The 72,089-nt window shown below is 37.3% G+C and overlaps 1 protein-coding gene across 6 annotated transcripts; it reads right to left on the bottom strand.

Annotated features, from left to right (window-relative positions):
- LOC109840445 (uncharacterized protein YacP) lies at positions 25,101–69,378 on the bottom strand. 6 transcript variants are annotated; one of them, XM_020409098.1, is made up of 10 exons: positions 69,145–69,378; positions 65,538–65,609; positions 64,610–64,731; positions 64,351–64,511; positions 63,970–64,039; positions 49,351–49,405; positions 46,633–46,716; positions 36,908–36,946; positions 34,213–34,259; positions 25,101–25,716 (listed from the first exon to the last, which is right to left on the bottom strand). In XM_020409098.1, exons 1-10 carry the CDS (start codon positions 69,229–69,231, stop codon positions 25,626–25,628), a joined length of 828 nt encoding a protein of 275 aa, XP_020264687.1. In that variant the 5' UTR covers positions 69,232–69,378; the 3' UTR covers positions 25,101–25,625. The 6 variants fall into 6 exon arrangements, with proteins under 6 accessions (XP_020264687.1, XP_020264689.1, XP_020264686.1 ...); XM_020409100.1 differs by having other exon boundaries at positions 25,657–25,716; positions 46,610–46,716; XM_020409097.1 differs by lacking the exon at positions 25,101–25,716 and adding an exon at positions 26,127–26,606.

Genomic DNA, 72,089 nt, shown 5'->3' with positions numbered 1-72,089 from the left:
AGATGAGAACACAATGAAAGCACAACTCAAAGTTACAATCTCTCACCACCCAACTATACTATGTATGAAAGATACAATAAGCTCAATGTGGGTGTGTGTGTAACAATGAGTAAATAAGATCAAATCAACTAAACTCAAGTATGAAATCTAGCTTAAGAACAATGATAATCAATCAAGTATATAAATGTAAAGCTAGAGTTTGAGTTTAGAAAACTTCTCAATTTGATAACAAGAGATGGAGGGATGATAGTTGGAAGCTCAAACTTCAATAGACAATCTCCTCAAGCTCTTGTGGAATTTGATTCACCAAAACAAACTCTCAATTTGCTTAAAAGCTTTTTAAACACACTTAAACCAAACTAAAACCCTTGTTAAAAACTTTATTAATAAAACTCTCTTAATCTATTTTGAAAAGACATCAGCAATGGGGTATATATACCCACTCAAAGCTCAGCCAAAAACCCCAAAACGAAATGACCAAAAACCCCAGCAAACAGCTTAAGAAATAGCCGTTAGAAGTCCAACGGTCATATTGTCGGTCGACCGAAAATCCCGTCGGTCGACCGATGAGAGCAAAAACACGAAGAAAACTTTCTGGACTAACGTCGGTCGACCCGGAAATTCTGTCGGTCGACCGATTTGAGCTCTCGGTCGACCGGACCGGTCGACCGACGATTCTCTAGAAAAATATTGACGAATGGTCAATTGACCGGTCGACCGTACCGGTCGACCGAAAACTGATATTCCAGAAAAAATCGGTTTTAGAGCTGATTTTAAAACACTGTTTAAAAATACCAATAAATTCAGAAAAATGTAAAACTTTAGGGAATGATTGTAGACATGATAATACACATGCTACAAAAACTGGTTTTCTAAAAAGACTTCCCAAAAGAGAAATACCATCATTTTACAAAATAGTCCAAAACACGAAAATGTAAACATGCGAATTTTGACATTTTGGCTAAACCAACTTTTGAAACTTTACAAAATGATTTTATAGACTTGAAGAAAGATGTAAACTATTAATATGAAGTCTATAAATGATGAATGTAGTATTTTATCAAAATACACATATAATGCACTAAAACATGATTTCATTTAACTAACTAAAATTGATATTGATGAAATCATATATATGCATACGAGTATGAAACAAAAAATATGTTTTCTAATTATATTCAATTGTTTCATAGTAAAACTTGAAAACTATCAAACCAAAACATATATGTATATATATAACTATATATATACAAAAACCAAAACGTGTATGTGATTGAGCTTAAAGTACTAACACACATAATATAAATTCCTAAACTAAATTACCCAAGCAATGATCTTGATCTTCAATAAGCTTGACTTGGTAATCTCGCAGATGAAGCTTGAACTTGATCTTTAACTTGAATTGCAAGGCTTCACCGACATTCCGCCAACCTCCTTTGGATATGATCGTTGAAGCTCTATTCCATCCATCCTCCAACTACGTTGTTTGTCTACAATAAATACAAAAACACAAATACTAGACAAATAACATTAGTGGTAAATTGTTTGTTAAACAACATCAAAACAAGAAGGCCAACAAAAATTTGTGTTCTTACCGTGATTTGTAATAGCTTGTAGGGTCCCTCGACGCGTAGTCCTAGAGCTGACGAGAGGAAGAGCTGATATCTCACTTTGATGAGATATCTGGCTTTTGGTTCTTGTTTCCTTTGAGAAACGAGAATTTTATTATGATCTAATCTCTTGTTGTGTACCTTGCGCACCGGAGGTGCTGCCGAAATTTCCGCTGCGCACAATAAGTGGTATCAGAGCTCCGGGTTAGACTTGGGAGCTTGTTTGAAGGATTCGCTGAAGGATTCTTATTTGAAGATTATATCGACAATATGGGTGAAACAAGCACATCGGGATCGTCTCTTACGAAAACGATACATAGTTTGAGCATCAATAACATGAAGATTGATGTTCCGAAGTTCGACGGCAAGATTAATTTTGGATTGTGGAGGTGTCAGGTGATGGACGCCTTGGACGCTCAGAATTTGGAGGAGACTCTTGAGTTACAAGAGAAAACTGCCGAGATAGAAGCTAAGGTTTGGAAGAAGATGAATAGAAGGGCGTGTGGAGTTATTCGGTCATGCTTGACGCCGGATCTTATTTATGACGTGATGAACGAGACATCGGCGAAGAAGATGTGGGAAACACTCAATGAAAAGTATCTTACTAAGAGCATTGAGAATCGGCTTCACTTGAAGAAGAGGTTTTACCAGTTCAAGATGAAGAGGGGAGTTTCCATTAGGGAGCATGTTAACAACTTCACAAAGCTACTTTCAGACATGGCCAATGTGGATATCATGGTTGAGGATGAAGATAAGGTGATGCTACTTTTGTGTTCGTTGCTCGAGGATGATTATGGTACTTTTGTCCTAACTATGATTAATGGAAGAACTACTGTTACTTACAAGGAGGTGACCTCAGCGTTAGTGAATTATGAGTTGAGGAAGAGTGTGGATGAGTCCTCCGAGAAGGCATCGAGAGATGCATTAGTAGTTCATGGCCGTGGTTCAAACCGAAGTAGGAGGTCGCAGTCTAGAGGTGCACATCGTGGGATTCGTAGGAATCAGTGTGCCTTTTGTAAAGAGGATGGACATTGGAAAGCCGAATGCCCAAAGTTAGATCGAGCCGAGAAGAATAAGGGGAAAGCTGTACAAGCTTCAGAGGTGAATGTTGTCAAGACTAGTGGCAACAATTTAGATTCGGATTCTTCGGGCTATTCGTTGTCTGCACTACCGTCAGTTTGTGTTGCCAACTCTATAGAGTGGATGTTGGATTCGAGTGTTTCATACCACGTTTGCCCTAGGAGAGATTGGTTCTCCAGCTTTCAGAAGTTGGAAAGAGAAGATGTTGTGCTCATGGGTAATGGACATGCATGCTCTATTGGTGGTATTGGTACCATTCGTATTCGGATGATTGGTGGTATTGGTATCGTTCGTATTCGGATGTATGACGGAGTGATTCAGGAGTTGGATGAAGTGAGGTTCGTTCCGCAGTTGTCGAAGAACATCATTTCACTAGGAGCTTTGGTGGCATCTGGCTATAAAGTGACCTTGGTGGATGCACATTTGAAGGTCACATCGGGGTCCATGATTATGATGAAGGGCATCAGAAGGAGCAATTTGTATTATTTACTTGGAAGCATGGCGATTGATAGCGAGATGAAGACTTCATCAGATTCGGCTAGACTGTGGCGTTGTTTGATGCTGGGTTATTTGATTGGTAATGTCGTGCATAGGTTGTTAAGGAGTGCTTTGACCTGCAGTTTGAAGTCCTGTGAACCCATTAGTATGAGCAAGAAGACCGAGGTGGAGTTTGGCACTTCTATCCATCATTCGAGGGGTCATCTGAGGGGTGTTCATTCAGGCATTCGGGAGCCTTCCAAGGGAGCATCATTGGGAGGTAATAGGTATGTGGTTTCCGCAGTTAGGGATTGCTCTAGGCATTGGTGGGTTGCAACTGTTCGCGTGGAAAACTGTAGCTTTCTTCATTAATGAGATAATTGTCATCTTGGGTTACAAAGATCCGGTCTTTTATAGATCCAGTTACAACTAAATCAAAGAAAGAAGAAAAAAAAGTAAAAATTACAACTTTCCTCTTGTGAACAAATCGCGAGCTCCTGTTTTGCGTCCGCTCGCTTATGTGGGTTCTTTGCCTGCGCCGGGGTTGTTTGCCGTGGACCACAGCGCGATCTAGATCCGGTCGGATCTGGCTCAATCTGGCTTGGTCTGGTTCAACCCTGGTCTGGTCTGGTTCAGCCAGATCTGGTTCAAGGCTATAAAAGGGGGTTTTTTCTTCAAAAAAATTTTTTTTTTCTTCTCTTCCTAGGGCCGCCCCCCCCCTTGTCTTCTTTTCTTGATTTCTCTTCCCTCGAGCGTCCGATCTCCTTAAAAACTTGATATTCGTCTTAGATCTAGTACTCCTTTTGAAAGATGAGAAAGGGAAAGCCCCTATCACCGACCGCATCGGATTGCGAGTCGAAATACAAGAGCCCGTTCAATTTTTATGTTCACAAAAACGTAAACTTGAACGGGCCACTTTTGAGAAAACTAACAAAACATCCCATGCCAAAGGGGAAGCACACTCATCTGAGGATGATGGTGTTTTACCAAGGAGCACATGCCAACACTCTATAGGTTGCTCCAGTTACCAAGCTGATGAGCTGTACTATAGAGCTGGTGGTATGGGGAAATCTCGAAAGAAGTATGTGCAGGACATGGAGTCTCGCTGCCCGTGCGCCAACATAATCAAGGCAGTGCTATCAGAATGCTCCTGTGCTCAAACCCCAAGGAGAATTTCGGTGTTTGACAGAATTTCCACCGGAACGTCTGAAGCTAAGCCTAGGCGTTTCCGAAGAAGAAGAAGGATAGTCAAAGACAGAGAATTCCCGAAGGTCACCATCAACATGGCCAGCAAAGGAGCATCGACAGGGGACAATCCCGAGTCAATTCCGTTGGTACCCTGGTATCTAACTCACCTGCAGTCCGGAACCATTACACGAGGGACTTATGGTAGAATTCGGACGAGATTACCGTCGGAAGATGAAGGATAAGATACCGGCTCCGCGATCGCTTCGGACAACACGGTATCCAGCGAGGGACAACCCCGCGAGGTACTCATGATCACTGCCGAACAAATGAACAAAATGCTGGAAGACGCCCTAGCTCGGCAGAAAGAAGCTTTTAAGTTCGAGATGGAGATGACCCTACAGCGGATGAGGGAGATGCACGACCAGCAAATCGCAGCTCTGACAACTCATCAAGAGGAGCCCACTCGACCCAATCATCAGAACCAAGAAGAGAATGAACGGGAAGGGAATAATGTCATTATTCCCCCTGTCAACAACGACAATGGAAGTGGTCCGGTAGATGATAATGCCAAAGAAGACCACATTACCTCTCCCCAAAACCACTCGAAGATAGAAACGAGTGAAGACAAAAAGATGAAAGACTTGGAGAGCAAAATCAATGCATTGATGAATGCTCAAGAGGTAAAAAGGTCAGGTATACCGTGTCCATATCCAAGGGAGTGGGAATCAATTCCATATCCGGCAAAGTTCAATCTCATTAACTTTACGCCGTTTGATGGAAAGGGTTCCCCTACCCAACATTTAATATATTTCAAGTCTCACCTAGGAACAATCTCCGGCAACGAACCCTTGATGGTACGGTCATTCGTTGGCACTCTTCGCGGAGCGGCCTTCGATTGGTATCGTCGCCTCAAGCCGGGGAGCATCGGCAGTTGGGACGACATGGAGGACATGTTCTTGACGAACTTCTTTGATGATGACACTGAGGTCTCGATCAGCACTCTGTTTGAGGAGAAACAGAAAAATGGTGAGACAGTCGAAAACTTTGTGAAAAGGTTTCGAAATAAAGCGATGAATTGCAATCCCCAGCTTCCCTTGACAAGCGTTTTTCCTCGATTCTCGGGTAGAGCATCGATACGGTTGTTCAGAGGATTCCTAGACTCGGGGAATTCCATGCTGTGGTGGGGCTTCACCGAAGGTTCGGGACCTGAAATGGACGAAGGTTGGAGAGCAATATTACCTGCTTTTACCTTAGGCGTCGATTTGGCCTTCGGCATCCAAACTCGTTCGGATTTCGGCGATCTCTTAACTGCCTCTCCCTTTAGCATTTCTCGTGCTTTTTGGACTAGGGCTCGGGCATGCGCACGCAAGGCGCGACGCTTCTGGATTCGCTCCTCGAGAGTAGAACGGGTTCTTTTGACTTGAACCCATTTGTTCGTTTCTGCTTCGGAGGAGGGGCTGGTTGTTTGCCGTGGTTGCTCCTGGCGTTGCCTGGATTTTAGATCTACGCTATAGCGGATCCCATCCATTGGCTCCAAAGCCTCGGCAAGTTGTCGAGCAAGACGTTGACGTTGTCTTTGTCGTGCTCTCTTTGATAATGCCGGAGCGTCTTCAGAAGTCATCTCCTCGGCGGAAGAGGAATCCGGATCTGCGATCTCGACCAGGTTGGACGACGTGGGGACGTCGCGTGGTGCAAGTGCAGAGGCGGCAACGGGGTCTTGGATTTTTGAACCGAAGGACCTGCAATCATTTATGAAAGAGGTTACCTTTCTGTACCCGTTTGGAGAGGCGGATCTGGAGGAGGAGGAAGAGAGGCCTTCTTTGAACCGTTGTTGATCGAGCTCGTGTTCTTCATTCACCCCGATCTTGAGTGCTGGTTGCGTCACGACGGCGTCGGTTGCGATGCCGTTGGCTCCCACTGTGGTCGCCAGCTTGTTTGCGGAAAAAGTTGCTGTATTCATTGCTGCATTCATTACAACTTCAATCGTTACAATGAAATAAAAAGATAGCCTTTTTATAAGACCGGTACACAATGAAAACAAAATAGATACAACTCTTTTCAAACAAACGCAAGATCTGTTTGTCATCTCTTGCTTGCGTGGGTCTTTTGCCTGTGACGGGGATGTTGATATCCGTGGACCACCGGGGCACTCAGATCTGGTCCGATAAAATCGGGCAGAGTTTCGTCTATCCGCGGGGGGATTTTAGAAACTCTGAACCCCGTCGATCCGCGTGGGATCTCAGAGGTGTAAAGCTTATGTCTCGGCTTAAAACGAGACACTAGCTCTTCTTGGTATCAACGCTAAGGCCAATACCAAGGGGAAGAGATGAATGAAGAGGGGGGCTGATGTAGATCCTCTGACTCCTCGCTCCAGCAGGGCTTCGCCGCTCTCTTAGAAAACTCCGACTCCTCGCTCCGGCAGGGCTTCGCCGCTTCAGAAGAAGGCGATCCTTGGCTAAGATAATTCAGCCTTGGAATTCACCCAACAATCAAGAGCCTCTCTCAAATGAGGCCATAGGAGGCTATTTATAGCAAATGAGGAGAGGGGGGACCATTCTTGAGGACACCCCTTGGGGGTGTCTCGGCCATGGCCGAGACACCCCAAGGGGTGTCTCGGTTTTGGAGCCGAGACACCCCCCTAGGGGTGTCCTCAACCAACCCCTACCCCTTGCTTTTCCTATAAATAGGCCCCTAGGGCCTCCATTCTCTTGGCCTTGGTTTTGGGAGAGAAATTTCAGATCTAGAGCTTTAGCCTTTGAGATCTGAAATTCCAGAGAGGAGCGGCGAAGCCCTGCCGGAGGAAGGAGTCGGGGTTTTCTAAGAGAGCGGCGAAGCCCTGCCGGATCGAGGAGTGAGCGAGCCTTCTGCAGCAAAGGAGTCTTCTTCTTCATTCCCCACCTTCTTTTCCCTTAGTGTTGCCCTTAGCGGTGATACAAAGGAGAGCTAGTGCCTCGTTTTAGCCGAGACATAAGCTTTACACCTCTGAGATCCCACGCGGATCGACGGGGTTCAGAGTTTCTAAAATCCCCCCGCGGATAGACGAAACTCTGCCCGATTTTCTCGGACCAGATCTGAGTGCCCCGGTGGTCCACGGATATCAACATCCCCGTCACAGGCAAAAGACCCACGCAAGCAAGAGATGACAAACAGATCTTGCGTTTGTTTGAAAAGAGTTGTATTTCTTTTGTTTTCATTGTGTACCGGTCTTATAAAAAGGCTATCTTTTTATTTCATTGTAACGATTGAAGTTGTAATGAATGCAGCAATGAATACAGCAACTTTTTCCGCAAACAGACTGGCGACCACAGTGGGAGCCAACGGCATCGCAACCGACGCCGTCGTGACGCAACCAGCACTCAAGATCGGGGTGAATGAAGAACACGAGCTCGATCAACAACGGTTCAAAGAAGGCCTCTCTTCCTCCTCCTCCAGATCCGCCTCTCCAAACGGGTACAGAAAGGTAACCTCTTTCATAAATGATTGCAGGTCCTTCGGTTCAAAAATCCAAGACCCCGTTGCCGCCTCCGCACTTGCACCACGCGACGTCCCCACGTCGTCCAACCTGGTCGAGATCGCAGATCCGGATTCCTCTTCCGCCGAGGAGATGACTTCTGAAGACGCTCCGGCATTATCAAAGAGAGCACGACAAAGACAGCGTCAACGTCTTGCTCGTCAGCTGGCCGAGGCTTTGGAGCCAATGGATGGGATCCGCTATAACGTAGATCTAAAATCCAGGCAACGCCAGGAGCAACCACGGCAAACAACCAGCACCTCCTCCGAAGCAGAAACAAACAAATGGGTTCATGTCAAAAGAACCCGTTCTACTCTCGAGGAGCGAATCCAGAAGCGCCGCGCCTTGCGTGCGCATGCCCGAGCCCTGGTCCAAAAAGCATGAGAAATGCTAAAGGGAGAGGCCGTTAAGAGATCGCCGAGATCCGAACGAGTTTGGGTACCAAAGGCCAAATCAACGCCTAAGGTAATAGCAGGTAATATTGCTCTCCAACCTTCGTCCATTTCAGGTCCCGAACCTCCGGTAAAGCCCCACCGCAGCGTGGATTTCCCCAAGTTCAAGAATCCTCTGAACAACCGTATCGACGCTCTACCCGAAAATCGAGGAAAAGCGCTTGTCAAGGAAAGCTGGGGATCGTTGAAGGAGCTTCGAGCCAGCATCCAGGCTGGGGGTCGTACACGATCTCCTAACAAATCGAACTCTGCAACAACCAGCTCGGCGGTGCGTGCAAAGGACCAAGAGCCCGTTAAAGTTTCACCTTCACAAAGGAGTGATTCCAAACGTGCGACTCTTGCAGAGGCCAACAAGGCAAAGTTTACTCAGAAGAAGACGCGTCGAACAAACGAACGCGTTATACCTGAGAACCCATGTGAGCAGCCGATAGGTTACTCCGACGGCAACGTCAGTGAGTTGTACTATCAGGCTGGGGGTGCGGATGAATCTCGAAAGAGAAACACCCGGGAAGCGGATTCTCACTGTCCGTGTACCAAACTTATCAGGGCAGTATTATCAGCCTGTAGCTGCCCCAAGACCGCTCCACAGAGGGTCTCGATATCCGAGAGAATCTCCGATGGAACGACAAAGCCCAAATCAAGGCGTTCCCACCAAAGAGGATCGATTGCTCGAAATGATGAACCCCTAGAAGTGACTATCAACATGGTCAACAAGGGAAAATCCCCAATCATTTCAGGTGATTCCGACCCTGATTTCTCTTTAGGAAGCAGGGTCGATTCGGGAATAGCTCAGCTTCAGCTAGAAGCCGAACAGCTCAGCTTCAGCTAGAGGCCGACAGATATAACAACGATCGTGGGATCCATGAAGGAGTCCATTCCGATGATGAACTCTCGGATTCCTATTCCGCTCTCGCTTCTGATGACACAACGTCTAGCATAGGGCAAGCTCGAGAGGTGCTCATGGTCAACACAGATCAGATAGCCAAAATCATTGAAGAGGCCCTGACTAAGCAGAAGGAAATCTTCAAGTTTGAAATGGAAGTGGCTATGCAAGAGATGAGACAAATGCACGACCAACGAATCCGAGCTCTGTCAAACAGGCTAGTCGAGTCCAACCATCGCACCCAGAACGCTGCAGTCAACAGCGAGCCGGAGGTGGTCGAAATCGTCATGGCCAACGCACCACCCAAGAATACTGGGGGTGGCCCCACTAAAATTAACAGCGCTGGGGGTGGACCCACCAGTGATGATAGCGCTGGGGGTGGACCCACCAGTAATGACAACACTGGGGGTGGCCGTATGATTCCTCTCGAAACTTATCCAAAACAGGATATGGGTGAGGCCGAAAAGATAAAGGAGCTCGAAAGAAAAATCGAAGCCCTGATGACTACTAGAGAGGTGAAGAGGACCGGCATTCCGTATCCTTACCCGAAAGAGTGGGATTCGATCCCGTATCCGGCGAAGTTCAACCTGATCAACTTCACGCCGTTCAACGGAAAGGGCTCGCCCACTCAACATCTGATCTACTTCAAGTCTCACTTGGGAGTAATCTCGGGCAACGAGCCTTTGATGGTTCGGTCATTCGTTGGCACCCTTCGCGGGCCTGCCTTCGATTGGTACCGCCGTCTCAAGCCCGGAAGCATCAACAGCTGGGAGGACTTGGAAGGCATGTTTCTCGCCCATTTCTTCGATGATGACACCGAGGTGTCGATCAGGACACTCTTCGACGAGAAACAAAAAGGCGGAGAGTCGGTGGATACCTTCATCAAACGCTTCCGCAATCAGGCAATGAACTGCAGGGATCCCGTCACGGAGGAATTCCTCTTGCAGACTTGTCAGAACAACTTGTCCATTGACATCTTGGACGTGATGGGAATAGAGCCGCTCAATACCTGGAAAGAGTTGAAGGCTCGAGGAGAACAAGCTGAACGCTTCATCAGAAGGCGGAAGATCGAGAGAAACCAACCGATGGTTAATCCTCCGGATTCGGATCTCGTACCTCATGATGAAGAGGACGTACCTGCAACGGTTATTGACGATGATCAAACGTCACAACAGCAGTCCTGGGAACAACAGGAGAATTCAGACGAGGAGCTCCAAAACGAGTACTCGTTCAAAGACGAAGACGTTCCAGCTATTTTCGAGACCCTTCTCGAAAACAACAAAATCAAACTCCCGCCCATCACGCATCAAGAGGAAGATGGCGATTCTGCGGATCCAACGTACTGCGAGTACCACAGAAGGATCCTCCACCCCACCAAGGAATGCTTTGCTCTCAAGAATAACATCCAGACCTTGGTTGATGCCGGCGTTATAACGCTAGGGTAAGCCAATTGAAAACGGCAAAACTCCAAAGAGTACAAGAGTATAAACTGTTCCTCAATACTCCAAAGAGTACAAGAGTATAAACTGTTCCTCAATACTCCAAAGAGTACAAGAGTATAAACTGTTCCTCAATACTCCAAAGAGTACAAGAGTATAAACTGTTCCTCAATACTCCAAAGAGTACAAGAGTATAAACTGTTCCTCAATACTCCAAAGAGTACAAGAGTATAAACTGTTCCTCAATACTCCAAAGAGTACAAGAGTATAAACTGTTCCTCAATACTCCAAAGAGTACAAGAGTATAAACTGTTCCTCAATACTCCAAAGAGTACAAGAGTATAAACTGTTCCTCAATACTCCAAAGAGTACAAGAGTATAAACTGTTCCTCAATACTCCAAAGAGTACAAGAGTATAAACTGTTCCTCAATACTCCAAAGAGTACAAGAGTATAAACTGTTCCTCAATACTCCAAAGAGTACAAGAGTATAAACTGTTCCTCAATACTCCAAAGAGTACAAGAGTATAAACTGTTCCTCAATACTCCAAAGAGTACAAGAGTATAAACTGTTCCTCAATACTCCAAAGAGTACAAGAGTATAAACTGTTCCTCAATACTCCAAAGAGTACAAGAGTATAAACTGTTCCTCAATACTCCAAAGAGTACAAGAGTATAAACTGTTCCTCAATACTCCAAAGAGTACAAGAGTATAAACTGTTCCTCAATACTCCAAAGAGTACAAGAGTATAAACTGTTCCTCAATACTCCAAAGAGTACAAGAGTATAAACTGTTCCTCAATACTCCAAAGAGTACAAGAGTATAAACTGTTCCTCAATACTCCAAAGAGTACAAGAGTATAAACTGTTCCTCAATACTCCAAAGAGTACAAGAGTATAAACTGTTCCTCAATACTCCAAAGAGTACAAGAGTATAAACTGTTCCTCAATACTCCAAAGAGTACAAGAGTATAAACTGTTCCTCAATACTCCAAAGAGTACAAGAGTATAAACTGTTCCTCAATACTCCAAAGAGTACAAGAGTATAAACTGTTCCTCAATACTCCAAAGAGTACAAGAGTATAAACTGTTCCTCAATACTCCAAAGAGTACAAGAGTATAAACTGTTCCTCAATACTCCAAAGAGTACAAGAGTATAAACTGTTCCTCAATACTCCAAAGAGTACAAGAGTATAAACTGTTCCTCAATACTCCAAAGAGTACAAGAGTATAAACTGTTCCTCAATACTCCAAAGAGTACAAGAGTATAAACTGTTCCTCAATACTCCAAAGAGTACAAGAGTATAAACTGTTCCTCAATACTCCAAAGAGTACAAGAGTATAAACTGTTCCTCAATACTCCAAAGAGTACAAGAGTATAAACTGTTCCTCAATACTCCAAAGAGTACAAGAGTATAAACTGTTCCTCAATACTCCAAAGAGTACAAGAGTATAAACTGTTCCTCAATACTCCAAAGAGTACAAGAGTATAAACTGTTCCTCAATACTCCAAAGAGTACAAGAGTATAAACTGTTCCTCAATACTCCAAAGAGTACAAGAGTATAAACTGTTCCTCAATACTCCAAAGAGTACAAGAGTATAAACTGTTCCTCAATACTCCAAAGAGTACAAGAGTATAAACTGTTCCTCAATACTCCAAAGAGTACAAGAGTATAAACTGTTCCTCAATACTCCAAAGAGTACAAGAGTATAAACTGTTCCTCAATACTCCAAAGAGTACAAGAGTATAAACTGTTCCTCAATACTCCAAAGAGTACAAGAGTATAAACTGTTCCTCAATACTCCAAAGAGTACAAGAGTATAAACTGTTCCTCAATACTCCAAAGAGTACAAGAGTATAAACTGTTCCTCAATACTCCAAAGAGTACAAGAGTATAAACTGTTCCTCAATACTCCAAAGAGTACAAGAGTATAAACTGTTCCTCAATACTCCAAAGAGTACAAGAGTATAAACTGTTCCTCAATACTCCAAAGAGTACAAGAGTATAAACTGTTCCTCAATACTCCAAAGAGTACAAGAGTATAAACTGTTCCTCAATACTCCAAAGAGTACAAGAGTATAAACTGTTCCTCAATACTCCAAAGAGTACAAGAGTATAAACTGTTCCTCAATACTCCAAAGAGTACAAGAGTATAAACTGTTCCTCAATACTCCAAAGAGTACAAGAGTATAAACTGTTCCTCAATACTCCAAAGAGTACAAGAGTATAAACTGTTCCTCAATACTCCAAAGAGTACAAGAGTATAAACTGTTCCTCAATACTCCAAAGAGTACAAGAGTATAAACTGTTCCTCAATACTCCAAAGAGTACAAGAGTATAAACTGTTCCTCAATACTCCAAAGAGTACAAGAGTATAAACTGTTCCTCAATACTCCAAAGAGTACAAGAGTATAAACTGTTCCTCAATACTCCAAAGAGTACAAGAGTATAAACTGTTCCTCAATACTCCAAAGAGTACAAGAGTATAAACTGTTCCTCAATACTCCAAAGAGTACAAGAGTATAAACTGTTCCTCAATACTCCAAAGAGTACAAGAGTATAAACTGTTCCTCAATACTCCAAAGAGTACAAGAGTATAAACTGTTCCTCAATACTCCAAAGAGTACAAGAGTATAAACTGTTCCTCAATACTCCAAAGAGTACAAGAGTATAAACTGTTCCTCAATACTCCAAAGAGTACAAGAGTATAAACTGTTCCTCAATACTCCAAAGAGTACAAGAGTATAAACTGTTCCTCAATACTCCAAAGAGTACAAGAGTATAAACTGTTCCTCAATACTCCAAAGAGTACAAGAGTATAAACTGTTCCTCAATACTCCAAAGAGTACAAGAGTATAAACTGTTCCTCAATACTCCAAAGAGTACAAGAGTATAAACTGTTCCTCAATACTCCAAAGAGTACAAGAGTATAAACTGTTCCTCAATACTCCAAAGAGTACAAGAGTATAAACTGTTCCTCAATACTCCAAAGAGTACAAGAGTATAAACTGTTCCTCAATACTCCAAAGAGTACAAGAGTATAAACTGTTCCTCAATACTCCAAAGAGTACAAGAGTATAAACTGTTCCTCAATACTCCAAAGAGTACAAGAGTATAAACTGTTCCTCAATACTCCAAAGAGTACAAGAGTATAAACTGTTCCTCAATACTCCAAAGAGTACAAGAGTATAAACTGTTCCTCAATACTCCAAAGAGTACAAGAGTATAAACTGTTCCTCAATACTCCAAAGAGTACAAGAGTATAAACTGTTCCTCAATACTCCAAAGAGTACAAGAGTATAAACTGTTCCTCAATACTCCAAAGAGTACAAGAGTATAAACTGTTCCTCAATACTCCAAAGAGTACAAGAGTATAAACTGTTCCTCAATACTCCAAAGAGTACAAGAGTATAAACTGTTCCTCAATACTCCAAAGAGTACAAGAGTATAAACTGTTCCTCAATACTCCAAAGAGTACAAGAGTATAAACTGTTCCTCAATACTCCAAAGAGTACAAGAGTATAAACTGTTCCTCAATACTCCAAAGAGTACAAGAGTATAAACTGTTCCTCAATACTCCAAAGAGTACAAGAGTATAAACTGTTCCTCAATACTCCAAAGAGTACAAGAGTATAAACTGTTCCTCAATACTCCAAAGAGTACAAGAGTATAAACTGTTCCTCAATACTCCAAAGAGTACAAGAGTATAAACTGTTCCTCAATACTCCAAAGAGTACAAGAGTATAAACTGTTCCTCAATACTCCAAAGAGTACAAGAGTATAAACTGTTCCTCAATACTCCAAAGAGTACAAGAGTATAAACTGTTCCTCAATATCTTGATGGCTTGCGGTCGACCGTGGCGGTCGACCGGATGCAGTCCAAAAAGTTTCACGGTCGACCGCCATGGTCGACCGTCTGTTGTCCATAGCCAAACCCTGGTTTTTTTGTTGCTCGCGGTCAACCGCGAGTTTTCCATGGTCGACCGCCGATTTGACTGTTGGACTCCAATGGCTATTTCCTGAGCTGTTTTTCTAGGGGCTTTGTTGTTACTTTAGTGGCGTTTTTGCTGAAGTTTTTAGTGGGTATAAATACCACATTGCCTTCAGCTCTCCAAAACCAATGAGAATGTTTTAAACAAGTTTAACAAGGGTTTTAAAGTTTGTTTTGTGTGTTTTAAAAGAGTTTGGTTTGTGAAGACTGTTTCACAAGTGGAGGAGATCATCTACATTGTTTGGGCTTCATCTTAATGCATCTCTCCATCTTGTTTTTTCAGAGAAGAATTTCTAAACTCATATCTAGCTTTACATTTGCATATTTGTTTTGATTATCATTCTTTAAAGCTAGTTTTTATATTGAGTTTAGATTTGATAACTTATTGTTACACACACCCATATTGAGCTTATTGTATTTTCATACTTAGTATAATTTGGGTTGTGGGGAGTTGTAACAATTAAGAGTAAGCTACATTGAGTTCTCATCTATTGTAGAGAACATATTTGTTGTTACATTGTTAGTATTGTAAAGTTTTTGGTAAGCTAGAAAACCAAGTGTGAGGAGTGAACATTGATCGGTGAGCATTGAAAACCGACATTGTGAGTGATTGTGAACGTTGATCGGTGAACGTTGAAAACCGACATTGTGAGGTGTAAACGTTATTCGGGTAAGCGTAGAAAACCCGGTTGTGATAGTGGATTTCTCCCCGGGAGTGGGGAGCGGAGACGTAGTACGAAAGGTCCGAACTCCGTGATCATTTGCTTGTGTTTGCTTTGTCTTTGGCACAATTATTTCTTGTGTTCATATCTTATATCGCCATTGTTCTTTTGCTTATTTATATCATCCACTATATTGTTTCACCCTTGTGTTAGTTTATATATCCTTGCATATATTTCACCACATATCTCATTGCTAGGATATATCCCTTTGTTTATATTGCATATTCTTACACATAACTCTTTGCATATCTATCTTGCAAGAATAACTTGATAATTAGTTTTAATTAGTATAAAATCGGATCAGATTAGCATAAGACCCTAATCCCCCCCCCCCCCCCTCTAGAGTCTAACAATTTTTACATATAATTCATTTGGGTTGTGTGTGTGATTGAGTGAGCTAAATTTTGTTCTCAAATTGTATTGGAGAAAAAATCATTTTATTTGTACTTAATTGTTGAAAGCTCACTTTATAATACACAAGTACACCGAGAGGAGTGTGTGATGAGAACCGGGGTCGATTCCAATAAGAGTGGCGTCGGTAGTAAAGCCCAGAGAGAGGTTGTAAATCCGAGCACTTCAGGAAGGCAACACGGGCTAGGCCAACACTTAGAGGGTATATTGTGTGATTGCATTGTGAGTATTGTAAACGTTTGTTTGTGAGCATTGAAAACCGATTGTGTAGTATCTTTTGAGATAGTGGAGTTCTCCTTGTTAGTTGGGAGCGGAGACGTAGGTCGAGAGTGACTGAACTCTATAATCACATCGTGTGTTTATATTGTCTATTTACGCACTATCTCATTTGCATATTTGTTCTTGTTTTTATTGGGCTTTGTTTATATTGCATAACCTAGCTCATATATCATGTTGCATTTCATATTTGCTAGGATTATAAGTTAATAAGTTTTAAATCGGCATTTATATCAGATTAGATTAGCATATATCCTATTCACCCCCCTCTAGGGTAATTTCATCCACGTCAAAGCTCACCCAAACAATATCAAAGTTCGCCAAAGCCTCACGCGAAGTCTGCCTCAACGACCCACATGAACCACATCATCCACATCCAAGGGACGTGTGTTTCCAACATTCTAGCGAAGTTCGCTAGAACGAACTTCACCCAAAGCTACTTAGCAAGCTTCGCCAAAGTTTCTCAGTGAGCTTCGCCTTTGACCATCATAGGTTAACCTCACCACTGATCATTTCAAGAGTTATTTTTAGGGAAACAGTTCTCCCCACTATCTCCTATGTTAATGGCTCATTTAATCCATATTTAAATAGTTCTCTCTCTCTCTCTCTCTCTCTCTCTCTCTCTCTCTCTCTCTCTCTCTCTCTCTCTCTCAGCCTCTAAGAGGAGAGAAGATTGGTTATTTTTGGGATACTATAATAGATGAGATACAAGACACTTGACTAGAGATTTTACACCTAGACTTGGCAATTTTACACACTTGGCATTTGCACTCGACACCTTCAAAAGAGCTTTAGCAATCATCGATTAGTAGAAGACATCTTAGTCGAACCGTCAATGGAGTACAAGAACGATGCTCCATCGACGCACAGAAAAGAACACAGCCTCTATAAATTTTCTTATTTCTTTTAGTTTTTTTTTTTTTTGAATTGTAATAATACATGCTAATTGTAATTCAAAAGACACAAAACAAACATCACAAGGTCCACATGCTCAAGCTCCTATAGCTTTACATGGTGCACATGCTACACCCATTACTCAAGTCAAGTTCAACAACCATCATCCTATGAGGTTAAACAGCCAATTAGGAGGTTGAATATGCATGAACCCACACCTACGGCAGCTCCTTCAATAACTTTAGATTTTTCAAAGTTATTTAATAAAAAATGAAGGTAATTGTTCAATTTAACAACCATCCTATATGTGTCAACTCAGTAAATATGAACACCTTTTAACATAATCTACTTCCAAGTGCAAGAAGTTGATGAAAAATTGGCAACTTTAAGAGATCATCAGAGGAGAACTAAATATGGGGGGCATGAAAGAAGTTGTGATGTTTTGTTATATTTTTTATGGTTTTTTTATTGTATGTGAAATAAATGTGGTGTAAGAGTGATAATACTCTATGTTTTGGCTTCGCAATGTAATATGGATTTACAATTGGTGGAAAACATGATATTAATGTTCTTTCGTGGTTATATATGGCTGTGGTATTTTGGCTTCTTCAAGGTTGTCTTATATATTTTGTTATTTGAGTTTATGTTAAATGTTATGAATCATATAGATGGTGTTCATACTTGTGTGTATTGATGATGGTTTTGTATTGTGATATTATGGTGAATGTTAAGTTATAGTGAATGTATTGTGATAATATTGTGATGTTATGGTGAATATTATCACATTCAATGTTAGTAGTACTGCATTCATGAAATGTGGATTTTTGCCTACTTATCTTCTTTAAGATATTTTGACAAACATGTTGATAGTGTTGTATGGTGAAACGCATTTCATCCTACTTATCTTCTTTGAGACATTATGACAAACACTTGCATTATAAAACAAGTTGTTGACAATATAGCAGAGATAAGTTGCACAAGCTTCATTCAACCCATACAAATAATCGGTCAACTGTAATTTGATCACAACTATCAAAGTTAAGATTACAGACAACACAACAAACATAGTGGAAACTCATTTCCAAAATACATTCTCGAACCTTATAATATTCACTCTCTCTCCCTAATACAACTCATATCTCCTCATATCACTTTCTTGGTTCTCAATTTGCCTTCAATGTCTGCTAACTTGTCCTCTCTAAGCTCAATTTCTTTCATTCTTCTCTAAGTGACTCTTTCTCACTAATTACCTTCTTCATTGCAATTTGAGCTTGGAGAGGAAAAACTTGGACCTTCCATTAAAAAATTACACTTTGATGCATATCTATAGTTGGGACAGCTGAAGTGACGTCCATAATTCGCATAGGGCCAAGCCGTCTCCATGTATGAAATATCCTTGCAATAACAAACTCTGAACTCTCTCTCTCTCTCTCTCTCTCTCTCTCTCTCTCTCTCTCTCCTCCTTGATAAGTGATGAAGCTGAAGAAGAGGAATCTCTAGTGACAAACTTCATTGTCTTCTTCAAGAGGAGAGAGAGAGAGAGAGAGAGAGAGAGAGAGAGATAAAGGGTAAAATCCAAAGAGATGCTATCATCATAAATTAAAAGGCATGGAAAAGCTAAAAACGTCATAAACAATTTTTTTGAGAATATTTCCTCTTTTATTTAGCATTTGGTAGTTATTTACAACAATTAAAAAGTTTATGATGTTTTTTTTAATAAAACACAACTAGTGATATTAAAGTGAAATTAGTGGGAAACTATATGGTATTTAACTGTAATTCACCCTTTAAAAAAAGCAAGATCAACCTAGAGATCATTATAGGATTCAACCAAGTCCGATGTGATTCGGTCACACACTGAATTTTTTAAAACTTTGATCTCAGGTGATTAATAGGGCTTGGTTAAGCTCGGCGAGAGTTTACCAGATTCTGGGCTGATAAGTATTATGATTTAAATGTTGGGTTTGAGCGGTCGAGTTCTAATCGAATGGATCCGAGCCCGGTCATGCTGATTTTTGTTGGATAGCAGGTTCCTAATATGTTTCCTAATTTGTTTTGGTAACAGGTTATTGCGATTCCTAATATGTTTTGATAACATGATTCTAAATCTGTTTTGGTAACAAGTTATTAGGATTCCTAATTTGTTTTGTTTTTTGTTTTAGAATTCCTAGTATGTTTATGATTTTAGGATTCCTATATATATGGAACAATTAGAAAAGAGAATAGAGAAGAAAATTGGGGATATTTGGAACATAGAAAAGAAGTATTTTCTGAGCTATTGGTTAGGGTTTTGTTTGGAGAGAATTAGAGATTTGTTGGTGAGCTATTGGTTAGGGTTTTGTTTGGAGAGAATTAGAGATTTGTTGGTGAGATTAATTGGTGAGTTTGAGTGATTTATTAGAGATTTGTTGGTGAGATTAATTGGTGAGTTTGAGTGATTTGTAATCTCAGTTTGTACTCTTCTTCACTATTAGTGAAAAACCCTATCCCCTTCTTACCCCGTGGATGTAGGCAACTTGCCGAACCACGTTAAAATTGATTGTTTGTATTTATGGCATTGATTTGGTTTGTTTGGCCTTCTCTCGACGTTCGTTGGATTTGATTTATCGTAGCATGTTGGTTTGGTTGTTTGGCTTCCGCAGCACTCAACAAGTGGTATCAGAGCTCGGGCTACGCTTGGGCTATTTGGAGGAGTATGTCATTTTGGAGGCTCGTCTAGGGCTTCGTTTGGTGATACAGGTGGGATCTTTTTGGTAAAAACTCTATCTTTCAGTTTTGGATCTATTCTTCATTTGTTCAGCATTTGTTTTGGTGCTTTGAGAAAGATGGTCGGGAAAGAAGGAGTTATGGAGCGTACTTCCGGCGTGAAGACCGTCCAAAGTTTGAATATCCACTCTATGAAGATAGATATGGAGAAGTTTAATGGCACAAACAATTTTGATCTTTGGAGATGTGAAGTCTTGGATGCGCTCAATGCACAAAATTTGGAAGATACTTTGGAGTTGGATGGGAAACCGAACGATATTAAGGAGAAGGTTTGGAAAAAGATGAATAGAACGGTGTGTGATGTGATTAGATCTTATTTGACTCAAGATTTAAAATATGATGTGATCAATGAGACTTCGGCTAAGAAGATTTGGGAGATCCTAGAGGGCAATTATTTGACCAAGAGTGTAAAGAACTGCTTGCATTTGAAGAGGAGGCTTTATTGCTTCCAATTGAAGAAGGGAACCTCCATTGGTGATCACATGAACCATTACACGAAGCTTCTTGCGGATTTGACGAATGTAGATGTGATGATTAAAGATGAGGACAATGCATTGTTGTTGTTGAGTTCCTTGCCTGACGAGGAATATGAGACATTCGTTCTTACTCTTATTAATGGGAATGCATCTCTTTCTTTTAATGAGGTCACCGCTATATTTGTGAATTATCAGCTTCGAAAGAAGGATAAGAACACTTCAGTTGAACTGGTAGCGAGGGCATTAGTCGCAAGAGCAAAGAGTCCAAACTGTGGTAGAGGTCGCAGTCTAGAGGGGCACATCTTGGAGTTCATAGGAATCAGCGTGCCTTTTGTAAAGAGGATGGACATTGAAAAGCCGAATGCTCAAAGTTGGTTGATCGAACCGGGAAGAATAAAGGGAAAGCTATTCAAGCTTCAGAGGTGAATGTTGTCAAGGCTAGTGGTAATAATTCAGATTCGGATTCTTCGGGCTACTCGTTATCTGCACTACCATCAGTTTGTGTTGCCGACTCTACAGAGTGGATGTTGAATTCGGGTGCTTCTTACCATATTTGTCCTAGGAGGGATTGGTTCTTCAGTTTTCAGGAGTTGGAAAGAGGGGAGGTCTTGCTGATGGTTAATGATCATGAATATCCTATTGGTGGTATCAGTACTATTCGGATTAGGATGAGTGACGGAGTAATTTGGGAGTTGGTTGGAGTGAGGTTCGTTCCTCAATTGAAGAAGAACATCATTTCACTTGGAGTTTTGGAGGTAGCAGGCTATAGGGTGACCTTAGTCGATTCACGTTTGAAGGTCACATTGAGGTCCATGATTGTGATGAAGGGCGTCAAGAGGAATAATTTATATTATTTTATTAGGAGCATGGTGTTTGATAGAGAGCTGACGACTTCTTTGGATTTGGCTAGACTGTGGCATTTGTTGAGGCTGGATTATTTGATTGGTTATGTCGTGCATGATTTGTTAAGAAGTGCTTTGACCTGCAAATTGAAGTCCTTTGAGCACATTGGTATGAGTAAGAAGACCGAGGTGGAGTTTGGCACTTCTATCCATCGATCGAGGGGTCTTTTAGGTGGTGTTCAGTCAAGCATTTGGGAGCCTTCTAATGCGGCATTATTAGGAGGTAATCGGTATTTGGTTTTCACATTTAGGGATTGTTCTAGGCATTGGTGGGTTGCAACCAGGTCCCGTTGGTGTGAAGTTCTAGAAGTCAACAACAATTGAAAGAACTATATTGGCAGAAAGGTAACCCATCGTTCTAGCTTTGGTAGGGGTTCTTTCTTGCATTTGTGCCGAGCTCATGGTAGTTTGAGACACTTCATTGATGTGGAGACATTGGGACGACGAGATGAGATGACAGTTTTGATGGGTCGTTCCTTACTAGAGGGGGGTCGGCGTTGGTTATCGAGCATTGGTTTTGGTTTTGGAGCTTCGACATATTTTGGTTATCGTGGTCATAGATTGCCGACTGCTGCATGTGGAGATTTTAGATCTGGTGAAGCTGCTTCAGATTTTGGGTTGTTTCGGATATTTGGTTGCCCAGCATTTGGTCATATCGAGGATGTGAGATTTGATTTGATTGCACGTTTCGGATTCAGAAATTCGTTTGACTATCAGTTAGGAGCTTTTGATTTTGTTCTGAGCAGGTATGTCACATTTGATTCTCGGCAGGTGGAAAGTATTGATCAGATCATTGGGATATCGCAGCGAGTAGAGGGTGATGCTACTTCACATTGGGTGGAGATTACTCCACATACTCCAGATCATACTGCATCGTTTGGGATTCTAGCTGAGGTGACACTGTTTGCAGATCATTTGGATTTGGATGCATATGCTGAGTTGGTTTTGGATTCGAGTGCAGCTGGTGGACATGTTTTGGATACGGCCATTGGTTCACCTCAGGTGAAGGTATTTGATTTATTTCAGCTTGGGGCCATTAGGAGCGCTATCAGTTGCAGATCCGTTGGTGATATTGGTGAAGAGTTACAAACTTTCTATTTGATTGAGGGCCTTTGGAGGCCGTTTGGGTGAACTACGTGAATGCTTGATTCCTTGGGTAAGAGGATACGTAGGCAGTCATTTATGATGCATCTAGATTGGTGAGTTGATACCGATATTTGGAGTTTGTTCGCATTCTCGTTTGGATTCTCGACTTGTTGTGGATTGAGTCTGTTGTCATGGATTTGTTCCACTTCGTAATGGACGCAACAAGTGAGACGTTTGGTTGGTATTGGTGTCGGCTCAGTTTTGAAAAAATTTCGCCAATGTGGAGAATTGTTGGATAGCGGGTTCCTAATATATTTCCTAATTTGTTTTGGTAACAGGTTATTGCGATTCCTAATCTGTTTTGGTAACATGACTCCAAATCTGTTTTGGTAACAGGTTATTAGGATTCCTAATCTGTTTTGTTTTTTTTGTTTTAGAATTCCTAGTATGTTTACGATTTTAGGATTTCCATATATATAGAACAATTGGAAGAGAGAATAGAGAAGAAAATTAGGGATATTTGGAGCACAGAAAATATGTATTTTCTGAGCTATTGAATAGGGTTTTGTTTGGAGAGAATTAGAGATTTGTTGGTGAGATTAATTGGTGAGTTTGAGTGATTTGTAATATCAGTTTATACTCTTCTTCTCTATAGTGAAAAATCATATTCTCTTCTTGCCCCGTGAACGTAGGTAACTTGCCAAACCACGTTAAAATTGGTTGTTTGTGTTTGTGGCATTGATTTGGTTTGTTTGGCCTTCTCTCGACGTTCGTTTGATTTGATTTCTCGCAGCACGTTGGTTTGATTGTTTGGCTTCCGCAGCGCTCAACAATTTTACGTGTTGGATTTTTTTTTACGTGATTTCGTTAATTGATTATTTTTATTTCTGATATATCTATTCTATTAGCTTTCTTATGGTCATATAAATATGGCAGATCCGTGAAACGTGCAAATGTTTCTATTTTTGCTAGTTGTCGGTAGTTCTAAAATTATTTATATGTCAATGCCACAATGATAAACGTGACATGCGATGGGATACCTGTGTGCTAGTTGTTTATATCAGACTTCACTTACTGATATATGCTAGGCATCATGATATATTGTCGTAAATGATGACAAGACCATGATATAATGATAACGTCGGCCGTGTAATCTATGGTACAAATACCGGTGATGTGTGTGGATTATTAGAATACATGTCAGGTTAGTAGAGACTCGCGATCCTTCACTTTTCGCGAATGAGATTTAAGTAATTAAATTGGTCCTTGCTACATATACCAAATGGCTAAAATAACAAATTAGTATATTTATACGAACGTGTTTGTCAGATTGGTATTCTTAAAAACTCCGGCGACAATAAGACATTAAAACTCGTTCTTTTGTCAATAAGACCATTTTCTCAATATTCCGGCAAAAAATTTTGTTTTAACCCCACTACCTCCCGAAATTATTAAATATATACCCAAAATAGTCAAAAAATAATAATTTATCTCTTCCCTCTCCCCCTCCTCCTCCTCCTCCTCGTCGTCGACGACGTCCTCGTCCTCCTCCTCCTCTACCATTCCCCTTTCCTCCCCTCCTCCGCCTCCCCTTCCCCCTTCAACTACATCCCTCTCCCCACCCTTACCTCCTCCTCCACCGCCCTCGTCTAGTCCCCTACCGCCCTCATCGGTCCTCTGTCTCACCGAGCTTTTCTTGGTCAGCTCGCACGCCCCCATCAACCTTAGGTAGGGGAGGAGGAAGACGGCCATGTTGAGAAGAGGGACGAAGGAGCATGAGGGGGCCGAGGTTGACCCAGAGGAGCATGAGGAGGAGGAGGGGTCCTGGCCGAGGAGGAGCATGAGGAGGCCAAGGTTGACCCAGAGGAGGGAGATGGGGACAAAGGAGAGGAGGAGGAGGACGATGGTGCGCTGGAGGGAGAGGGGAATGGGGGAGGAGGACGAGGAGGAGGGGAAGAGGGAGGGGATGATTTTTTTTTTTTGAAAATTTTGGGTATAAATTTAATAAATTTGGGAGATAAGGAGGTTAAAAACAAATTTTCTCACCACAATATTGAGAAAATAGTCTTATTGACAAAAATGACGAAATTAAATACCTTATCGTCACCGGAGTTTTTAAAAATAACAAACTAGCAAAATGGTTCGTATAAAAATATAAATTTGGTATTTTAGCCTATACCAAATTGGTCTAGTTCGCTAAATAACTAATTAAATTGGTCCTTTTAAGAAAATTGTCATTTCGTGTTGCAAAACGGGCATTTGAATCTGCTGAAGTCTGATGACACCTCTTGGACTATATGGTTGCGAGGAAAAATCCTTAAAGCACTCCATGTAGTCTGCTAATATAATTAAAACTTTTCTCGCAATCCTCCATATTTGACATACAAATTTGGGAAAGTAGTGAGAAAGTTGGTATTAATAATAGCAAAATGTATTTTCTCAAAGTGGGTGCTCCCAAGATTTTTACTCAAAACCAAATACACCATCAAACTTCAGCAAAGTCAAAAACCTGTTCCGAGACACAAAGACAACCTCGATATACAAAGCAAGAGCTTAGGTACCTGGAAATGGTCCTTTAGTAATTTTGAAAGTGGTTTAACATTTGATAATAGCTCCAGCTAGTACTCATTTACCTGTGTAATTTGGGCCTTCACGACCAAAACATATCATGTATTTATTCTATATATAACGCTTTCGTTACATGACTATCAGCTGTTAAACAAATCTAACAGAAATAATTTCTTTTGCAATTATAGGAGTCATTCCCTACAGGTAAAATTTAGTATTTTTTTTTATTAAAAAAAAAGCCAATTTCAGCACACAGAAATCCTGTAAGAAAAATTAGTGTTACCTTTATATACTCCATCGATTGATTGCAGAAAAGAAATTTCACGACTCAAGTTGCTTCCTCCGAATGGTTGGTGACAGAGAAAATATCACACAAAAACATAATAATAATAATAATAAATTTTCCAATTTACATATCTGAATTCCAATCAGTAACAGTTATTGTCACAGATATATGACAATATCATAATCACCATGTTTGAAGCTGGGAGTAACACCAATATAAAAACACCAATGCAAACAAGTCCAGTAATGTTATTTTTTCTGACCAATTATACAAATAATGGAAAATTAAAAGGCAAAGTTGCCACAAGCAAAGGTGAATTACCTGTGTCTTTGCATTTCATTTGCTCTGGTCAAAAAGTAGTAGTGCATATAGTTCGTCAACCAATAAAATAAGTTTGAAGCACAAGTAAAAGCGCCTCTGAACTCCGACTACAGTTACTCCTTGCATGTATTGTGGTCTCCATTTCATTTTTGTCTCACCTACTTTCACTCAGCTGTACATTGTAAATTTGGTGTTTTCTGTTCTACTTCTCATCTAACGGCAATGTAGCTTCCGCGAATCATTTACAGCGGAAACTTAAATCACCGACTTCGGCTAGGTTTTTCTTAAGAAAGTTTTTTCTTAAGATCTTTTAAAGCGACAACAACTTCAGGGCCTAGATTGTGCTGAAGCAATTTTCCTTGCATGGATGTCGGCCTGCCGGTTTGGAAAAAGAAAAACTATAAAAAATAATAGAGAACTCAATGATGTCGGTGAAAATTTTCAAAATTTTCAAAACATTCTGATGATAAGATAATCGTGTTCGTACAAGCAATCATCTAGTTTGCTCTCTAAGCTATTAGATTCCTGTTTTGTCAGGGAAGAAAGAACAAGTACGTCCCATTAACAAATAGGGTCAATTTACATAAACTGTATTATATTTTCAATTTATCCTTAAACTTACAAAGTTGGTTTTTCTTCGAATCAACCATAGAACCCCACATTGCCACTAAAATTTCCTAGAAATCTCAATTCTTACAAGTTACAACAGAATAACCATGGGTAAAGGGCAATGAGGAATGACAAGGAGGAGATTCTTGATAAAACTTATTTGGATCAAGAAAACGAAAATACAAATAATAAAATTGCACTCATCATTTAAGAATAGGAAAAGATACAAATATGGGCCTTACACCCGGCACCTCACATGTCTAATACCACATGCATTTCAATGCAGATTTCTCACAAATATTATTCTCTCCTTCCTTAAATGAAAAAGATACAATCTTATTTGTAGAAAAACTATGAAGTTAAATAAAATCCTTAATAAAGAAGAGATAACATCAAATAATATCCTAACTAAAAGAAGATAACATCAGATAAGATCCTAATCGAATGAAAGGATAAAATCAAATAAAATCATAAGATCCTAATTGAACTAAATCTGATCAAATCTTCATGACATCTTCTTTCAGACCTAAATTTATCCTGCATCACATCTCCCCCTCTTGAAGAATTCGCCCTTGAATTTAAAATTGCATAGCATTGATGAACTTTCAATCGCTGCATCATCAATGTCGAAGCTACAAAGGCGAATCTTTTCTGCTCTGGTATCAAATGATGAGGAACGACAACAAGGAGATTCTTGATAGAACTTATTTGGATCAAATAAAACAAAAATACAAATAATAAGATTGCACTCATTATTTAAGAAAAGGAAAAGACACAAATATAGGTCTACACCTGGGCACTCACATGCCAGCACCTCACATGCCCAATACCAGATGTAATTCACATGCAGATTTCTCACAAATATTCTTCTCCCCTTCCTCAAATGAAACAGTACAATCTTATTTATAAAAAAACTAAGAAGATAAATAAAATCCTAACTAAAGAAGAGATAACATCAAATAACATCCTAACTAAAAGAAGATAACATCAGATAAGATCCTAACTAAAGGAAAGGATAAAATCAAATAAAATCATAAAATCCTAATTGAAACTAAATCTGATGGACTTTGAATTGCTGCATCGCCAATGCCGAAGCTACAATGGTGAATCTTTTTAGCTCTGATACCAAATAAGATGCAGGGCAGAACACGGGAGGACATGAATGCAAAGAAGGCAAACAATCACACGGATGAAGATTCCTAAAGTAAGCTATGTGCATGCACTAGATGCAAATGCAAACTAATCAGCGAATAACTAAAGATGTAGTGCAATTATAAACTGAAAATGGTGATGAATCATACAATGGATCACAGAAATATCAATACTCAATGTGATTATAAATTCCCTACAACTCTAAAGATATTGTAATATTAACAATAAGAAATCAACGCCCTGTTCAGAATTCACCTGAGGGTGTAAGGAACTAACACACAAATCGTCAAAGTTCGAATAAGAACTGAGTTGAAAGGCCCTATTGCAAACATATTAAACTAATCCACGAAATTGAAGAACCAACCAACCCTCAACTACTTGGATTTGAATTTACCACACACATGTAAGCAAAGAGACAATTAATCCACCAAGCAATCAAACTTAGATCTGAAATTAAACTCTCAATTAAATTTATCCAGCAAGATTAGGGGCTTCCAGAACTCTGTGGGAGATATTAATCACGTGAACAGTAGTCGGAGCAGGACATGAATAGTTGTAGGAGTTGGCGTTGAAGAACGATCGCGTGGACAGTAGTCGGAGCACTAGACTGAACAGTAGTTGGGGTACTGTTCACATGAACAGTGATGGCGAGGTTAGGTCTTAATTGGGGTAGGATTTTGTTTTAGTGGAGAAGTGGATATGAGTTGAGGGTATAATGAGAGGCTGAGATTTAATCAAAGCAATTAAATAAAATAAGTTTCACATCCTCATAGCAATTCACACGCCAACTTAAAATCTCAGAATTATTATATTAAATAGTCTGTCTTTCACTAAAGCATCACATCATTATTTATAACCACAAACAAAATCAAACTAAATACCTAATTCACGCTCAAATCTTAGCAAAAGTAGAAACTAATATAAAACCCTATCAATTATAATCTCTGAGAACATGAAGAATACATCCAGAATCAATCAGTATCCTCTAAATACAATCACTCTCCTAGAATATACACTCCATGGATTCCTATCAACTAGGGGAGCAGCGGTGAAGCTTTATGCCGGACGTACAGGTCTATTTCGAGTTCTAAGGAAGATTAGTTCGAATGCATACGAGTTGGACATCCTACGGACATCAGCCCGGTTTTCAACATCGAGAATTTGACTCCTTATCATGCGCTTGTGGACTACCCGACAACAATCCCAAATCTTACACCTTTAGCTTCTGCAGTACCACAGCAGATTCCAGCTCCACCACCTATACAACCGAGGAGACATTCATCAGAGGAGATCGAGGATATTTTGCAAGATGAGATAATTTCAACAATAGATGGCGGTTTACAGAGATATCTAGTCCATTAGCGTGGGCGACCTGATTCAGACTGCACTTGGCTACGGACTGAGAAGCTCATCTCGAATGCACTGTACGCTTATCATCGTCGTCATTCACTAGAGGCGAATGCTTCGAAGCCGGGGAGAGTTGATGGAAATCTATGGAGATTATATTCCAAGAGAAAGAAACACGCGATTGAATTTGGAGGATATTGATTGATTATGGATATATTCATCATAATCTCAGAGATTTTAATTGATAGGATTTTATATTAGTTTCTATTTTTGCTAAGATTTGAGCGTAATTTAGGAATTTGGTTTGATTTTGTTTATGGTTATAAATAATGGTGTAAGACCTCAGTGAAAGGCAAACTATTTGATATGATAATTCTGAGATTTCAAGCTAGCATATGAATTGCTATGAGCGTGTGAATCCCATTTTATTTAATTGTTCTGATTTTATCTCAACCTCTCATTATACCCTCAACTCATATCCAACCCTTCACTCAAACAAAATCCTAGCAAAATTCAGACCTAGCCTTGCCCACTGTTCATGTAACATGTAAACCCGGCTATTGTTCGGTACAATGCTCCGACTACTGTCTATGCAATCCTTCTTCCATCCTCTTCAACGCTGGCTCTGACTACTAGCCAAGTCCTCCGACTACTATTCACGTGAACAATATCTCCAACAGAGTTCTCGAAGCCCCTAATCTTGATGGGCAGATTTAATTGAGAGTTTAATTTCAGATCTAAGTTTGATAACTTGGTGGATTAATTGTCTCTTTGCTTACAGGTGTATGATAAATCCAAATCGAAGTAGTTGAGGGCTGGTTCGTTCTTCAATTTCATGGATTAGTTCACCAAGTTTGCAATAGAGCCTTACAACTCAATCCTTATTTGATCTTTTGACGATTTGGGTGTTAGTTTAGTTCACCAAGTTTGCAATAGAGCCTTTCAATTCAATCCTTATTTGCATCTTTGACGATTTGGGTGTTAGTTCTAAACAGGGCGTCAATTTCTTACTGTTAATCTTGCAATCTCTTTAGGGTTGTAGGAAATTTATAATTACATTAAGTATTGATATTTCTATAATCATTTACATAATTCATCGCTATTTTCATTTTAAAATTGCACAACACCTTTAGTTATTCGCTGATTAGTTTGTATTTGCAACTAGTGCATGGACATAGCTCACTTTAGGGATCTTCATCCGTATTATTGCTTGCCTTCTTTGCATTCGTATCCTCCTGCGTCTTGTCCTGCATCTCTAAAGTTTGTTATTTTCAAATGGTCTAAAATAAACTATTTGATAGAATGCACATTAATTATAGTGGTCTTAGGATATCGAATAAGTTCGTATTTGCTATCTTAAATAGGTATCGCCGTTAAAGAATTAGGTACTTATAACAAACCAAAAATGGAAAAGTTGCATTTGGGTTATATATGACATTATTACTCGAAATCAATGTCAAAAGTTTCTATAATCATTTTGCTACATTATTTCCCTCACGAAAAAATGATCCATCCTTCTAAATTTCTTCCCAAAATGTGCTTCTATATTCAACAACTTTTTCCCCTAATTTGGGATGCAAAAAGCTAATTCTCCTAAGTTAACAAGAAATAATCTCACTATTCTCTTAAAGTCAATGGTATATTTAATTTGATTGAGCATGACAATCTGTCATGTCCAAGAACATTGGCACTGGCACTGCTATATTGTTTTCGTTGAGGTCATGGGACACTATTAGATCACATACCTTTAAATACTTTTGTTTATTTTTACTTGTATTTACTTCTTAGAACGACTTTACAATCACGATAGGACATAACCATAAGAAGGATAAATTTGCGAAATTGTCATCTTTAGGACATGCTTTTCATTTTAATATACCAAAGGATTCTCTCAAATCTAGCAATGTGAATTGAGGAAGAGAGTTACTAGTGTGGAGCTAGGAAAAATCTTTGCATAGTGTGGAAGCCCCTCCTAGCAAAGAGGAAGAGTGGATGTAGAATTTCAATGCGAACCATTGTAAAATCCTTGTTTCTGTGATTGGTTTACGGTTGCTCTCTAACTTTTGTTCATTTCTGTTGCAATATCTGTGATATTTAATATTTGTTTTAAGTTTTGAAAAAGAATAGCAATCCTATTTAACTCCCTTCTAGGCTTGCATCTTGATCCGAACAAAAGGCTCATGAGTGCTAGTGTGTACAATTTAATAAGAAGGTCCAATAGTATCTCTTATTAATTTAAATACTAAATTCTAATTCTAATATGAATCCTATCTTCTAATTTCAAAAGAAGTTATCTGTGAATATTTAATTGTAAGAATATAAAATTATAACCCTTAACTCTTAACACAACTTTCGAGTTTTGGTATAATGGTTAGTGTCTTTCTAACTGTCACGCCCTGGGCCAATTGACGTATGCAAGCCGTGGGACCCCACCGAGAGCAACTCAATGTTAGCTAAAGTCAACTGCCAACACGTTAGCACTAGTTGTTCTTGATTCTTGAGCTTATCTATTTAAGCCACTAACATTTCTTCACATTAGTCCATGTAGGACTAAAGTGAGGGTGTCACAATCACCCCACTTTGTAAAGACGACGTTCTCGTCGTCACGACATAACAATTAGCACATCCCAGTATCACTGTCAGACGATGTGGACTCTAGAGGTAGCTCCTACGAGCTCTAGAGGTGGCTCCCACCGCATCCATACGGTGTAGCAGTTAGCCCCGTATAGCACTTAGTTTCACACTTCCGGCTGGCAACTGTTCTGATATCATTTGTCGCACCCTAGACTCGTTGGCGCGTGCAAGTCATGGGACCCGTAGCTCCTACGAGCTCTAGAGGTGGCTCCCACCGCATCCATACGGTGTAGCAGTTAGCCCCGTATAGCACTTAGTTTCACACTTCCGGCTGGCAACTGTTCTGATATCATTTGTCGCACCCTAGACTCGTTGGCGCGTGCAAGTCATGGGACCCACCGAGAACAACTCAATGTTGGCTAAAGTTCACTGTCAAAATGCTAGCACTAGTTCTTAGGTCTTGGGCTTCTCTATTTAAGCCACTAACATTTTTTCACACTACTCCATGTAAGACTAAAGTGGGGTGTCACACTAACATGGTATCAGAGCAATCTACGTGCAAATCCTAACAGCCTTGAATTAAAATGGATTTTCTAAAAATTGACACTGTTGTGTGAGTTAAGGTTTTGGCAAAGCGCCTAACCTGCAGAGGCACGCAAGAATATAAAACTATTAACCCTAACCCTCACCACAACTTTGTAATTTTGGTGTAATGGTTAAAGACTTTAACATTACCATAATCCTAATAATATTTTAAATTATTTATCTAATTAAAGTTAAAACCTCATATACTAGAAATCCCACAAATACTAGAAATCCCACAAACTTGACGTAATGTGTTTCCTGGAAACCCGTGCCACTAAGGAACTCATATTTGAGTCCGGCAACAACTTGATAATGCAAGTCAATTTGCATAAAAGTCCCTCTATAATTGCATAAAAAAGCTAGTATCATATGAACTTTATGCAAACTCTAAATATGCATGCATAAACTCCAAATCCAACCTGGAGTTCAGCTTATTTCTTGATGTGCATAATTACACAAAACCCCTCACAAGATTTCTAATTACTTGCTAGTCCAAATCCTAGCCCAAATAGGATAATTACTTTAAAACCTTATATTCTACTCTGAATCCTACCCTAATTAAATGCTACATCCTAATCTCTTCCTACTCTTTAAATTCAGCAGCTACAACCATAAGTTGTGTGCAATTTGCACACAAGTCCACCTCAACGTTAAAGCATAAAGAGTTGATGTGACTACATCACTGTTTTAAATATCGGCCGATAACCGATATTATCGGCCGAGTTATCGGATTTAGGAGCTCTCCGATAGGATAACTTGGATTTTTAATCGGTTATCGTTTTTGGCAAGTTATCGGGGAGTTATCGGCGTTATCGGTACTTATCGGCCGATAAGGTTTTTTTATCGGGATTATCGGCCGATAAGTAAGGCTATGCAATCGAATGGTTTCATGGTGCGGTCAAGATGTAAGTTTTGCTTTCTACAATTGGTTAGTGATTCTAAACATGATGATTTACATTTTGGTATGTTTATATTTCATTAAGCATGGTTAGATTATATTTTTTAGTTATTATATTATATATATACACCATCTAGTATATCACTCCGATAAATACTACTTATCCCCGATATATCCCCGATTTCCGCTATCCGATAAGAATTTTGGTCGTCCGATAAATTCCCGATAACCGATATTTAAAACCTTGGACTACATAAATATGTAACTTATGTGTGCCTAAAAATATTCCTTTCCTCCACTATTGAAAATCCGAACCAACTAGAGCGTTACCACCTGAAGGCTACAGTCAAATATAAGGCATGATCATTTTGCATAAAAGTCCATGTTAATCTCTTATACACAAGAACCTACTATGATAGAATACCTATAAACAGAGATAAACCCTATCCCCTGTCCCTCAAAAACCTTATGTACCTCTCTCCTGCTTGATTGCTGCCGCCTCCTCCCCCCATGATGCCCAAGCCAGTCATCACACCAAAAACCCCTCCATCCAAGTTTGGCAAGCACCCACGCCCCTCCTATTCACAAAACAAACCCCTCATATCCCATCCACTAAAACCGTAATCCACAAACCTCCACCATTCATGTACGTGAGATAAGAGGTTGGGGGGGTTTGACTATGAAGGAAGGGATTGAAGAGATTGCAGAGCATCTGAAAACCCACGGTGAGAAGCACAGCGGCAAAAGGAATTTTTTTTATGATTAGCACCAACAGTTCTTTGCATGCGATGACTAAACAAAAAGGGTAGGTGTCATTTCCTACTCTTCTAGCCATTGATTCCATCTTTACTATTTCTGATTGTTTAAAGATTATCTATCAATCTATCAGTTGTTTCTTAGTATCGAAAATCATGTGGGAAAAAATCAGGGTTTTGTATTTTAGTTAGGTTTATGCAAATAAAATATGTATCGTTGTGTTAGAAATGTAGAAATATGTATATACAGCAAGAACGAACAAACCAGGACAATTGACGGAGTGATGAGGCAACAACGCGATGGCCGAACATTGTTGGCCACTCCGACTAGCCAGTGCATTGCCAGCAGGTGCCCGGCTAATTTACGTTTACATTTTCTAAGCTATTTTTCATGGAAAAATCCCAACGTGGTAAGAATGACCTTAATATTTCGTAAGTTGCTCAAAGTAAAAGATGACAAGGGGTACGGACATACATGCTCAAGGAGAAGGTAGTTATACCTATTAATATTAGCACAACAAAGGGACAATTTAAAGTCCTCATTCTAAACATTGAGTTTTGTATGCAATAAATAGAGCACAGTCACCAACATAGAGGCCAAGAAATGAAGAATAAATGCACCACTACAGTAATTAAAGATACACTTGGCCTAGTCAGCAGATTGTGTAGTTTTATAAAGATGAAACCCATGGTGGTTACAGGTTAGGTCCCTAATACCAAACATTGACCTGATTACATGGTAAAAGAAGCATATTTGTCATGATTTTTTCTATACTTGTAAGATATATAAGCCATAATCTAGTCATGCAGTGAAAATTGATTTATGATGTCAGGGTTGCACAGCATAATCATTGGTCATTGCAAACATGGTACATTTTCTAGCGTGCAACTGTTTTCATACCTGCTAAAGTAGTGTATTGAAATGTTGCAAATATTAAGCTAGGATCATACCTGTGCTCAGCAAGTATTTGATCAAATTCCTTTTGCGAAGCCTTTATCTACAAGGTATTCAGATTATTATAATGTGAAATGATTCTAGAGAGATCAACATATCTTATTATGAACAGTTATATGAGAATTACTGAAACTAATGTAAAATGAAAATAGCATTTGCTTCCAAGGGAAGCAATAAGATAGCTCTTATCCACAATTTAATTGATATTAAATGAGTGAGAAAGAACTCTTTAATATACTACAAATTCCCTATGGAAAGAACCAGGAAGCAGAAGAGGCTACTACAAAAATTTAAAAAAAAAAAACAGATCAATATATTGGTCATATTTGAATGTGAAGTCTATTTATGATAACTTACTTCGTAACTGTCATGTATAATGTTTCAATGTAAGGAGTGTTTTTACTTATAATCTTTGTACCTCTCTATAAGTTAGTGGGGCTCAATAAACAGGATTGGCAGCCATAAATTGACAAGATTAAGAGATGAATTGCTTGTTGGAAGGGTCTTATCCTCTTCTAGGGCATTTCTTGCAAATATCTCAAACTTCTTTATAATTGTATATTATTTTTTTTCCTGGGTTGTTAATGGACAAAATTGATTAATTAAAAAGAATTTTCTTCTGGAATTCAAACGTTCATTTTACAGTTACGGAAGGGAAGGTGCTTATGGTTGCATAAGGCTACATATGAGCTCAAACAACACCTCATACTTGTTTCAGATAATACTTTGAAATACTGCTTTCGTACTACTTATTAGGATGCTTCTATACCATCAGTGTCTGTTGGTATCGGCAGTCGAGAATCACAAATATCAGGTTTTGGTATCATGTCTCCACATGAAAGTTCTAGAAATATCAGCAACAATTGACTAAAAAGAGTTTACAACCGATAACATTTATATTTGGTTTTAGCTAAACTTTGCAATAGAACGGTTGAAGTGACATTTAATTCTAAATAGATATGCCACTTACATGACTTTTAACTAGAGAATAGAAGGTAAATCTGTGATGATAGAATAGAAAAGTAAAAGAGAACAGGCTTATGTGATCATGTTTTTAAGTTCCAGCGAAACTTCAATAAGTTCTGGAAGCTTGAGATGTAAATGTATTTTTATCAAAGCTCTAAAAAGATTACACTATTTGTATAATTTTTAGGGGGGTCATCATCTTTTTCTCTTTCCTGTATAACAGTATCTGAAAGTCATTGGCCTACTTTCATGATTCTACTTCTTTATTGTTTGATTTACAAGATTCCTATTTTAGAGTGCTTATATACTATTTAGTCCAGTTCTATGATTCTATCATCTATTTAGTAATAATTCTTTGATTATGTTTACTGAATTTAGCTAACAGATTATATTTTTGTTGATTTCACACCAACATGTTGGGATGTGGCATAGATCATCATATGTTTAAGCAATATGAAGCCAAATGAAAATATCAACTCCGACTAAAAAAATATGCAACAGCACACTTCGGTAAATATGGCAAATTCTTTGGTTGTTTAAACAGTATTGAGAGACTAAGTAAATAACTTAAATGAAAGTGGTGGATTTGAAAATAACATAAAGCGTGTCAGATTTCTTTCTTCAAGGATACTGGTACATGTTTACCAACATGAACCAGTTGACTGGGCATCATCACTCTCCTCTATTCTTGGACTCTATGTTTTTATAGATAATTTCATTTTCGAAGACAATATTTTGAAGAGCTGCAACATTTCTTGCATTAGTTCCCGGGCACTGAACTATTGTTATCCGGTAAAAGGTTAATTCTTTCTCAAACCACAATATGCAGTCAGCATGCTTCTGACATTGTTGCTAACAGCAACATACCAAATTGCAACTAAATTTCTACTCCTAGCATGCTACAAGTTATATGTCAATGTGGTGAATCTGTAAGACTTACTGATGTCTCGCCAAGGAGCTCATGCATTTAGGTACTCCTACAGGGTCATTCTTAACTACAGAGCAGTTAACATAGGCCTATCTGTTGGACTCGATCATAAGAAAATAATAACGCTCCACATAGTTCCACTAGTCAATACAGGTTGGAATATTCTCTTCATAGAGAGATATGAAGGATACGTGGCTAACTTCTCTCTTCAGTTATCCACTCTAATACCGAGTTTGATTACATAAGACATGAAAACGGAAACTATTATTTAAGCAAAACTTTGTTCTTATGTGAACATTATGTGCTACTCACCTTAATTCACCATCTGTGAATTCAGAGCTAGGACAAGAACATTGTTTTACGCGAAGCTGAATATACTCATACCCCAACATAGGGAAAAAGATATAAACTGTTATTTTATGAGAACACTATATACCAAGCCATTACGGGGCAAAAGATTATACAATTGAAGAAATAGTCTTTTGAAGCTATATGACAACTTCAAATTCTTTTTGGACTTAAATTTCACCATCATAGTGAGAATTGAAATAAATTTAATGAAAGCAGAGGAAGAAACAAGTCAAGTGACAATAAATAGATGATAAGGAAAATTTCCAACAGTTAGCTTGTAATGAATTTACTTAACAAATGTATCTTAAATAAGCAAAGCACTTTAAATTAATGTATCTAGCTACTGTAAATAACCTTAGCAGTCAAAGAGACAAAAATTAATGCCACCATAATTTAAGAATTCAGATAAATATTCAGTTAGAAGAAACAAAGGTCAACAGTCTCACCTCAGACACCAATGCTTTACAACTCCAAACAAATGCTCCCTAGAAAACAAGTCAAGGGAAAACTTGTCAAAAAATATGGTTCTACTGTCCTTCGATACAAAATGGCACCCTAATAACAAGATTATGAACTCATTTGGATGTCAAACTTGAATTAAAAATGAGGTCATGTAAGGTTGACAGTAATTGCTTTTACATGATAGTTAAAGTGCACTAATTTATAATGAGTTAAAACATTTCCAAAAGTCGGAAGAAGAAGATAAAAATTCCATGATATAAGAGTAGAGACAAAAGAAATGTAGGAATTGCACTGGCAGAAAGCAGCACAACCTGAACTAACAGCAAGCAGACAGCTCAGGTAAATGAAAAAAAAATAATAATAAACAAAATAAATATGTCCAACTTGAACACAAACACTATCATCAGATTCATCACACACTCTCAAATTGATGGTCATAAGGTTGGGGCCAGTTATGGTCTCTGCCACTGCATATAAACTCCAAATTTGTGGCTAGAATTGAGGTATGTAATTTTACTCTAGCATGCCCCCCCATGTTGAGCATCCTTTTCACGAGTTGAAACATGGACTCACACAGCAACATATCTTTTTAAATACTTTTTTGAAACTCATAGCTAGTGGGAGTTGAACCTAAGTTGCTTAGATGATTGATACCACGTTGATGGTCTCTTCCACAACATCAAACGTGCGAAGTTGTGGTGAGGGTTTTGGGCTATAAATTTATACTTTCACAGGGCTTAGGAAATGTAGTATATGCTATAAGCAATTGCATCAATATCTAGGGAAAATAAGCCAAAAAAATGTCAAATGAGAATGTGTTCATGGCAAGGAATAGGAGATTATAACTGTTAAGTTAAATATTGGGTATTGGGTTAATGGGCTGTTACCCGTTAACCTTAACCCTATTTGTATAGCTATATATATCTCTCTTGTTATTCTCAATAAACTATTAGGGTTTTTTCTATTCTCTACATGGTATCAGAGCATGAAACCCTAGCCGTCACAATGCTACAGTGCCCCCTACATCGTGTTGCCTATTCCCTCGACATCTCAGTCTTCGAACTGATGAGAGGACGATTGTATCCCTTAACATTTCAGTCATAGAACTGATAAGAGGAAGCCTTGACATTTCAGTCGTAGAACTGATGAGAGGAAGAGTGTCTATCTCACGTTGTTGAGATATTTCACTTTTATTCTTGTTTCCTTAGAGAAACAAGAATATAAAAATTGAGCCTTTGTGCAAACAAAAGCCAGGGCTCTCTCCCTCAGGTGATCTCGCCTACGCAGCTTGAGGGCATGACTATCTACGACTCTGCCTCTAATCCTGCTCCTGATCTGCTCTTAGTTCATGTTTCGAAAACGGATCTCTACTACTAATCTGCCTATTTGACTACTATTTGTCTCCTATTGTTGCTCAAAAATAAAAATAACTACTACTTCGATGTCGGACATCTCCTCCTCTACTACTACTTCTATTGTTGCTAGTGAGACCTCTGCGCCTAAGGTAGTCTTGGGGACTACTATTAAATTGAATGGTGCAAACTATCTGCTCTGGGCACAAGCTTTCTGCATCTTCATTGGCGCTCAGAGCAAACTACCACATCTTCTTGCATCTCCACCACCAACCTCAGATCCCACCTACAATTCATGGCTCTCATCTGATTATTGTGTTATGACTTGACTTCTCAACAGTATGGAAGCACAGATCAGTAGCAGCGTTATGTTTTTAACCACTGCGAAGGAGATGTGGGACAGCCTAAAGATTATGTACGAGAACGAGAAGAATGTTTCTCGCGTATTTAAAATTTATGAACGATTGTTTGCGCTCAAACAGAGAGATAAGTCAGTTCCGGAATTCTTTGCTGAATTGAAGGGACAAATAGACGAACTAGAGATGCATCAGCCTGCAGTAGCTGATGCAGCGACGCTATTAGGGTATCGTCGTGATCTGGCAGTATCCAAATTTCTTTCTGGATTGAATTCTAATTTACAGTCCCAGGTGAGAGGACAGATATTGGGTGGAGATACAATTCCCTCACTGACTGCTACATTCTCCAGAGTCATGCAGGTCTCTACTGGTGTTACTTCTAATACTACTACACCATCTCCACCTACGATGGATCAGTCTGCCATGTTCTCTAATCGAGGCAAAGGCCGCAGTCGTGGTCGTGGTCGTGGCCGTGATTCAGGGGGAGGACGTGGTTCCTTTGGTGGGAGGCAAGGTGAATCTGATAAGGGCTCACGACAGTGTGGTCATTGTGGGAGAACCAATCATATTTCTGAGATGGATCAAGCGTGTAATCTGTGCCTTATAGTTATTTGTGGTCAAGAGCTATATGCAAAATTGTTAGTACTAGATTACCTCGGGCATGACATTATCTAAGGAATGGATTAGCTCAGCATCTTTCATGTGACCATAGATTGCCACTTGTGAGTCGTTACTTTCCATTTGCCTAAGCATAGACCTTTTGTTCATGGGTAGTAGTTAGAGTTCAGATCCACCATGTTAAATTAAGTATTGAGTATTGGGTTAATGTGTTGTTACCCGTTAACCTTAACCCTATTTGTATCTTTACATCTTTCTGATAAGTTTCCTTCTATCCGCATTGCTGATGGTACTCTTTCTCCAGTTCGTGGTGATGGAGTAGTTCATGCTACTTCCTCTTTAAAACTAACTGATGTGTTATATGTTCCCAAATTCCCTGTTAGCCTATTATCCATTAGCAAGTTTACAAAACAAAATATGAAAATAATTGTAAAGTCACATTCTTTCCATCTTATTGTGTTTTTCAGGACCTAGCAACTAGGATGAAGATTGGTTCGGGGCATGAGAAAGGAGGTATGTACTATTTGGACGACAGTGTGCCAGAAGCTGGCCTTGTTGCATCACAGTCTGACTCCACTTTATTGTGGCACTGGCGTCTGGGTCATCCTTCACTACAAAAACTTAGATCGGTAGTTTTTGTTCAGCCATCTATTTCCTCTTTAAGTTGTAAGTCGTGTGAACTGGGTAAGCACCATCGTGCTACTTTTCAGAGTCGAGTCGATAAACGTAGTAGTTTTGCTTTTGAGTTGGTTCATTCCGATGTCTGGGGTCCTTATCGTGTTCCCTCTGTGCAAGGTTTTCGATATTTTATTATCTTTGTTGATGATTTCTCTCGCATGACGTGGCTTTATCTGTTAAAAGAGAGGTCAGAGGTCTCGCACGTTATTGAACTCTTTTATAATGAAATAAAAACTCAGTTCTCTACTTCTGTTCGTATTCTTCGTACTGATAATACTTTGGAATATATGAAAAGTGATGTTTTAAAATTTTGTGCTCTTAATGGCATAATTCATCAGACTTCTTGCTCTCACACTTCACAACAAAATGGAGTTGCTGAGAGGAAGCATAGGCATATTCTAGATGTTGCTAGAACACTGATGATACATATGAATATTCCAAAGTATTTGTGGTCTGATGCTATTCTCACTGCAAATTATTTGATTAATCGCATGCCTTCCTCTGTCCTTGATGGTTTAATACCATTCAATTGTCTTTATTCTGATAAAAAACAATTCTCTGTGATTCCGCGTGTCTTTGGTTCTACGTGTTTTGTTCAGGATTTAACTGCTGGTTTGGATAAGTTATCATCTAGATCCATCAAATGTGTTTTTGTTGGATACTCTCGTACTCAAAAAGGATATAGGTGTTATCATCCGTCTACCAGGAAATATTTTGTCTGCTGATGTTACCTTTTTTGAGTATGTCTCATATTTTTCGTCTGGTTCCACTACTATTGGCTGTCCACAGGTACCACTACCTTCTTCTGCTCCTACTACTATTCCATTACCTGCTCCTGTTGTTCCTGCACCGAAGCCTCTACTGACATACTCTCGCCGTCCAAAAGTACATGCCCCTGAATCTACTACTGTTGAACCTTCATCTCCAGCTGTCGGTCCATCTCATGTTGAGACCTCTATTCCTTCTGACTTGGATATCCTTATTGCTCTTCGAAAAGGTAAACGGTCTTGCCCGAAATATCCTATATCTCTTTTTGTCTCTTATGACCGTCTCAACCCATCTTTTCGTCAGTTTGCCTTGTCCTTGTCCACTGTATCTATACCTAGGTCATATGAGGAAGCTATGTTAGTACCAGCTTGGAAGCAGGCCATGGATGAGGAAATGAATGCACTACTTTCTAGAGGGACTTGGGACTTGGTTTCTCTTCCTACTAGAGCGACTGTGGTTGGTTGCAGATGGGTGTATACCCTAAAATATCGCCCCAATGGGTCTGTTGACCGTTATAAAGCTCGCCTGGTTGCGAAAGGCTATACCCAGACATATGGCGTCGACTATTTTGAAACCTTTTCTCCCGTTGCTCGTCTCAACTCCATCAGAATTCTTTTCTCTCTGGCTGTTAATATGGATTGGACGATGCACCAACTAGATGTGAAGAATGCTTTCCTTTATGGTGATTTGGACGAGGAGGTTTATATGGAGCAACCTCCTGGGTATGTTGCTCAGGGGGAGAATATTATCTGCAGGCAGAGAAAGGCCATCTATGGGTTAAAGCAGAGTCCTCGAGCTTGGTTTGATAAGTTCAGCAAGGTTATTTCTAATGTTGGTTTCCAACGTTATCAGTCTGATCACTTTGTCTTTCTTCGACGCACAACAACTGGTTTGGTTATTTTAGCCGTATATATTGATGATATTCTGCTGACTGGGAGTGACTCTATTGCCTTAACTGAGACTAAGGAGTATCTAAACCGTCATTTTATCACTAAGGACATGGGAAAGCCAAAGTATTTTCTTGGGATTGAAGTTGCATATAAAAAACATGGTCTGTTGTTGTCTCAAAGGAAGTATGTGCTAGATTTACTAGAAGAAGCAGGTCTCTTGGAATGCAAACCTGCAAGCACTCCAATGGAGGCAAATGTTGATTTGTGACGTGATGATACCTCTCCTAGATGATGTTGGACGATATAGGAGACTAATTGGGAAGCTAATATATTTAACAGTTACCAGACCTGATATTACTTTTGCAGTAGGTGTATTGAGCAGGTTTATGCACAAACCTAGAGAGGTTCATTGGACAGCAGCTCTGAAGATTTTGGCATATGTCAAGAGTTGTCATGGCAAAGGATTGTTATATAAGAAGCATAGGCATACTCACATTTCGGCTTTCTCTGATGCTGGCTACGCAGGAGACATGGGAGACCGAAAGTCAACCTCAGGATTTTGTACTTTTGTTGGAGGTAATCTTGTGACTTGGAGAAGCAAGAAACAAGATGTAGTATCACGATCTAGTGCAGAGGCCGAATATAGAGCAATGGCTCACACTGCTTGTGAGATGGTGTGGCTAAGAAAGTTTATGACAGAGCTTGGTTTTGTTCAGCCTGGACCCATGCCAATGCATTGTGACAACCAGTCTGCCATTTATATTACACAGAATCCTGTGTTTCATGAGAGGACAAAACATATTGAAGTTAACTACAATTTTGTCAGAGATGCTTAAGAGAAGAAGATAGTATCTCTCATATTCACTCCGTCCTCACAACAACTTGCTGATATTCTTACCAAGGCTACTTCTTCAAAGGTGTTCTCTACTATATGTGACAAGCTGGGCATGGTAGACATCTATGCTCCAGCTTGAGGGGGAGTGTTAAGTTAAATATTGGGTATTGGGTTAATGGGTTGTTACCCGTTAACCTTAACCCTATTTGTATGGCTATATATCTCTCTTGTTATTCTCAATAAACTATTAGGGTTTTCTCTATTCTCTACAATAACAAATCACAAATAAACTGAATGAAATACAAGCAACTGAGAAAAGAAGCTTCTCATTCAGCAATTCATAAAATAATGAGCGATTTAGTCTTCAATGGAACATGCAAGCAAGAGTAGGTAAATGATAAGAAGGATGAATAGACATAGGAATCTACTTCTTTATTACTAAAGGAGAACAATAGGAAAGCTAAAATGAATAGTAACCTAAGTTTATGAACAATTAAAATGAATAACCAACCCACGTTTCACACAACCCATGATCTCTCTCCAAAAATAACCAACCTTAACTCCCACATCTTTTCAAATTACCCACAACCCTCCCATTCCAAGGAAGTAAATATCATGATTAAGTATATTTAATTTATTTCTTTACTAAAACTTTATTTTGATAACATGTTCAATATTTACAGAAAATCTTTTAGAAACCGTGCTTTACACGGGTCTAAATACTAGTTTGCTAGAAAGAGAGAACAATATTAAGATTGAGAAGCTAATTTGATTACCAGAAAATAATTAGCCCTTAACCACTTATATAGCCTGACTTTCTTTTGGCAGCACTTGTATACCCTAAGCTTTTAAAAATAACACTTGAGTACTTTCAGTCATGCAAACGTGAGAATGTTATCTAAATATTCTCATGTGGCACTCACATGCTAGTTTTAGAATAGTTTAACCCTTAATGTTCGTTGATACTGTTAAAACTACCGTAATTCTATTTTAAACCTACCGTAATTCTATTTAAAACAGCATCTGGGTAGATTTGAACGTAAACTCAACAAAAATTAAGCGTGAAAAACGAGTTAAAATTAACTTATGAGTGTCACATGAGAATATTCAGGGGAATATTTTCAAGTTTGAATAACAAAATTTACTAAAGTGCGAACATTAAAAATTTCAAGGGTACATAAGTGCTGCCAAAAACAAATGAAGGGATATAAGCGCACAATAGGGGAAACAGTAAGGCATTTAAGTGCTAATTAGCCTTATTTATACCACAATGCCAATTAAAACATATATAGAAACTGACATCTCATGCTTTCCATATTAATCATGCCAATATTATTATAGAGATGAATAATAGTTATAATCGTCTTATCATCTCGCTAACGGCATCCTTGACCAGGACAAGTGTAGAAATAAAAGAGACTTAGGGAAAATACATAACAAGTCCTCAGGCCTATGCAAGCTAACAAATCCTCAATCAGTTAAAGTTCTATATGTTGAACTCAACTCCAAGGAACAGCCATAGTTACATAGTTACAGGCTTTACATGTCCAAAAAAAAAGATAATCTAAATGTAATCATAATTATCCAACTGATTTGTACATCTTTCTAGATCATCACTTTAACCCTATCATAACTTTTGTTAATTACTTAGTTGCATTATTATGCTTCAAATAGTTTAATTACTCATGTTTATTATTGCACTTGCATTGTTGCATCTCTAATTAAGAATAGGTATTTACATTGGGGATTCTATTTGACACCTTATTCATTCTTCCTCTAGTATTGCTACTTTTGATTTCATGATAGGCCACTATTGAGGTTGCTACTTCAAAACAAGGATGTACCTTTTATTCAAGTAGGTAAAGGTAACAAGATAGTTCTTTCTCATTCAATGAGATTACAGATTTATAATATTCATTCCAGAAAAAAAAAATTGTCCGGCTTCAATCAGTGTGATTACACATTCATTATAGCCTTTGAATTTCTCATGTTCATTGTGGAGATTGCATATTCATTATGACCTCCACATTTCTCGTCGTTTAACCAATCATAAGATAATACTACCTGCAGTCACTTGCACTATTATTCGAAAATAAAAAGTAATGGTACCTTTTTACACAAACCTTGGAAGGCATCTCTACTAAAGAATTCTGATAGTGTTGCTTGGGAAAAGTTGACTGGCATCAGAATTCAGAAGTACACTTCCATAAATAAGCTTTGATTCTGTCAAGATATCCAATGTAAGCTTAAACTTGGGAGGCCCTCATCTCCATTGGATTCAGGGCTAACATCATTTTCTTCAGTAAGAGAGTTTCCTCCCCTTGCCACTACAAGTAATGGTTAACCCATGCTTCTCTACAACGGTGTCGCTGCCCCCACCCTTTGTAAAAATTTACAAGTTCGATTGCATATATCTCCAGTTCTAGTTCCATTGATCACTTAGGCTCCTTCTGTGTGGATGTTATCAATTATATTTGGCAACTTTGGAGAATTGAAATTCAAGACATCACCATAACATTATCCTGCCAAAACTGAACCTATTCCAATATCATCTCCATTCTCTTATCAGAAAGAACAAGTTTACTCTTTCAAACCCTATCGAAAAAACAGAAATTATATTCTGTGATCTTAGTGTAGTTTTCCATGATTCTTCTAATTATTGTTTGTTACATTTTTTATATTTATCTTTTGTCGCCATAAATTAGCAACATGTTAACCGCTCTATTTGTTTGTTTTTTGTTAACTCAAAATGAGCTCTGAGTCCTTTTGGAGTCCCTTAAACCAATGCCATTTGGCAAAATATTGGGTGCTTTGGGAGTCCTTTAAACCAATGTCACTATTGAACAAGAATTGTGCAGCATTATATTGATTAAATCATAATTACCCTAAGCCTGGAATGATGACATTTCACTAATTACCTTGGAAAGCTCAGCTTGTACAGTTGCAAGTTTATGTAGCAAGAGAAAAAACTTGTCTTACATATAATTTTCAATCTAACTCCAAATATAACCTTGTTGTGGCATGTAGATCTGAGGGTCTATACGTGTTGAATGTTTATGAACTTCAAGAATGCATGTAGTTGGTTATTAAAACCATATTTTTCCATGCAGGACGATTGGATGAAGATGATCAGGATAATTGGTATATGATACTTCCATGCCAACAACAACAAACCCTTTAGCCCAAATCTTTAAGGTTGGCTACATGAATCCTATTTTTCCATTTCATTCAACTCTTGGCCATCTCCTCTGATAGGTTAACCATTATCATATCCTTCTTAATTGCTACTAACCAAGTTTTTTTAGGTTTACCACTAGATCTTTATGCCCCATTAACTATAATATTATTATTTTTTCTAACCGGTGCATTAAGAGGTCTCTGTTGTACATGATCAAACCATCTTAGTTGATTCTCTCTCATTTTATCCTTAATGAAAACAGCCTCTAATTTACTATAGATGCACCCATTTTTTATCATATCTTTTAGTGTATAACCACAAGACCATCGTAACATTCTCATTTCTGTTATACTTAATTTTTACACATGTTATTTTTTAGTTGCCCAACATTCTGATCTGTAAAGCATTGTTGCTCTTATAACAGCCCTATAGAATTTTCTCTATAGTATTATGATTATTCTACAATCACATAAGACTCCAGAAGCACTCCTCCATTTTAACAATTCCGATTCCTTCTCCATTTTAACAATTCCGATTTGATTTGATGGAAAGCATCATCCTCAATCTCACCATCATTATGAATTAATGATCCTAAATTACGAAAGTGATTACTTTTGATACTTTTCGACTATTAATATGTACTATATGTTCTTTTCTCTTTTTAGTTTTACTGAAAATGCATTCCACGTATTTCATTTTTGTTCTGCTAATTTTAGAAATTTTAGTTTCAAGAGCACGTCTCCACTTCTCTCCTTTATAAATATCCTTTCTCTAGTATTGTCAACAAATAGTATATCGCCAACAAATAACATACACCATAGTACTTACATGCAAGCTTGAGAAATTTTTTAGTTATGGTAATAAATGGATTGCAATCTCAACTACCCTCAGATGTAATGATAAGAAAACTAATCATACCAATCACGTGAAATAGCAAATGCTTGTAGAGAAAACGTAATACAAAGTGGTTAAAGGAAAACATGACAATCAATTTCTCAATACACAAGCTACCCTTGAAGAGGAAAAGTGCATACAGCTCCATGCGCAGCTTGCTGCTGACAAGCATCAGATGTGACAACCCAAACTTTTGGGCAACCATCCTCTTTCAACGCTACAACCTGTATAAATGTACACAAAGACCACCATGAATAAGAAAAGAAAGACACATATACGAAGAGTCAGGGAATAATTATGCATAGAACAAGATTTCCTAGCAAGGCAAGAAATATTAACTTCTCTTCCAGCTTCAAACTTGGTCTAATGTAGATTTAATATAATATTATCAACTGTATTAAATTGGAAAAGCGAGCAAAATCGATGTAGATTAAGCTAATGTTAAGTTTGATAAGAAATTTTCAAGTAATTACATTTAGCATAATATTCTATAAAAGCATAAACCACCCAAGAAATTTCTACGTTTATCCAAAAATATCTACCAAGAAAAGCCTGATGGGTTAACAAACTATTTACATAAAGTCATAACAATGGCAGCGATGAAAAAGATGATAAGATTGTCTCACGATCAACAACGGAAAGTCTGGGAGCATGCTGTATAATTTTTACAACTGACCATAATGCATGAATTGTCAAACTATCTCTATACTTGTGGACATTACCTTATTAATATCCACCCTAAACGCAAAACGTAATCAAGCTTTAATTCAGAGTATCAGGCATTGGTTGAAAGCTCCTGATATGCCAACAAATTATAACTTAAAAAATCTAGAATCTTTAGCACCTATCAACAATATGTAGCATATTATTTGCCAAATTATAAACACTCTCCATGTTCACTGTGTCACACATGTCAATCAATTTGCTGGTGCAGATAAAAGTGCATATTCATGCAAAATACTCCAAAGTTCTAATAAAACATTTCGGGATAAAGACTTTATGATTATTATTTACTCTAGTTGGATTCTTCCAATTTCAAATGTACACGCATTTGTGTGTTTTGTATGCTCTCTCTCTCTCTCTCTCTCTCTCTCTCTCTGTGTGTGTGTGTGTGTGCACATGTGTGCATGGGGGCACAGATGTATATGTTTGCGCATATGTATATATAGACATCGATATGCATGTATGTGTATACATACATAGAATATATTCGTTTATATATAAGGGGCTTTGATGGTTATTAATTGGAAGCCCGTCTTGTAATAAGCTATCAAAAGATAAAGGATAATGAGCTGATGAGACTAGTAGTTGGGCCTCACTGCATATTCATCTATTGGTAGATCATTTAGCAAAATAAACTCCCACCTCATACCCATTATTTTTAATATATACATATGTATAATAAATATGCTTATTCCATACATATATATAGTGTTAATAGTTATGAACTTGCAGCTCCTTTCATTAAATGAGCCGCAAAGAGATAGAGCGTGGTGAGACCAACTAATACGATGTGAGTAGCAAGGTGGGCATCACCACATTTTCATCTCTTAGTAGCACATTTAACAAAATAGATTACCACCACACACCGACACGTAATAACATGCATAATATGATATCCATAGGAAAACAAAATCATCACTATGTCCACGTTTCTAGATTATGGTTAGCTGACAACCCAGTGGACATCTTCGCTTCCATCATCATGAATCATTGTCTGGTGCAACTCTATATAAACAATATTCGTACGATTGTACTTCATATCCCTTCTTGATGCCCTTAGAAAGCAAAGCCTTTTTTATGCTAAACTTTTCGGGTTGATTCAACTTTTTATGGGCCTTTTTTTAAATTAACAACCACGAGACCTCAAAATATGCTCTTTAGTATTATTTTTAAAGACATAAGTTTTGTGCTACTATCGACCAAACACAACTTTCCACCTTTATCTTGTATTAGTACAGAGATCGAAAAACATAAAGCATAAATTAGTGTGGAACTACGTAATATTTCTTGCCCCTTGGTCGCAGGTAATAAATTGTTGAAGTTGGATTATTGGAAACCCCAGGTTTATGTCCTAGCTAGAAAAAGTAATCTATTTCTTACCAATTGAAGTCCATCATATATATTATAGTTGTAAACAATGTCTAACATATCCGGGTACTTCTATCATGAAGCCAATACCGTACCTGACACCTACCCGTACCAAAATTTCATGACACTCCTCGATATATGCATACATTTATCCAAACTTGTACTCAATTATATGATATATGTTTAATTTGAAACACTCATGCAATTCTTAGATGTATACCCTACATTTCACATTCATTTCCTGAGACTCGTTAGATAAGGGTCGGGTTCATTTTAGCCTACAGCCAAGTTTCAAACTATGAATTTAAGGAGTCCTTTTGTGTGTCTAGTTCAAAACGAGAAATTTCATATTTATAATAATCAACATAGTAAAAGAAACTTAAATGTGATAGGAAATTTAATTCGAATAACACATGAACTGAAAAACAATAATGATCTCATGTAAATTATTAATTTCAATGTATACGCAGTCATGTCTCCGCACCCTATATTTTACCAATTTGTTGTACCTGTTTTTATTCAACCTTGAGTTTACACAATATTGCTTTTTTATGGAAGCTAGAAAAAAGTTCTTATGTAAGAATGTATGTAATTCTAGTCACTTTAGAGGTAAAATTTTACAATAGCACTATATAAACTAGTTAATGCATCATTTCGTCAATGTAAACTATGTGTTCTGTCCTTTCTAGTAAAAAAAATCTGACATGCAACACATTCTTACACTAGACAAAATTGCTAATTTGACAATAATTACCAAATGACTTTACCTCTTTCTCAATCCAAGCATCAGCACATGTTTCACTTGAAAAAATTATATCGATCCTGCCAAAGTAAGATAAGAAAGGTAAGGCAGCATAATTGGCAAGAAAAGAAACATGCACACAACATACGCATGCACTGCAATGAAAGTTCAGGTTACAAAAGAAGGCCTATTGGTTCATACACACAAATGGAATATACAAATTCACCTGTAGCAATATAAGTATACTTCGAGACTCAGTTCTGGAGGTTCACATCATCTCATTTACAAAGCTATGTTGGTAACAATTATGATGGACGTTTGTACATGTACAATCAATGAAATTTAATATGATTTTAAGTCTAGTTCTATGTGTCAAACATTTCAGATATATATGGAATGTTTTCACAAAGGTGTGTTAAATTACACGCAGCAAGGTAATCAATACTGAAGGCTAGAACACAGTTAATTGGTGGATAATGTGAAATTTAATATGATTTTATTTGAAGCTGCGTATATTTTTAATATAAGATTAAGTGAAATAAGACTGTTAAATTTGTTTTGCTTGATGGGACAAACATTAATTTAGCTCGTGGTCAGTGGACTTATGAGTTATCACATTAAGAGTGAAACAACAATAAAAATAACGAGTTAAGCATCACATATGTAATACCATGCCAAAAGAGAGCACAGTTCCTAGTACTTAGCTGCAGTCTTCCAGATGTTGCTCTGATTTTTGTATTAGTTTAGTACGCATAACTACAATTCCTTTCTACATCTAAACATGAGATAATAACGTGGTTTGGTAGTCATGAAACCACCTGCAATGAAATCATACCAATTGATGGTTTGAGAATTTGAATTGTGCTGTTTAGAATCCTCAGTTTAGAATTAGCCATTTTTCTATACAATATGACTGTACTGTATTGATCTAAGCACACGATTACTCAAAAACTTATCTCTATTAGTTACTCAACATTTAAGCTTTGAACTTTTCAGCGCATTTGCTAACAGGAAAATCTTTTATATAACCTTCTTCATATTATTTTCCATCAAATATTGGAAATATTTTTGCCAATGGGAATTAGAAGATTTGAGTATTCAAGAAGGAACATTAACACAAAGTGATTAATACAAAAGATGAGTGCAGCTATAAGAGTTTAGATTGCTCCATTTAAGCACGTATTGATGAATATATATATTGAAAATAGAATCCAAGAAAATTTTACTGGATGAAGCTAAGGGGTTCCTGTGGGGGCATGGGCCGCTTTAAAATTTGGAAAATGTTTTTCTTAACACCTTCATTCATATTTCTAAGAAGCTTGGACAGAGTGGGCTAGCTCCATTCCTCTCAACATAAGCTACTGCACTACACGATCTGTGTACCTATGTTGTAAAGTTCATATTGTCATAAGCAGTGACAAAATGTCAAGCTTGCACCCAAAGGCTCATGTGCACTGAGGAAGAGACAGATGAGAAGACACTACAAATTCACAAATATGCTACAGTTCTGTTAGCTTCTGTTTCTTAAAGACTAGTATTCCGATACACGCGGTAGCGATGCGTGCATGACAAAGAAATTTGTTGGAGAGTTCTAGTGGAATTGTCAAGGAAATGAATAATTTTTTTCCAAATATTGAAAATATCCATTAATGAATTAAAAAGCAACAAAATGAAACAACGACAATGAATGGGAAAATTTTGCCTTATCTTTCTCAATGCAATGACATTTCATCTAGGTTGGTGTAGGTCTTCTTTCCCATATAAACAACATAATCTTGAGAAAAGGAAAGAACGCAAATAATTTTCATAAAAAATGAAAAATACCCATGAAAGAATAAAGCAAGAATCATCAAAACAATGAACCTTAGATGAAGATGAGAAGCATGTTCTTTGTACCAGAATAAATGCTGAATAGATATATTTCTATACGGGAAAATTTCAGTTGAGAGAGAAAAGGGGTGATGGAAGGAGGAGAATTGTGATGGGGGGAGCAGGCGCTAGAGATCCGCTAAGGATTATTATTTGGACAAAACAAAATAAAAAGAAAATAAATATAGAAATTGCACTCTTCATTTAAAGAAAAAATAAGATACACATGATGTGCCTCACTTGAGCACCTCACATGCTTAATACTAGCTACAATTCACATGCAGAATTCTCACAAACATATTCTCTTCTTCCTAAAAATGAAGAAACAACTCTTTTTATAGGAATAAAACAAAATCTAATCCCAACTAATAGATAAGACCAAATAACACATCCTAACAAAATAGAAAACTCAATCATATCTAAACAACAAACTCAATCCTGACTAAAGATCTCAACTAAAAGAAAAATAAATTCCTTAAAAATAAATCCAAACTAAAATCTTAATTAGATCTTCGGCGGTGTTTAGTTATGGATCTGTCATTGCATCAAATTCTCCTTCTTGAAAAAAAAATCGTTCTTGAGTTTAAAATTCCATAGCATTGATGGACTTTGAATTGTTACTTTGCTGATGTCAAAAGCTGCAACAATGAATCTCTTGGCTCTGAGGGATGGATTCTAATTGAATTTGAAATTAAAGGAAACACCATAAGAAGATGGATTGAATGGTCATTGGAAGATGAATCTACAATACTGGGTGACACTAACCTGTGTATAGTGTTGGGTGAACAGTAATTTAAAAAAAAAAGAAATATACAATAAAAATAAATAAGTCTGAATAGACCAAATTCACTCACAGCATCTAACCTATAAAACAATGGCTTTACGTCTAGCAACTCATGCTTCAAAGAGAGATTTTTCAAACTCACACATTTCCATTAATCAATGTCTATCTTCCTCGTGGAGGATTAGAACTTATTCATAAGAAAAAAACTTAATACTAAAGATAACATCAAATCACTAATATCTAATCTAATAAAACTAAAAATAATCATAACCAAATATCTAACAAAAATATGTAAAAAGACAAAACCTCAAACTACTATTCTCTATCAACTAAAATAAAATCTAGATGCAACAAAATCCTAACTATATTACTACATAAAATGAATCCAATCTTAAGTTGTCCGGCATCAAATGCCAAAGCAACTAAATTGATTAAGATTATGAATGTAGATTTGGATTGGTTGGTAAAGCTTTTGAAATTTTGCTGCAGATCTGAATTTTGTTGAGGGTTTCTTTCCTGTAATTATTGTGTTCCTAATTTTCCCCTTAATTAACACTTAAATCCTTCTTGGTTGTATATGGGTGTGATGGTATTTTTCAAAGTGTGACATCTTTAGGGGTAGAATACCAAAAAAAGATAGCATTAGGTTGCCTTTTTTTAAATAGAGTAATAGATAAAGCAAAACAAAATCACAGAATCTTGAACAGAACATAAAGATTTTAGCAATCTTTCTACCTCCGCAGAAACACGTCCAACATAATCATATTAATCGATAAGGTGAGTTCAATATAACTCAATTAGCACTTCCTGATAGCTGCAAGGATGCAGAGAGGTGATACAGTAATCTTCATGTATTTGATTTCAAAGTGTCAACTGTGTGTTTGAAGATGAACCCTACATATTGAGCACGAAGATAAAGAGAAGCTAATAGAAACTGCAAGAATAATGCAATAGTGATATACATGATCTCCAAGCATCATTTTCCTAAATCGGAAGGAAAATAGAGTGGAACTATCTTCAACATAGATCAAAAAGGTATCATCACTCTTACCACCTATCACGAATACCTCCAACCAGACAGAAATTTTTAAGGTCGCTACAAACGCATTCATGTAAAATTGATATCATCTCAAAGGGACGGACTCCGAGTATAGTTACCTATGACACAAAACATTTATACATAAGAAAGCAAATAATAAGCAGAAAAAAGTTGAAAATGTATAAACTTTTGAAAATAAAAAGAAGTGGATATGACCTAAGTGTCATTCAGTCTAGCGCTAGTAGGATTCCTTCGGTGTTTAAGAAGGAAGCAGTAGCACTATGTTCCAGCAAACGATGAGGAGCTTATAAAGCAGCGAGGAAAAGTGAGCTGAACTAATAAAAAGTTCAAAATGGTTGTACTAATAAAGTTCAAAATGGTTGTACTAATAAAGTTTTGTATCAGGAGAATAAGTCAATAACTTTGGTGATCATGCATTACAACTAGGATTAAACGAAAATATGAGAAAGGGAGCATATGAGAAAATATTTCTAGACATCTGGGAGGCAAAAAATTACTTATAGGAGGAGACTCAATTGGTCATTACTGTAAAGACACAAAGTAGGTATGAGAGGATGCACAAAGGTTGCTGATGCAAGACAACTTAAGAGTGGATTCATTTTATTTAGTAATATAGTTAGGATTTTGTTGCATCTAGACCTTTTTTTTGTTCTTTTTTGGTAAATGAAAAGTTTCATTACCCGCTGGAATGTAAGTACAAAAAACAGTTAGCTCCAACTGAGCAATACAAGAAAACAAAGAATACGAAACTTAACAAAAGCTATCAAAGATAGCTAGATGTACAATGATGAGGTGTTTTAGCCTTGAAAACTCTTGCCAAAACATCATACTTGATGACTGCAGCCAAAGCATTAGCAACAGTAGCCTTTTGTGAAAAAATCATTATCCTCCTTTCACACCACAGGTGATAAACAACAGCAGCAATCCTAGCCTTTAGAATCTTCCTCTTCACAGATTTCCCTCTAGCATGCACAGCACTCCATTATAACATATCCAGCCAAGAAGATGGGTAAGATAATCATAAAACTCTATTTCAAGCCATTACTTGAATTCAAACCAAGGTAGAATAAGGGCACGAAAATAACAAGTGCTCAATAGACTCCTCATGCTGCAAACACAGACAACAACAGTAAAGAGCTCAGAACTCCCACGCGCATAAGTCTGTCTTGAGTTAGAAGCCTCCTTAAACCTATGCTTAGACACTTAACGGACTCCAAATTAGAGAAGACCAATTAAACACCATATTCTGATCATTTAGCAGATGATAAGCAGAAGAAATTATAAATTTGCAACCAACCAAACAAAGAGAGAGGCTTCTAATTGTGGCATCAACAAATCCCCATTTAAGCAAAAGGAAATCTCTCACTTTCAAAACTTATTTCCAGTGCCACGAATCCCAAAGTTTTTGCAAAACATGACAAATATCATGATGTTTAAGATAAGCTTCATGAACTCGCTTAATCCACAAAGCATCTTTCTTGCATTGAATCTCCCAAATTAACTTGGAAATAGAAGCAAGATTCCGACCTTCAGCATGGAATATACCAAGCCTCCCTATTTGTTTTGAACTGCAAATATCATGTCAAGACACTAGAGGAGTTTCAAGATTAGCACCACCACCCCAGAGAAATCTCCTGCAAATTTGATCTATATTCCTTAAAATGGCTTTAGGAAAACGAAAACCACTAGTCCAAGACACTTGAATGCCAAATAGAACTGACCTGATCAAAGTTAACATGCTAGCATAAGAGAGCTTTCTAGCTTGCCAACTGGAAATTATAGCTAAAAGTTTATCAATGAGTGGCTGACAATGAAGTTTACTAATTTTACCAGTACTGAGAGGCAAACCAAGATTTAGCAGGAAAAGTAGCCTCCACAAAACCAAATTCATGAATGATATCTGTTTAGCAGTGCCATTAACACCACCAAAATAAATGCTACTTTTAGAGTTATTAGCAGAAAACAGCAGCAAAATGGGAATTTCCTCATTCAAGCTCCTTGCAGAAGAAAGATCACCCTTTGAAAATACGAGAAGGTCATCAGCAAAAAACATGGCATATTCCTCGTTTGGAACATTTTGGATGCAACTTATGAACTTAAACATCTTTCAGAACACATTCTCATAAGCCACCGGAAAAATATTTCATACATAGGCCATATAAGTTAGGGGAAATAAGATCTCCATGTCTAAGACCTCTCTTAGCAGGAAAATAGCCATGAAGTTCTCCATTAAAGGAAATAGAGAATTTTTGTAGTAGGGACCCCCAACATAATCCAATTAACAAAATGAGAGGGAAATTTAAGACCATTCAATACTTTGCTCCAAGAAAGACCAGTTAACTAAATCAAAAGCTTTTCTAATATCAACTTTAATAGTGTTTTAAAAGATCATGAGCTAGAAGCACATTACTAACCAAAGACATCCCTTTCACAAAACACTTTTGAGCATCATGAATAATACCAGGCATTATTTTTGCAATCTAACCGCTAGAATCTTTGATATGACCTCGTAAAATTTAACACAGAAGATAGGTCTAAAGTCACTGTAGGATTATTTACTTTTGGAATCAAAGTGATTGTTGTAGAATTCTACCGTCCAATGAGCTTGTTGTTTTGAAAAAAATTCCATTAAGGCAGAACAAAAATCGTCTTCGATTATAGGCCCAGATCTTTTAAAAAAACTTGAAGAATAACCGTCAGGACCAGGAGCTTCCAAATCAGAAACTGAAAAAAAACTGCCTTTATAATTTCCTTGCAAGAGATCATTCTGCATATCAATGGATAAAGTATTTCCATATCTCCAGATATCATTATCTATAGAAGGAACAGAGGAAGTAGAACCAAGGACTGATAGTAACCAACTATCTCATTAGCAATATCAGAAAGTTGAATACGCTTCTCATCAGTAGCATTATAAAGTGCAAAGATAGAATTATGCTGATATTTAGTCTTCATGGTTGATGAAACTAGGCAGTATTTTGATCCACTTGAGCTAGCCAATCTAGCTTGCTTTCTGATGATAGAAAAGAGACTCGGCAGCAACTAAATTATTATACTTTGCATCAAGGGCTTTCTTCTTTTGAACTGAATCACTATTAAAATGATCAAACTGAAGCTTGTGTTGTATAGCATCTAGCTGAGCCTTACATTCAATCACTTGATTAGAAATGCCAGAGAAATACCTTTTATTCAAGTGAGATAAATCCTTTTTTGAGCCTCTTAAGCTTCTGTGAAAGAATAAGCATTTCACAGCCAAAAATGGGAGCATGCCAAGCACATGTAATAAGAGGAAGGAACTCCTGATGCTCAGTCCACTTCTTAAAAAATCTAAAGGATTTCCAAGAGATGAGTTTCCATCCAAAATAGATATCATTCCAGGTGAGTGATCAGATATATTTGATGGAATGAAATCAACATAACTTGAAGCATAAAGATATAATCACATGTTCTTAACAAAGACTTTGTCAGTTCTAGACCAAACCCTTCCATGAACATCATGTTTGTTAGTCCAAGTGAACCAACAACACATGGACTGTACATGAGTAAGGCCATTTGCCGAAGTACAACCCCTCAACCCTTTTGTCTCATGCTCAGTAACAAGAGAACCAAGGTGCTTTTCATCCTACCCCAAAACATTATTGAAGTCACCACAAATGATCCAAGGGTCATCAGTAATATGAATATTGGTAAGTGCATCCCATAAGACTGGCCTATATTCTAACCTATTATCAGCATATATAACTGTTAAGTAGGAAGAAAAAGAGTTATTTACAGTATCAATATGGCAGCGGATAAATTAGTCCTCCGTAGCAAGAAGATGCACTCTATACAAAGAAGGATCCCAAAGAATCCAAGCCTTATTTTCTTTAACTCTAGCCTCTACTAAAACCAAAATTTTAAGATGCAAATAAGAAATAAGCTTCCTAGCCACAGTATATTTAGGGGGTTTATTAAAACCCCTTATATTCCAAAAAACCAAATTCTTTAAGGAAAAAGATACCTCCAATCAGCTCATTCTGATTCCAATACAATCCATGTAAAGGAACTCGTGTATTCCCATGAGCACCATCAATAGCCACATCCTTTAAGCCTTTCAGGACTTGAAAATTATTGGTGATAGCAACAACTTGAGCAAAACCATCAGTAGCTTGTTTTCCTATGGTTAGGCTTGAATTATGATTAGGAGCAATCCAATTACCACCCCTAGGAGTGTAAACGACATGAATCCAACCAAAGAGTGTTATGTTCAAATTCGAATTCGGCTCAGGCTGAAACATTCACGAATTTGAGAGGATTATTAGATTAGATCTGAATTTGAGTCATTTACTTCTACATAAATTTGAGAATTATCTGCGAATATTCATGAAAGATTCAGTTCCATTGAAGATGTGAGAGGGGAAGAGCAATGAGAGAGTATAAGAACTCATATGGAAGCAAAGGTGTGGAGAGAGCGAGTAGTAGGCGCGTGGAAAGAAAGAGAGAAGAGAGCTGAATTTTGTGGCTCATGTTCCATGATAGCAGAGAAAACCCTAAACTCATATTTGAGGGGTTAATTGGGCAGCATGAGACCAGGCCCGTTTATTGTTTAAGTAAGAGATTTTCGTTGGGCCTGCCACATTAACTACTTTATTTTATCATTTGCTTTCTTATTTCTATATGATTTTGGATTTGCAATAAAAGGGATTAATTAATAGAATTCCCAACAAGTTAAACTAATAGAACAGAAATGGACACATAAACAAATAGACAATAGTCTAACGAATCAAACATATATTTCATTAAATTTTATTCGTTTATGAATTGAATGTAAAAAAATTTATTCATTTCGCTGAACAAATAACGAACTATTTGTTAGATATTTGGTTCGTTGCCACCCCTAATCACCCCAATCAGTATCATTTGTAGTACTAGTAGATGCAGCAATAACCTATTTTTGAGCAACAGCAACAGCTTGCTCCATCCCTACACCATTTGTGGCAGGAACAAAAGAGGTCTTCGGAACCCACACTAACTTCTTTTTAAAACATTGTTGAACATCATGTCCCAATTTCTTACAAACATAGGACCATCTAAGCTTGTGTTCATATACAATAGGTTGTTTGATAAAGATATCATTATAACCCTTAATCTCAACTGACTCAGGTAAATTTGTAGGCATATTGACTTCAACAACAATTTTGGCATAAGTTAGTCACTCTTTGGTAGCACTAAGCTTGTTAGTACAAATGGGCTTGCCAATTGCACTGGAAATCCTTGACATGCTCTTCACAGTCCAGAGATTCAACTTCAATTTTGACAATTGAACCCAAAGCAGAAAAACATTGGTTTCAATTTGATCTAAATTCAAATCCACAGTCCAAGGTTGATGAAGTAGAGGTCTCCCACCAATAAACCAAGGACACTTCTCTAAAGCCAATCTCATATGCTCATCGGTTTCAAATTTTATTAAAAACATCCTAAGTTTAAGAACAAAAAGGTTGACACTATCAAAATCAGCCCAATGAATTTTAATAAAATTCTCCCTAGGTTTAAAATCAATAGCCAATACAAGAATATTACCAACAAGCGATGATCTCCACTCTTTAGAACCCTCAAAACCATTCATCATCTTCAATATTTACTACTCCAGAATAAGAATTTTGAATGAATTCCAAAAATAAACATGTAGTCTTGTTCCTATTATCTTCAAAAAGACTACTCCAACTCTTAGGTGTAGAATTTGAATCAGGATTTGCATTTAGAAACAACTAGTGGATTGTCTAATGTTACCTATTTCGAAGGATTTTCTGTATCAGGATCTATAATCAACTCTTCATCAACTACATCAGATGCTGAATCAAGATCCTGCTAATCTTCCACCATTTCTGCCCAATTTTGCTTTCACGAATCTAGCGAAGGACCAGCCATAGAGACCCCCACATCAACAAGCTCGGGTTCATCGAGATGATGGAAGCCCCCGATCCAAAATCCCTGACCCTAGTTAGGTCTTTTGGTCCAGACAAAGGGGTTTCAACAACATTCAAATCATAATTTTGAGCTACAATCTGATCTTGGATCATAGATCCATTAGGTCTCATTGAGAGAAATGATGGAGATAGAACATTTAGAACCGGAGAGCTCTCTGATCCACTAGGTCTCATCTTTGGAGGAGACGAGATAGGAAGAATATGAGATCTCTTAGATCCACTAGGCCTCGCGTTAGAAGACGACGTTGACGAAGCATAGCAACCTAGAACTTTCCTTTTCCTCCCCATAGACACCTGAAAATCACTAGGAAATGAGAGAATCGTGAGCGATGAGCACGATAAGGAATTGCCCTTAACGTGCGCTCTCAGACAACATACTCGCTCTCAAATCTCAATTTCAATTGCATCCAGATTTTATTTTAGTTGATGGGGATTAGTAGTTTGATCTTTTATCTTTTTAGATATTATTGTTGGATATTTGGTTATGATTATTTTCAGTTTTATTAGATAAGAATTTAGTGATTTGATGTCACCTTTAAGATTATGTTTTTTCTTATAAATAAGATGTAATTTTCCATGAGGAAGATAGACATTGATTAATGGAAATATGTGACTTTCAGAAATCTCTCTTTGAAGCATGAGTTGCTAAGCGTGAAGCCGTTGGTTTATAGGTTTGATGTTGTGAGTGAATCCTGTCTAATCTAATTTATCTGTTTTTATCTTAGATTTCTTTTTAAAATACGTCACTGATCACCTGACATTGTTCAGTGATTATTGTTTACCAAGTATTGTTCATCATCTTCCGACAACCATCCGATCTATTTTTAAAAATATCAAATTCAATCAGAATTCGTCCCTCATCATTTGGTATCAGAGCACGTTCATGTAATCCATGATTATTATGGGCAATCTACTTCCTCCTTCACAACAATACAATTTCAATCCATTATAGTTTGGTCCTTTATCTTATTTTTATGACTTTGATGGATGTGAGCAGCCCTTTGATTTTGAAGTCTAGATTCAAGATATCGAGGATATATTCCTTATTTATGAAATATCTAAAATATAAGTGTTTATATGCAAAGTTTGGGCTCAAGAAAGAAGCTCAAGAATGAAGGTCTATAAATTATTCAGGTTATTATTCAGTTACCTGTTCATGGAAGCCTATGAAACTTTTTTCTGGAAAGGAGACTCTTCTCAACCAACTAGAAGATTTTATTGTTTATCTTTAAAGCCTAAATCAAAGTCAACACGAGTGCCCTAACTCCTATGAGAAATCTAAGTTCAATACAAAGCTAGAAATAGAATCAGAAGCAAAAGTGGAGACAGAGCCTCAACAAAACCTGAGCTAAATCTGAATGCGAGTCAGAAAAATATGCATATCGAAAGATCAATCCAGAACCAAGTCTGAATTGGAATCAAAAGAGAAAAATCAGAAGATAGATTTAGGCTTGGATTTAGAGCCTAAATCTGAACAAGAGTCCAAATCAAACCAGACTGTTAATCCAGAAGAGCTCGAATCAAATCCAAAGCCCGAGGCCAAAGTTGAAGTGTAGTTCGAGATATTAGATATGCAATCTATAGTAATTTGATAGTAGAGGTTATCAATCCAAATCCTCCATCACCTACTCCTGATCGAATTATGCATATAATTTTATAAACCATACGGTAGTGCAATATTTCTCATCGGTCACAAAAAAATTCATGCTCTCCCACTATAAAACTTGAGATCGGGTTTTCTCTAACAATGGGGGATTTGATGCAATACAACTTAAGATACGACTTATTTTATTGGTAATATAGTTAGTATTTTGTTGCATCTAGATTTTATTTTCGTTGATAGGGATTAGTAGTTTGAGATTTTATCTTGTTAGATATAGTTGTTAGATATTTGGTTATGATTATTTTTAGTTCTATTAGATAAGATTTTCATTATTTAATGTCACCATTAATATTAAGTTTTTTCTATATACATAAGAAGTAATCCTCCACGAGGAAGATAGACATTGATTAATAGAAATATGTGAGTTGAAGTAATCTTCCACGAGGATGATAGACATTGTCTACGAGGTAGACTTTCGTGATTTTGTTGCGTCTTTTTAATTTTCAAATTCAATCAGAATCCATCCTCCATCAGTTGCATGGAGATCAAAGTAATGAATCAGGTAGATGACTTGATTTTGGATTTTGTAATGCCGTGTGACCTAATGGTAGAATAATACACATGTTTTGAGAAACTAGATAAATATTTAATATTATTTAAACCTAGATCAAATAATTTTTTTCTCACTTGCAAGATAGATAGGTTAGATATGGAGTATCCTAATTTTATTCCAAGAGATAGCTGAAAAAGGTAACATAAGTTGATAGTTCACATAAGTTGACAATTTAGCAATTTTTCTTGGGAAATGGAAAAAAAACATGAAGAAATAATAAAAGGAGTCCACTAAATAATGGTGGGAGTTAAAGGTGATAACTCAATATATTTCAAGAGTGATAAAAGGTGAATAGGATATAGATAATAAATGTCTACATGTATCTAGAAAGTAGCAAAAGGAATTCTTTTATGATCTAAACATAGTAGCTTCTAACTAAAGCAAGAGTGAACTGAATCAATTGATAGTTTACGATAATGATAGCATGAAACGGATTGGACGTGCTCCCTCCTTCAGTGCTAAATCTAATTTCAAGTTTTAAGAGAATCTAGCTAGAAAGTGAATTGGAGAAGACTAGTATTATTGTATCCTGAGAATTATCAAGTCTAATGATATACTGGAGAGTCGGCCACGTGTCATAATTAAATGACCGAGTCTTGCTAATCCAAAAGCCCAACCCAGGTGAGAGCATCACCGACCCTCCTAACAGCCCAAGTCCGAGATGAAAGACGTCTTCAAGCTAGGGTAAGCCAAAAGGATTATCCGGGTTCGAGACGAAAGACATCTTCCACTCGTACCCTTGTTAGAAAATGTCTAGAATAACGAGATGACATATTAGCTTCAACTGTCGTACCTTGCCGCTCAATCACGATCGCATTTAATATTGAGTCATCATGACTCTTCGGGCCGAAGTTATGACTCCTCGGACCACGCCAGCACTTAAGTTGTTCTATCACTGTCGCATTAAACACGAAGGTGACTCCTTCAATCGATTGCACCAACCCGATCAAATTAGCGATGTACACCTACCAACCCTCTTTAAGTAATAGGAAATCTCCACTATTTGAAGGTACGCAAAAAACTGCAAACTTACTCCCTACTCCCTCAAACTAGATTCTGTAAATTCGTTTAATCTACTATTGACTTGAACATTGGAAGGCACGCCGGAGCAACAAACTCCGGCCCTATAACAGGTGTTTCCTGTATAGGAATCTACTTCTTCCCCTTAGTTAATTAGCCATCAAAGAAGATCAATGGACCCTAAACTCCTCCAAATATCTAATTACCCTAAAATTAACTATCTGACATAAACAAGTAATGATAGCAAAGATCAGAAAAGCCTATGCAAATAATCCTATCTTGCTAGAATTTAGATGCAAATTGAACTTTAATTTAAAATTTAAACCTAAATCAATAACATTGTAACAAATTTATCTATGCAACTACAATTTGAATGCCCAAACCGATTTCTCTTAACACCTGAAATTGTAGCCATATGCTGTGATTGACACCTAAGCACGTGCCCAAACAAATTTCTAAACTGGTTAAATGTATTGATAGTGAAGACCAGAGAGTCCTAGTAAAGGAAGAAGAAATTAGAAAAGGTGAAAAGAGTTACTCGCATAGGTTTCTCTTATGAGAATCATATTGTGCTCTTAAAATTATAACCTACCAAGACCAGAAGAACCAAACCATGCAAAGGATTATATGTTGGGGCTATTTGGCACGTATAGAATTCTAGCTGCAACTGTAGCTGCAATTTGCAAAATATAGTTGCGGTTACAGTAGCAGCTGTTTGTTTCTTTGCCTGCAGTCTTTTTATAAATGCAATTGCGTAAAAGGTCAATATTTGTAAGAACAAGTTGCAGCCAACTACCAAGTCATTTTGGTAAAAAGTGCCAAGTATAATTGTGAAAAACTACAACTGCACAAGGAAACAAAGAACTGGAACTATAGCTGCCTTTTTTGCAAATTGCAACTGCAGTTTACTAAGCGACCCCTTTGTACATATCGTCATAAAATAAAGATTAGTGAACTGATATGAGTTGTAGAAAACAGAGAGTTGCATGAACTGTACCACTTATGACATCCCAACTGAATTCTACAAAGTTGAAAAATCGCATATGACTGGAGCACAAAAAATGGTGTGACTAGAACAGAGGCACTTTAGTAACTATTTTTATAAATAACTCTGCACAGTAAAAAACTATAAAGGTATCAAGCATGAGTCATGCATTAAACTTAAGAGGGAGTAATCAAGGATGTACTAAGAAAAAACTGATAGCGTCGAAGATAAATTTGGTTTTACAACATGAAGGTTTACCAGATGATTGATGAAGACCGATAAATAGAAGGACAGAGATTTAAGTAATGTTTTGTTCAAAAACTTACAGCCAGGTTCTTGGAAAGATAAAGAGAAGAAAAGAGATTGAGTTATTGGTTTATCAATTTAGAAAACTAACAATAAGGTCCGTAGGAAGATGCGCACGAAAAGAAACAAGTATTTTAAAGTTATATTTATGTCATAAGAACACATCGAATGGAGTTGTAACCATCTTGAGAATAATCATAGAGAAGACGCCCATTATCCAGATCAAAGGTCAGCAATAGGTCAACATTTCTTTGCAGTAGTTACAGGTGAAATAAAAGTAATGGTGGATGTTGTTTGTTAGCAATATTGCACTCAAAGATGAGAAAAGTTTGGTAAATAGAAATAAAAGATCATCATGGAGCAAATACTACAAACATTTTGGTTCATATCGAACAGCAAAATAAATAAATAAATTGCAATAGAAAGAAAATGACATACCCAGCAAAATTTTCCTTATGGGTTGGCAGTCCAGACATCATAGCATCAAATACCACCACTACTTTTACTTCTGTACAGCTTGCAAAGAAAGAAGTCGTAAGTGAAATAATCATAAGGTCATCATTAAAGTACTCATAAGGTCATCATTGACGTACACATAACACATATAAAGTATGACTCCCATTATCTACATATATCCTAAAGAAAAATTCCATAAGGTGAAAACTCATATGCCAATGTTCTTAATGACAAAGTTCATTCAGCATCATCTTTCCTATGTGTGCAGATCCACAGTGAATAAAGCAGTAGCAGACTCTAAATCGTACAGTTGGGATAGAGCCAACAAAAGATCATACTACATACAAATCTTTTAGAACAAACCTTTCAATATACTAAAGGTGATCAACTCATCAATTAGCTTTTGACGAGCAATGTCAAGCCTTCCATTCATGAAATGCTTCTTCAGCTTAGCCCAATAACCACAGACATTATAACCATCTACAAGAAGAACTGGAATAGCAGTGTCCAACCCTTGATTTGTGCTACAAAAGAATTAACAGCGACCTTAGAATTCAAATGGTCAATGATGTTTTTCCAAGAGTAACAGATTCAGTAACCATAAAGAGAAGAAGGCACTGACTAGTAAAGGTTGGTAGGGTCCTCATAGAGCTCGGTGTCTTGTGGAAGCTCCGCTTTCACTACCTTCTTTTTGCGATAACTAGTGGCAGGCTTTGGTGTATATGACTTCTGCTTTTGGAACTCCTAAATGAATTCTAGCAGAAAAGAAGGATGTGAGCACAACTATGTTACCTTGGTACTTCTAATTTGAAGTCGCACCCATACCCAACGCGTACCCATCCCCATACCTGTACCCAAACTCTTTGCACACTTCTCAAATAAATGCATATATTTATTCAGGCATGTACTCAATTATACAATACATGTTTTAATTTAAAACACTTATAAGACATATTTTGGACATAAATCCTACACTTCACAGCCACTTCTTCAAACTTGTGTCCAAGACACAAGTCATGTTCCAAATCATGACATTGAAGAGTCATTTGGATGTCTAGTTCAAAAACTAGTGATTTTCCAATTTATAATCCACGTAATAAAAGAAACATAAAACTATTATAGGACTTTTAATTATCATCCTTGTTCTCAGATAAATTATAAATTCTAATACATAATATATGTGTGTATAAATATTTATATAGCCGCTTTTACAAATTTTCTATATCCCGTACCCATACAGGCACCTATAACCATACCCATGCAACAGAGAAGCACAGCATCTGTTTACAGTAAGTCAGTTCTGAGAAAGAGTACTGGATCTCAAAACCTAATGTGTCTAATTAAAAATAATGGGATTTCACTGCAGAAACCAGTTGATAAGAAAACAAGAATAACCTATCTAAATAAGTCAAAAGAATCACCAATCTAACAACCAGCTTTTGTTAATCCAATGAAGGGGGTTTCATCTGGGTGGAGGCAGATATGTAAGCTACAAATGTAAATAGTCAGAGAACAGAATACAAAGTCAAACAGATATATAAACATCTTACCCTCCATAGCTTTAAAAACTGCAAATTTTGCTTCACATTTGATGTAATTCTTGGAGGAGCTTGCTCAGAAGCCTGAAAGAAAAGAAAGAAAAAAATTGTAATGCTATTCTTACTATTTCTTAAGACAATCAATTATAATAATATTTTATTTACTGCATCAATCCATATGCCAAGTTGATTAAGTTTTGCCAATCAGGCACAAGTTTGATCCAAAGGCAACATTATGCGACAGATTATGATCCAAGCACATGAAGCTTCAAGGGGAAGATTTCTGAGATGCTATAACTTCATTAGATCCTGCAACTTGATCGTGTAAGATAATTCTTATTTCCAATTTCGTTGCAAATGTCATCTGTTTTCTGTTTACCAAATAATATACAGTATAGAAGCTCTGCATAAAGGTATATAAACTTTTTAGACAGATTAACCTGACACTATTTAACTTGAGTTGATGCCCAAATAAGCCAATAATGGGAAAATGAAGGTATCAGCTATAAAATATGGATCATCAATTGGCAGGATAACATTACCTGACTGAGCATGAATCATGCATGCACTTAAAGATATTCAACAAAGGAGCAACCTAACAAGTTCTATTTGGTCAGAAAGAACTCTAGAAAAGTAAAGAAGATGACAAAGTTTACAAATGGCAGTACTCTCTAACGGATGCATGTAGGAAGATATCTCAAGTATAGGCAGTGGTGGAGTCACGTCGAGAAAAATGGGCAAATGTTCCCACAGAGAATTATTTTGTTCTTGAGACCTAGTTGTAATATTGCTCCCACAGTTAGTTATCGAACCCACTAGCCCATGGGTCCTGAATCCTGAATCTGCCACTAAGCATAGGCCTCCTAATCTTTAGTTCAAAGAAATAGCTGATCACTGATCAAAGAAATCGCATATGCATGCCAAATTGCCAATGGAGAACTATATTGGTACAAATGAAAAAATAAAGTTGATAGTTTACCGCAATTAGAAAGAATTTTGAAACCATGAACAGTACAATCAATCAAACACCCAAGCACACTTTACTGTCCTGATGAACTAGGAGAGGACTACAATGAAGGTTTTCCTATTCTATACCTCGATTTAGCTGCTTCTTAAAAATAAAGGCTATTTTTCCTACTACACCAATATTCCAAAGTTATGGTCAGGTTTAAGGGTTATAACTTTATAGTCTAACTGGAACCTTGTATCTCGTCCTGTTTCGTCAATGCTTTAATCTGTAACATTCACATTGTAATTCAAAAACTTAAAATTTTAGATTTCTTTGTTCTTCTCCTATTTGATATATCATGAATAGTTGAGGATACTACCAGACCTTCCAACAAGAACATCACTTGCAGAAAATATCAGAGGCTTCAAGTCTTAAAACAAGGGTAAATTTCACAAAACCCACTTAAGTTTGTTCGTTTTTCGATAACCACCAATAACTAATTTCATTTTACAAAAACCCTCTTAACATTGAGGGATTTATCACATAAACCCTCTGAACTTCTTACATTGCACTAAACTTCTTGAAGATTTTTCACTTTAACCCCCCAAAAGTAACACCATTAAATCTATAACATGTCACATGCCAAGCGTGCAATCAAAAAAGAAGAAAATACACCTCAGCCCTCAAAAACCACTATTTTATTATTTTTATATTATTTCATTACTTTTAGGAATCAAGGGTATTTTCACCTTTTTGCTTTAGGGGGTTAAGGTTAACAATCTTCGATGGGTTTAGTTGAATAGATGTACTAGGACGTGATGAGAAGAACCCCTCAAAGGCAAGGGGTTTTGAGGAATTAAAATAGATAGTGAGAGAATCTCAACAATGGTCAGTCTTAAAGGGGTTTTTTTGAAACTTACACCTTAAAAAAATTTCTATATCTCCATTGCATCAAATAGAAAATGCTTATATATTAAAGACATCAACCTTTGATTGTGGATAGCAAAAGATAAAACTGATGCCATGAATTATGAATAAAAAAGTTAAGCTGATTGCTTGTTTTATAGTAAAAGTACAGTCGAATGTCTTCGTCATAATATAGGCATATCTGCAATGCCATGTAACATACTATAGATTCCAGTATCCTGCAAAGGAGACGCATTTCACATGTTAAGCAGCACTAAATATTTACTACATGGTTTCTTATTTTCCAAGAATAGAGAAACAAGGACATGTTTACATTATACTTATGCCATTCTAAATTCAATTAGATTCTTTCATAGACCAGTCCTGCCATGGCACTAACTCCCACTGCCACTCTATACCTTTGTCTGCTTCTGCTCGTCACAACACTTCATCCTATACACAAACTTCAAAATTTTCTTGACCGGAGAGCCAAGAAAATCAATTGACAAGGTGATTAATGTGAATATTTTGAGTCCATCTATGACTAAACTCCGTACTCATCAAACAGATAACTTCTTTCTCATCAAATTGATAACTTCATTAGTGAACATGAGGACAGGCACCATATGCCCTTCTACTAAAAGTTATCTACAATGTATTACATCTCTTCCATTAAGTTGGTACTTCGTTCAACCACAATTAGCAGTAAAAAAAATCATTCAACAAACAATTTAAACTGGGGAAAGTTCAAAAGAAGACAGAATAAGGGGTATCTCAATATTTTATTTGCTTCTATCCACACTCTTGATTATTTGATAATCTTATGAGAAATATATTGGTAGCATGCACAACTTCAACTATATTACACTCACTTTTATAGGTAAGCAACAATTTACAGAAGTCATCATCTGTAGACTTCATCTTGTAAGCATGCATTCCTTCTAAACCTCAAATTGAAGTTACAAACTCTAGAAGAAGTTTTTGTAGACAAAATCAGCTAGGAGGTATTGAGTGAAACAGCAAATCTGCTAAGGTTGCTGCATAAAATCCAAATCATGTTTCCAGCTTCTGTAAGAAAGATGCCCCACAAATAAAACTTGGATCCAACTAAGCGAATTCTTGGTTTGGGTCCACACTCGAGAACTAGCAATGACTTGCTTGGTCATCAAATCTCCTTACAGATTTGTATAATGCAATTGAAAACATTATCTTCACAATTTCACATGTCGGAGTAGTGGCTTACCATGTGCAATTTTTCCTCCTAATAGACCAACTAAAGCACAAAGTTCACACTATGTGGTTTAATTGAGTTCAAATTTAGTTTTGCTTAATGCACAGGATATTGAGTTAGGGGATTTCTCATTGAGATCACTATCCTACTTCACAAAAAATAAAGTATCACCATGATAGTATCAATAGGATATTAGTTGAAGTCTGAAGAGCTCAGGGATCATGAGTTGCATCAAAGGTCTCAATGTGACTAATCTTACAAAGCAGCATACTAAAGTAACAAATTTATCTTCAAACAAAAACAAAGAAAAGACAGAAAATCATGGCATCGTAGTAGATATAACGAATTGGGTCAGAATTGTAGGCGATATCACCATCGTACGCAATGGAAATGGGTTTACAAATCTGAGCGTTATTAACTATCACATATTTTATTATTGAAGACAATAGCAACAGAGATAGCATAACATCGAGTTGCATAAAATTAAAGCTTTGCAAACCCAAACAAAAAAGAAAGGAAGAAAAAGGAGTAACCTTTTGTTGGTCGGGCTTCTTGTTTCGGGCGGCGACGATAGGAGAAGAGGAAGAGGAAGAGGAGGAAGAGATTAGTGAGCTTCTCATTGAGGCTACGTCGTCTCTTCGTCTACTCTCTGTCGATCGATCATTTTATGATTTGCTCGCGCTTCATTCTACTGGAACCTTCAACCTGCTCAGGAATAGAGAGCGTTTTGAAAGAACCAAGATAAGGGTGCGGAAGGTACAAGGGCCCCGTCTGGTCTTTTGGGTGGTGTTAATGAGGAGCACGGGATGTAAGTTAAAAGGGGTGTTTGGTTCAATGCTGGCCAAGATTAGGAATCCCATATTTTTTTATGGATTCCTAGCTGATTCATAAAAAAATTTAGATAATTTTATGTTGTTATGGAATCTTTTTTTATTTTTATGTTTGTTTCATAATATGAAAAAATAGAATCCACATTTATAGAAACCCTTCAATTCCTATTCTTTAGTTTGGTTTGAAATGAGAATAGAATTTGGTTTCATAATAACTAGTCGTGAACACCGTGCAAAGCACGGCATTTCATTATTTATTTTTTCTTGCTATAGTAATCCCTTTTTTTAATGCTACAGTAATTTTTTACTCGCTACAGTTCCCTCCTCTGTTACAGTTTTTAAAAATGCTGCAGTATTCCCGTGTGCTACAGGTTTTTTTTTAATGCTACAGTATCCCATATCATGTTTGCTACAGTAATAATGCTGCAGAAAATATTACTGTAGCATTTATTGTAGTATGAACAGGTATTCTTTTGATCCTCCTATTTGTATAAAGGAATAGATTCCCGTGTGCTGCAGTTTTTTTTAAAAAAAATTGCTAGAGTATCCAATATCTTGTTTGCTACAGTGATAATGATACAGTAAATATTACTGTAGTATTTACTGTAGCATGAACCGTTATTCTTTTGATCCTCCTATTTGTATAAAGAAATAGATATAGGGTTTGTGAAGAAACGAACTCCGAAAAAAAAGAGGGAGAATAGTACAAATGCGTCAGCTTTCTGTCCTAAATCCGCTTAAATCATTAGTATTTGAGTTTCTATAAAATCAGCATACTTTTTTAACTTTATAGATTCTGAAATCTAAGAATTTTTTGGGAACCAAACTCAAGAATAGGATTCATAAAGAATCCTTTATTTACAAATTTAGCGTCGTCAGACACAAATCTTATTCCTTTTCCATTAAAAATGGTGAAACAAACAGTCTCTAAATGAATTAACCTTATTGGTGAGTTTTGTTAATGGTGTGTTTCGAAGATGACTAAGGGCCCCTTCTTTACCCCTAAATTCGGGGAGTAAGATTTTGTTCAATTTTTTCTCTCATTCTCGTTCTTTACCTTTCTAAATGGTACTTCCAAAGAAATATAAACTAAAATTTTCATTCCCCTTCCCTTCTCTATCCTCCATCCAAACAGGTTATAAGAAAAGGGAATGAAGGGAAATTGTTTCCTTCCCTTCCCTTCTTCTTTTTTACCCCTCAATTTGGAGATAAGATTTTAGTTTAATTTTTCATCTCACTCTCCTCCTTTACCCCAAATGGTACTCTCCCAAACAAAGCTAAACCAAAATTTCACTTCCTCTTCTCTTCTCTACCCTCCATCCAAACAGGCTATAAAAGAGAATGGAGGGAAAGGGAACTAATGGATTTTACATTTCTTAGCTTCCATTCTATATTATTTGGTTAACCCCCAAAGTAGGGCATAGATGAGGTGGATTTTCGTAGACCGTCATGATACAAATCTAATATCTAAGAAGTGATTCACCTTCCATTTCCTTTACTCAACTCCCAAACAAGATTATTACATTTTTCTCCTTTCTTTTCCTTTCCTTTACATTGTTTTCCCTTGTTTTATTTCCCTTGTCCTCCATAGAGCATAGGAATTAGGGTGTGTTTAGCAACTTCACAAAACTTATTTTAGGTGGTACAACTTTGACCTGTTATTTTCTTTTTGATTTGGCAAAAGTTAAATCCAAATTGAACTATTCTTGCTAGTTTAAAATTTAGCCTTTAAGAGGTTGTTTGTTTCCTTACATTTTGTAACTTTGCATTGAAAGGATGGGACCTACAAGACCAAAATCTTGAATTTTTGCTAAATATATTGCTTGGTTAGCATTTTTATCATAAAATTGGAGTTGCCACGTGCGATTAATACATCAATTCTAATATTTTTAAGGTTAAAATTTCTTGTTTAATATTTTTAAGCTGAATTTTGACTTCTTTTTGTTCCTTTTTGAGGTCTTGCATAGATGTCTTTTTAGATGGAAAGGTTAGAGTAGAAGAGGCACTCTTATTCTTTTTTATCATCTCAATGTACTTCTTTAACTGTACCCCTTTTTCTTGAGGATTAGTAATGGCATTAATGGTCTCAAGAACAAAATGTTCCTGTTCATCTAGGGTATTTAATTCAGAAGAACTATAAGATGTTATAGATGACTCTTCAGAACTATTTTTATTTTTAGAAGTGCAAAGATTGTTGCACTCATCATCAGAGGAAGAATTATCATCAATAAGATTTAAAGAATTAATAAGTTTTTCGATTTCTTCTTCAGAAAATTTATCGAAGTTTAATATTAACTCGTTAATCTTCTTTTTCATATCCTTTCGAAAACATTTATTAGCATAATGTCCTTTTTGTTTACATTTATAATATGTAGGAGTCTTTGTAGTATTATTTTTCCTAAAATTTCTTTTAGGAGGTTTTCTTGGTATTCTTTCAGTTTTATTAGTATTTTGTGTTTTTTGATAATTAGATTTTGTTTTACGATGACTGTTTTTTATCCTAGGATTGTCCATTTGAAAACCAAATTGGTAGCAAAAGTCTCCCAATTCTCTTTTACCTAAAAGGTTTTGATTTTTTAATTGATTCTTAATTTTAATATCGTTGCAAAGTTTTAAACCAATAGTGTTGACCTTTTGGATTAATTCTC

The sequence above is a fragment of the Asparagus officinalis genome, chromosome 5, assembly GCF_001876935.1.
Source record: "Asparagus officinalis chromosome 5, Aspof.V1, whole genome shotgun sequence".
In the NCBI taxonomy this organism is placed as follows: Eukaryota; Viridiplantae; Streptophyta; class Magnoliopsida; order Asparagales; family Asparagaceae; genus Asparagus; species Asparagus officinalis.
This window is presented reverse-complemented; position numbering and strand designations above follow the sequence as displayed.

Excerpts from the sequence above, each read along its gene's own strand:
- LOC109840445 (XM_020409097.1), bottom strand. The coding sequence starts at position 69,231 with ATGAGAAGCTCACTAATCTCTTCCTCCTCTTCCTCTTCCTCTTCTCCT. Across the intron at positions 36,947-46,632 it reads AGCAAGCTGCGCATGGAGCT|GGAGCATTTGTTTGGAGTTG; the intron begins GTATGCACTTTT and ends CTTGTTTTCTAG. Across the intron at positions 26,607-34,212 it reads CAAATACTTGCTGAGCACAG|AGCAGAAAAGATTCGCCTTT; the intron begins GTATGATCCTAG and ends ATTTGATACCAG.